The sequence below is a fragment of the Uloborus diversus genome, chromosome 8, assembly GCF_026930045.1.
Source record: "Uloborus diversus isolate 005 chromosome 8, Udiv.v.3.1, whole genome shotgun sequence".
In the NCBI taxonomy this organism is placed as follows: Eukaryota; Metazoa; Arthropoda; class Arachnida; order Araneae; family Uloboridae; genus Uloborus; species Uloborus diversus.
The window spans coordinates 147749701-147821789 of NC_072738.1; the positions used below are offsets into that span (position 1 = coordinate 147749701).

At 33.1% G+C, this 72089-nt stretch overlaps 1 protein-coding gene across 1 annotated transcript; it reads right to left on the reverse strand.

Moving 5' to 3' along the window:
- Window positions 1–6225: 6225 nt before the first annotated feature.
- Window positions 6226–56913, reverse strand: LOC129228672 (nephrin-like). Its single transcript, XM_054863356.1, has 20 exons — window positions 56892–56913; window positions 53797–53940; window positions 51210–51331; window positions 49752–49809; window positions 47769–47921; window positions 43491–43658; window positions 40980–41270; window positions 37524–37735; window positions 35704–35791; window positions 34617–34753; window positions 30021–30177; window positions 28972–29030; window positions 27546–27801; window positions 24636–24887; window positions 21522–21821; window positions 19664–19966; window positions 15881–16168; window positions 12560–12739; window positions 8758–8897; window positions 6226–6491 (listed from the first exon to the last, which is right to left on the reverse strand). Exons 1-20 carry the CDS (start codon window positions 56911–56913, stop codon window positions 6381–6383), a joined length of 3441 nt encoding a protein of 1146 aa, XP_054719331.1. The 3' UTR covers window positions 6226–6380.
- Window positions 56914–72089: the final 15176 nt, after the last annotated feature.

A 72089-nucleotide genomic window follows, 5' to 3' on the forward strand; every position in this document is an offset into this window, starting at 1 on the left:
TGAATTTACAACAGCAAAAATATCAAAAACAACTTTTTACTGTTCAATTAGACATATACGGAGAAAAGCAAAAAAAAAAAAAATTTTTCATATGATTTTTATTATTAAAATACTTTAGAAATAGGAACACATCGCAAAAATATCTTTTAAAAACTTTTACTTACGTTACTTAAACAAGATCATGTTCCATATTACTTTAGTCATCAAAGGCAGTCAAAAATTTCAGGGCTTCAGCTGAAAACCGTAATCTTTCATCAATTCATTAATAGGTTTCTAAAAGTGACGGAGCAGTCGATCATGCAGCACACAAAATATAATACACTACATATCTCAGTTGATCTAATTGTACTGCTGATCTCAACTTCATACGACACACAAACGAATTTGCAGCACTATACACAAAACGTGTAGCAAATTGCTGACTCAGGCACCTTGATGTTATGACGATTATTGTTCAGAATGAATGCAGCAGTTGAAAAAAAATAAATAAAAAGAATAAGAGATTTTATAAGCACAGGGGTGCCCGAAACCTAATACATTTGGTACATAGTGGAATACGTTTTTAACAACCTCTTAAAAAAAATACTCAAGCGATAAAACTTAATATTAATTTGAAATTTCAGTTAAAAAAAAATATCTTCAGTTTTTAGAGTCATAAATCAAAAGCTAATGATACGTAATTTGAAAAACATGTTCTTCAAGAAATAAGCTTTTGAAAAATGTGAAAATAATTCTCCTTCTTAAAATTTTTTTTTTAAAAAAAAGGGGAAAAAATAATTATGAATTATATCTGCAAGCACTTAAAGGTTACATAAGTAAAAGAAAATTTTGAGGGTATTTTTCTAGAAAAAGTTAAATCTCAGTTTTGAAATAGGAAGGTGTCCAAGTAAGAAACTTTCTATTAAATATAGACATCCTTAAACTCGGTGCAATTTATAACGATGAACAACTTGAAAGGTTTATCACTGAAATGTTGTAGTAGCGGGGGGGGGGGGGGGGGGGGGGGATCCTATGTCCAGCATCAAATTTCATTCCCAGTATAGGTGACCACTTTTAAACCTAAAAAGAGCAGTACAGATTTTTCTGCAATTGAATTTGACTAAAGCAGTTCCTAGTTTCTTGCATTCAAACCAGATGAGGGCAGAAGTGGCTCTCCAGTCAGAGGATGAAGATATCCATGGGCGAACCAGAGGGGGGCAAGGGGGACAACTGCTCTTCCCTAGAAGAGAACCTCTAACTTCCAGGCTCTTTTGAAATGTCACTAAAGATAATGTAAAATAGCAATTTTAAGACTTCAATTTCAAAAAATTTCTGGGAACAAAAAACCATATAATCACTTTTTCTGCCCTCATTTCACAAAAAGTAGCATAAAATAGTTTTTAGGAGGAGAGGAGGAACATAATTTCAAGCAATTCTTCAACAGGGTTCATACTCAATTTCAGAAATAAAATGAAGGAGTTTTGGAGGAGTTTTGAAGGACTAAAATGAGGTTTTGAAGGAGCACTAATGGGCTGTCATTAAATGATGTCGCACTTTTTTTCAACATATTTGATCCCCTTCCCCCTTCATCACAAAATGTCACACTTCACCTAACTCTTCTTCTTGTCACATGTCATATTTTTTTATAAACATACTGCTACAATAACTGTGTGATGCGACTTTTTGTCACCCTCTCTCTTCCCCTTGTCACAATTTCATGAAATCGTCCCCTCCCCCCACAAAACATGACATCACTTGTGGATCACCCTTTTTACTACATCATAACTGCGATTTGCTATAACACAATCACTTAATATAGTACATCTGCTTATGTATTTTTAAATATTTAAATAATAATTAGGCAACCTGACATTTGCAGCTGTGGTGGAGGAAAAACAATCATCATAAAATTTTAAAAAATAGCCAAGCATAATTTAAGTATGTTTTACTTCACTTACAAAATGTCTTAGTCATCTAATAATATTTTCACCCTCAACATTAATGACTTTGATGATCATTTTGTAAATCACAGCTTTATGAAAAAAATAAATATACGAAATTACTGCATTAAAATCGCCCTTGTGATGAGGTTAAGTTGTCGATCGAAGGATTTTAAGTTACTGCCATAAAGGAAGATTTTGTAGTCTTGAACCAAAAAAAGAAGGAGTTTTGAGGGAATTAAAACCAAAATGAAGGAGTTTGAAGGGCCCTTCAAAAAAATTTCCTAATTGAAGGAGTATTGGAGCAAATTTGAAGGAGCGTACGAACCCTGTTCAAGCTTTTCTACAAGCCTGGGTGTGTGTATGGGGGGGGGGGGGATGACTAAAAATCACTATCTCGTTGCGCCTATGCTTGCCCCTAACTAACAGGAATCCTAGCTATGCCCATGCAGATATCTTAAGTAAAGTTGTAAGTTCATGGAAATTAAGAGGGTCTGCAGCCTGTGTTGATTCTAAGCAGCCTTCTTTTTTTTTTTCGCCAGCAGATCTGCAATTTTCTCTGCATTCTAACATGCAATCATATACACTGGAAGAAAACTTTGTAGTATAGACACACACTACTCAAATTTTTTGATTAGTTGTCTGGTCGAGCAGTCACAGTGCTTCCACCATTTAGGGACATGTTGGATGGAATTTTTACTTTCGCTCATAATCCAGAAATCAGTTTTTAGTTCAGAAGACTCGCAGAATTTGACAACCTCTTTGACAGCAATCAATTGTGAAAGTAAGAGTTGTCAAGTTTTCTTTTGTTGATTTGTATTGACATAACATATGTTACTAAAATGTATGCCTCTTAATACGAAATAAATTGTTTTCTCTTCAGGAAAAACTTATTGACTGAATGTCTCAAAAAGGCAAACATCGCAATAAGAAATTAATCAATGACTGGATCATAACAATTTTGCAAAGTAAACTAAAGAAAATGCAATTACTTAGGTGAACATTTGGTATGAGATTAATGCGTAAAGACAAGGTAACAATTTAACCATAACTTGTAGGTTAAAGTCATGAAAATCTAAGCATTCATCTAACAGATGTGGTATAGAACATCAAAAGGTCATGTACAGTAGGGTGGTCCTTATTTTCGAAAGTTCATATTTTTTCAAAATTATTTGTAATTTTGTTCAGTTACACCAAAACATTAAAAATACAAAATTTCAGCTCAATCCGATAATATTAACACGTGCCGCATTGGCCTTGAAGTTTCATGCATCTGACTGTCTAACATGCTACGACGAGTCGGCGCCAAGTGCGTTCGAATTCGCTACAAGCGCGACTACAAGTCTCGACAAGTCAATTTTGTTTTTACATATTATTTGTTCAATGCCACATTCGTTTTAGTTTCGTACTTGAAGTGCATAAGAAAAGACGTGCTATATAAGTAATTGATAAAAGTGCTGAAATGTCCACTTTGCGGAACAATATTTATCTAGTTGGAGTGATGAAATATCAAATCTGCGGTAGTAAATTACCATGTAAACGAGATGTTTTGAGTGTACTTTTTTATAACATGAGAGTGGTAAATTTAAATCTTAATGACAGCAGTGCTTTAGTTATTGATGAAGTGGTCGTTTTTTGGAAAAAAGCAAGAATCCCAGTTCAAAACCGTTCAAACTGTATTTCGAAATTAAAATCTTTGTACGATAATGTCAGAAATTTAGAAAAATCTAAAAACAGAGATACTGAACGGCAGAGAGAAAAAGAAAATGATTTTAAAGAAGCTTTAGACAACCTTTTCGATATTGCCACCTTAAATGCGTTAAATGAGATTAAAATCGCCGAAGATAGAGAATTTTTAATTAAGCAAAGGGAGAAAGGTAGAGTAGGTTGTATGTTCGGAGTAGATATCAAATTATTACGTAAGGAAAAGCGGAAAGAAGAACGCACAGCTGCAGAGTTGAAAAGAAAAGAAGATTTGTTGGAAAATTCTAGTTGTTCGATTGGACATTTTGAAATGGAAGATAAAGAACACGAAGATTCACAGAAAAAAGTGATAAATCAAGACAACAGTGAAGATGACATATATTTCATATCGGAATCTCAACAGGGTCCATCTTCAAACAAGAGAGGACGAAAGATGTTAATGACACCTCGCCTGGCCGCTGCCTTGGACAAATGTAAAGTGAGTGACAGGGATGCAATGCATATTATTTCTGCCGTCCTAGAAGCTCTTAATATAGATATCACCGAGTTTGTTCTCAATAGATCGTCTATCAAAAGAAATAGAGAGATTTTGCGGAAAATAAAATATTCATCAATAAAATCGGTAGGAAATGATGCAAATTTTATTGAAGTGCATTGGGATTCCAAATTATTGCCTGATATCACAAAAAATGAGAAAATTGATCGGCTTCCTGTGATCGCGGTTGGTTTAGATTTTGAACAATTATTAGGAGTACCTGGAATTGCATTATCAGGAGGATCGGAAGTTTGCTCTGCTGTGTTCCATATCACTGATGAATGGAATTTAACCGAAAAAATTCAAGCCTTTTGTTTTGATACTACAGCATCAAACACTGGACGTATAAAAGGAGCTGCAGTTCTGCTTCAACAAAGGTTAGGGCGAGATATTTTGTGGCTTCCATGCCGACACCATATATTTGAGGTCGTTTTGGCTGGTGTATTCACGAGGACAAAAGCAATTGTAACATCCGGCCCTGAAATTGCTCAATTCAAAGCACTTAAAGAAAACTGGAAGAATATTGATAAAATGAAATTTTTAGATTATACCAGCGATGAAGCCGTTTATAATGCACTGAAAGATGTAGCGCCCAAAATTATTTATTTTGTGAAACAGAAACTTGCAGAAGAGCAACCACGTGATGACTACAAAGAGTTTTTGCAATTGACGCTCATTTTTTTGGGAGATAAAACAAATGTGAGTTTTAGGGCCCCCGGTGCATATCATTTAGCGAGATGGATGTCTAAAGCGATTTATTGTTTAAAACTTTTTTTATTTCGCGATCAAATGAAAATGAGAAAGGATAATTCCAAACTGAATGCAGAAATTTGCGTTTTCGTTGTATACTGTTATGTAGAGGCCTGGTTTTCAGCAACGAATACTACAGGAGCTCCCCTAAATGATATATATTTTTTGAGAAAATTGGTTAAATTTAAAAATATTAATGAAAACATTGCAACCATTGCAATAACAAAATTTTTAAACCATTTATGGTATCTAAGTGAAGAGTGTGCTGCCACGGCAATATTTGACGATAGAATTGAGAGAGTTGAAAAAATTAGAATGGCTCAAAAAATTATGGAATGTGCAAGTAAAAACATAGAAACTGTGAATGAAAAAGAAGAAGAAAATGAAGAGACAGAAGTCATTGAGAAAAAACTATCGTTGCAAATCCGAGATGTCCAAAATTTTGTTCAAAAAGATCTACCAACTGAATTATTGTCCGCCAATTCACTTCAGTTATTTAAACGATTCGGTATTTGTGTTGAATTTCTTCAGGACGATCCGCTGAATTGGGAAAACAGAGAGGATTATCGCACAGGAAAAAATATCATTTCAACCTTAAAATGTACAAATGATATTGCAGAAAGAGGAGTCAAGTTGATTGAGGATTACAATGAAAAAATGACGAAAAATGAACATCAAAAACAATTTTTGATACAGGTATGTATAAACAAATTTAATTTTTTGTTATTTTTTTCTTGAACACATTATATAGGCTAGGTTTAGAAAACACATTCAATATTATTTTTTTTTATTCAGGTTGTTCAGGAGTACCGGAGAGAGTTCCCAGTCGCCACAAAAGGAGGCTTACTTAAATCCAAAATATGTATCTGAAGTGGATGTATCATTTCAATAAATAAAAAAATATAGTATTAGGATAAACTATATCTTTATTTTACGTTTTCATTTTAATTAGTATGTTTTTATACTAAAATTAAAAAAAAATGCGTAATTTTATGTTTACAGTCGAGCGTACATTGTCGTTCTTATAGGTAATAACTGCCTTACATTGAATCTCACAACTTCAGCGTCGATGCGGCACGTGTTAATATTAACCGATTGAGCTGAAATTTGTTATATTTTCATGTCTTATATAAAGGTACATTCTGGCAAATAATTTCTAAAAAATTCGAAAAAAAAATTTTTTCCTTATAAATAAGGACCACCCTAATGTACAGTGTAAAAAGCTAAGTTTCGTCATTGGTTTCACAAAACAACTACGAGTCAAAGTGTCAAAATTATCATACACAATAACACAATTTAATCACTCTCACAATTACGCTTTATTTTCAAAAGATTAAATTTTTGAATCTTGAAACTGTAATTTGAAAAAGGAAAAGATTATATGTATGAAAAGCACAAAAAAATGGTCTAAAATCAGAGGGAAATTGATGAGACAAAGCGGATTTAGAAGGCAACATGACTTGGTTGATATTTCACACAAATTTGCTCAAGGGATATTCAGGCTCATACTTCCTATCAGTGGAAGTTTCTTCAGAATAATCTTCAACATTTATATCATCAGAAGAATAAGAGCTGACTGATTTCTGTGAGAAAAAATGTGAGATGATTATTATATATGTAATAAATTATAACAAAGTTTCAATTAATTATATAATTAATTGAAACAATTTAGTAACAATTAGTTCAAAAAAAAAAAAAGAGACTGGAAAAAGATTTCTAGGTACAAAATAAAAGTCTAAAGTGGGGAGTTTTAAGCTTTTGAAGGCGTTTTAGTAAGATATAAATCATTTTTAGACCTCTTTCATGGTGATAGAGGCCTTTTCAAAGACTTTTTTAGGGGCATGAGTACCTGGTTTACTAGTACAAAAAATTTGCATTAGCATTTGTCCTTTAAAATGCAATATTTATTAAGTTTCTTTTTTTTTTTTTTTTTTTTTACATTTTTGAGTTACTTATTTACTTTTAAAATGTGAACTACACAATAGTTCAGCGTTTCCTGTACCTATCACTACACATAATTCAACAAGTTGGATGAGGCCCTGAAGACAACTGATTTTTTTATTGTTGCTGGATCAGGGGTTGCTGAGCAACCCCTGATCTAGCATATTTCGAGGTATTTATTTAGAATGAGAACCTGGAGGACTTTGTGACCATGACAGATACAGTGGCGGTGCTAGGCGTCGGCGACTGCCTCGCGCAGATAGGGCCTCGCAAAATTCTCAGAAGTAAATTCTCAGAAGTTTTAAGAAATTTCCATGTTTTCAATTGAAGCTCTTATTAAATGCAACAGACACAAAAGTAATCAAAATAGTGCGTGCAGCGGAGACTGCACAGAGCCAGCTTTAGCAAATGCGGGGCCCAATTCTGTAGGAACCTGAATTTAAAATATTCACTAGCTACAGCTTATTAATCATCTAACTCTATTTCCCCCCCACCCCGTTCTATTTCTTATCTTTTTCTCTTGTTGAAAAATTAGAAAATATTCAAAATGCTGCTCCTCCGAACACACACCCCTCCATACACGCACGCACCGATAGCATTATGGAGCATCTGAAATTTCGTTTCGAGATCTTAAATTTCGCGATATTTCCAGCTTAAAGCTAAAGCCCCCAAATACTAAACAACATCGAAAATCGCTTAAAATTGTGCTTTTGTAGCTTGAATTTCAAAAATTACCGAACCTAATATTACAAAATATGGCCTTAGAATCGCATTTTTAAGGCTTGAATATCAGAAAATATTCGGGCAAGGGTCCCCATACCGCCTTTCTTTTATATCATTAGCAATTAGGTTTTTTAAACTACATCAACAAAAAGTTCAGGTGGACTGGCTCCTGAATATAAAATATTGCTAAAGTTTTTAGAAGCATAATTTTCAAAATTTTTCGAGGGAAGAGCTCCCTCCCTTTCCGTAAAAACATCAAAGTTTGTCTAAAATTCTGTTTTTGAAGCTTCGATTTCGAGAATTTGCAGGGGATTGATTTTGACCTATTTTTTTTAAACAAAAGAATCGATCTGGGACACTCTCTGACCCTTTAAGTCAATAAAAATGACCTATAATTGCGTTTTTAAAGGCTTCAATTTCTAGAAATTTCCACTGAGACCTCTGTAAATTTTTTCCCCTAACATCAGCAAAGAGAGCCTAAAATGGAGTTTTTAAACTAAAAATTTTAAAATTTTTCCGGGGGAGAACCCCAGGACCCATCTTTCTATCAGGTCATTTTTCCTCTTTCAATGTGCCGCCCCCTCCCCCCACCACCAAAAAAAACTTTTTGATTGCGCTACTAGTCACGAAACGTTTTTGTCCTAGCAATTAAGTGAATTGGAAACTATAAGTGTCAATAGTTAGTAAAAAATTAATTCCGTGAATTCAATGATTTGTCTGAAAATATTTTATGATTAAAAGGGCCTCGCAAAACAGCATCACCGACGTCTACTTTTGCTCTCGCGCCGCCACTGGACAGATAGAACATGCACCAGTCCCCATTAGCATACACGGAGGATGTTTGACCAACAGGGATCAAATGCACGACTCTGCAGTTGCAAGGTCAATGCCCTTCCAATCAAAACACCATGGCTGCTCTAAAGTATGCAATGTAATTCTATTATTGTAAATAATTTTTGGGAAAATATTCTCTTGCTGAGAATGTTTTAAAGAATAACACAAGCATAATCTTTATGACATTTTTCAACAGGGGTGTGAAAATTCTAGAGTCACTATTCACACTAATTGATGGTTAAAAAAATATTTTTTTTTAAAGAGGGTAACTAAAATAATTAGGACAATGTTTGAAAAAAGTACATCAAATAAAAAAAAGAAGAAACATATCATTTGCCAAACACTACATACCGAATCTGCTTCAGAGGTGAACAAAGAATGATATGATGAACTTGTGCTACCAACTGTTTTCTTCAGCTCACTGGTAAAACTGCTAAATGTTGTCTCTTCAGAATCATTTTCCGATGCACTTGCCTCAGAAGAAACAGAGTCTTTATTTCAAAAACAAAAAGTTAAATAGTTTCAATTATGGGATGGCACATATATCTTAAAACACTACTTATGAGAAGGAAAATAATGAGAGACAGTTAATAGATTTCTTTTAAGACCGAAGAAAGAATGTTATTATACAGTATAGAAATACTACAATGAATTGGGTGATCTTCTTTGAAGAGACTTAAGAAGTTGCAATTGATGCAACATGTGATATGTTTTAACAATGTCAATCATTAAAAAAACATTGATATGCCATTACTGTCATGCTGGGATGAAAGCTGCAAAAATTCTTTTGATGGAATCTTTTTAAGCAGAAAAGGGGCAGATACTAAAAATTTAGTTTCTACAAAACTTCATACTTGAAAAAGAAACTTACTGTCCACAAAATGTATTCAAAAATAGACAAGATAAATGATCTGATTGAAGAATTATAATGACACCTGGAGAGAAACAAAATTGTGCCAAATCATCTCACTTTATTCAAGAATAATTTAAATTTCATCATAAGGTGAGGAGTAGTAGTTTTCACTTTAATGTAACAACATGATGCAAATAAAATTGCTACTTTGTCTGGAATTCTCCCAGATTTCACTTATTCACTGATTGTGTAAAGTCAATGCTCTTAAGAACAGCCTCCTACTACTGGGACCCTTCTATCATATTGACGGATGCAAGAAGTCCTATTCCCTATTTCACACTAGTTTTTTTTTTTTTTTTTTTTGTAATTCTCAAGACCGTCTATTCAAATGCTAATATTTAACAATTTTATGTTACTAAAGGTAAGACATTTTCACTGAAATTAACTATTCAGGGCCGGATTTGGAAGTGTGGAGGCCCCGGGGCAACGAAGGAGTAGAGACCCCTAATCAGGGTTAGAAAAGATCATATTTTCGAAAATATCCGATACTTTGATATATATCCGAATATTTTAATATATATGTATGTATCCGATATTTCCGATTTTTTTGACCCGTGAAAGTTAGGATATTTTGTGAAAAATTTATTGTGGGGGCCCCTTTGTTGTGGAGGCCCAGGGGCAGTAGCCCCACTTGCCCTCCCCTAAATCTGGTCCTGTAACAATTAAATAACAGAAGAGTCAAAGAAATGATAAGACTCGCATACTCAAGGCAGACCTTATGATTTTTTTTTTGAAAACTTCAAAAAAGTGGAAAGCTCCTACAAAAGCTACAAAAGACAAAAAAGCATACTCCAAAAAAAAAAAAAAAAAAATCATAAACAAAACAAAAGCAAGCACTGATCCATAATTTCAAAATTAACTAATTTTTCTCAATTGTTTTTAATGCATTTTGCCATTAAATGCATTTGATTTTAAAGTTATGTGTAATTCATGGATATTATTGATCAATAAAAAAATTAGTCAATATAAAAAAGGGTAATTATTTATTATTTTGTTAGTTTCCTGATTCTCTTTTAAAATGAAGCATAACCAATAAAAAGTTTTAAAAAACTACTAAACGACATGCAATGTATTGTGCAATGTGCATTTATGTTATGACAACCTCGTTACAGTGACCGACTTTGTTTGAACTACAGGGGTCATTCTATCTCGTATCAAATGTGTTTGTTACTTTTAAACTTTTAATTTATTCTATATAACTCTGTTTGCCTGAAAAATTTTGTCAAATTTATTTTTGTTCTTTGTATTGTAAGTAAAAATTATCATCAATTGAGGCAGTGAGAAGCGAAGGGATGTAAGTGAGCTTTTTAAAGTTTTGAGTAAAACGCGTTTCAAGTTCAGATCCTAGGTAGGCTTCCATTGATTATTTTTCCAAATCCTGCTGCATAGCAGCACCTACCAGGGATAGTAGTTATATCTCTTTCCCCGAAAAAGAGGTAAGGTTCTCCTACCATCTGTATTGACTATCTCCAAATTTTTGATTTTGGTACTTATATCCCTTTGGGGACAGGGGCGTAGCTAAGGGGGGGGTTTTGGGGACAAAACCCCCCCCCGAAAAGTTAGTCTCAAAAAAAAAGAGAAAAAGAAGAGAGAAGTGAAAGAAAAAAAAAAGAAGAAAAGGAAAAAATTCCAAGCGATTATATATATATATATATATATATATATATATATATATATATATATATATATATATATATATATATATATATATATATTATATACATATATATATATTATATACATATATATATATTATATACATATATATATATATATATATATATATATATATACATATATATACATATATATATATATATATATATATATATATATATATATATATATATATATATATATATATATATAAAGAAGTAACCCCCCCCCCCCCCGAAAGTCGGGTCTAGCTACGCCACTGTTTGGGGATGTAAGTACAAAACACAACTTTACATAAAGTGCCCCCCCCCCCCCTAGCGATTTCTTATTCATTAATTTATCATCATATTTATGGTACTCTGATGAGAACCTTAAAATGAAAGGCAAGAAGAGAAACTCAGATTAAGTTCTATAGGGTTATGGCAGCACCAACAGTGCTCTATGGCTTGGAAACATGGACCATGAACTCCCAGACAAACAAACAGAATTCAGACGGCGGAGATGCGATTTCTCCGAGCGGTCAAACATTGCACCATCCTAGAGAAAACAAGAAGCGAAAATATACGAAAAGAATTACAGATCTACAGCCTTAATGGAAAAATTACTGATTATCGTATCAAATGGAGAGACCACGTACGAAGAATGCCACGTGGAAGACTACCAAGGGCCATCTACTACTATCAACCCAAAGGCAAACGATACCGCGGTCGACCTATAAAGCAGTGGGCAGACTAGGAAGCCGGAACAGACTGAAAGCCTAATCCATGAAGATGATGATGATGATTAATTTATCATCATAAAAAAAGGGGGAAAAACAATTTGAATTTTAAAACTAGAACATTTGAATGTTTTTTTTTCAATTCAAAATATCAAAGGTTTCAAAGGATAGAATATTAAAATATCACCCAGCTCCGTCCCATTATCCATCTCATGCTTAGAAAGTTATTTTTTTATTTAATTGATCGCTTTTTACTGTTTTTTTTACATGTCACTCCCCCAAAATGGAGGATTTCACTCCTTTAAAAAATGTCAAAAAATACTTCTAAACCATGAAAAAATTCCAGAACTGCCACTACATTCACATAATTATTAATTGATGCATATTTTTTTTCAATGGGGCTGCATAAGAAGACTAATCCTTTTGCAGTCCTATGAGCAGTCCCTCAATATGGCATCCAAACTTTCATGTGCCACTATTGAGGCGCTGATGTCTAGGTCAGAGAATTTTTGATGCCCAATTTCCCACTACGTGGAGAGTACCTAGGCTCTCACAATATGAACTTACAATGGGACTTTAATTTGACCAAGAGTGTCTGAGACAAAAGGAGTTCAAGGGGTTGCAAACATGCACCATAGCCATGTAGCACTGATGGTTTTCTGCATCAAAGAAAATCTACTGCTTGGTCACTTGGAGCCCATGGCTAGAACCCCAGAAAAAAGATCTAAGAGGTTTTATCACTGGAGGACCTTAAGTATGCAAAACAATACACTTAACAGCTAAAACTTGCCCAGCATTTAGGTTACTACAGTTCATAAAGATTGAAAAACCTTGTAACAATGTTTAAATAAAACAGAACCAAATACCTTTAGATAATTTCTTCTTTGGTCCTTTTTTTCGGCAATACAGGGCAAGTAATATGATGTTGAACACCATGAGGATGAGGAATACAGTTCCTATGGTGCTTACCAAAAGCTCAACAAGATCAATGTTGAATGAGACATCATGGGCTTTTGGTATTTTTCTTTTAACTCCATCTGAAGCACCTAATGGAGGAAAAAATATTATAAAAGCTTCATAAACCCATTCGTTATTACACATACCATAAAAATCTCTCTCTCTCTCTCTCTCTCTCTCTCTATATATATATATATATATATATATATAAGTCTTTCTTATAATAGTTTTTAAATGAATCTTCTTCAAAAAACTGATTGATCTTTGCATTATGGAGCGGTTATTAAACAGTAAATAAGTCCCTAAACGATGTAATTAAGACCTATTGTAACAATTTTGAACCAACGTTTTTTGTTATGTTCTGATATTCCTGTAGAGTTTGGGGGGAAAAATCCTGTCTGTTGTAAAACTGCAGTTAGTTTTCTTTTATCAAATCAAAATTTTCTCATCTGCAGCAATACAGGAGCCCAAATATTCATTCACAAAAGTGCAAATAGGATGCTTCACCACATACACGAGTGGTATATGATCTTGAAAACTGCAACTGGTTCTCTAGTTTATTCTAGTTATTCATTCAGATGTAAGATACAGTTGTGAGAGGTTTCTTTTGTTCAAAATTATTTATTTCACAAATGCCGGGAACATTGGCCATTAGGCCATAAAACCGCGGGCTCTCCAATATTTCTCGACAACACAATTAAAATTAGTTAGTGCACAGCAGTCGTCCAGATGAGCAGCGTCCATGACTTGTCCAGAGTTGCATAAAGTGAAGGTCGGGGAATCCTTCAGTTGAAAGCGGAACAAATAGGCATTGAGACAATCGCGTCCTGTTAAAAGTCTAAAAGCAGCCATAGCAGCAGCTCGAGGAGAATTCAGGATATAGTGGGACTCATTGCATAGTCTCCCCCAGGGTTTACCTTCAGCAGCCCGGGAAGCAACACGACGAAACCCATCCCTATGAACCCTCTTGATCTCCAATACACTGTTGTTCAAAATAAATGAATAGTCACCATCAGGCATATCACGATTGACTTGATTGTTGCTATTTCATAAACACACATTTTAGGTTATTTTGGATGATATTTGCTATTTCTTGCTGAGTGGGTATGAACGATCCCGACTTATTGTTATATCTGAAGAATCTTAGCTCTCAATCAAAGGGTGAAAGTAAAAACAGAGTAAAGCAAGCCTTTCTTTCTGATTGATAACGTTGATATCTAACATAACTTTCGAAATTTATCAAAGAATCTATTGACGTTTTGAATTGCTGTAATTTGAGTGGTGATCTTCTTTTCCCTTTTTCATTGTCAAATTATTTTCTGAAGATTTTATATGCGAGGAAATTTAATTTTCTTGCTAAGAGAACATATTTTTTTTTTCTTTTTTTCATGCCATGAATAAAAGTTTTGCCAGCAACTTAAGGAAAAACAAGCCAAATTTGGTGGTGGCGGAATTTTTCACTGCCGATTTTATGCAATAGTTTTTTCTATCATTGCTACAAGACTTCATTTTAAGTTAATCAAAATTAAAGCACCACAAATTGCTAAAACTGTTGCCAACAGGTAAGATGAAATTTGCTGAATAATCGTTGATAGTTTAATAACTGTTTCTGAACAAAAGTACAAGTTTTACTTCTCAAATAAATTATTTGGCTTTTGTCAGCATTTTAAAAAAATCCACAATTGAGGCAGTGAGAAGCAAAGGGATGTAAGTGGCAAATTTTAAAATTTGGAGATAATCAGTACACATGGTAGGTGAATCTCTCCTCTGCCTTGGGACAAGAGATGGTACTAGTAGCCCTGGTAGTTGCTGCTATACAAATACAAAAGTGACAACCAGCAACAGGCTCTGGGCCCAGCTAGGCTGGTCCTAGTCAATTTACAATCCCCAGTGAAGATCAATGGCCCTCTTAAAACTGTCTACTCCTTTGCTCATTACCACCTCTTCCGCGGTAAGCTGTTCCAAGGTTCCACTACCCTGCTAAAATAATAATTTTTCCAAACATCCATGTTAGCCTGAGATTTAAATAGCTTAAAGCAATGACCCCTTGTCCTGTTTTCAGTGCTAAACTTCAGCCCCGTAACATCTTTCATTTTAATAAATTTAGACAACTGAATCATGTCCCCTCGGTCTCTTCTTTGCTCAAGACTGTACATTTTTAGCCTTCTAAGCCTGGAATCGTAGTCTAAATGAGAAAGTCCATTTATTAGCCTTGTAGCCCACCTTTGAACCTTTTCCAATACATTAATATCTTTTTTAAGATAGAGAGACCAAAACTGAACAGCATACTCCAAATGAGGTCTTACCAAACTTCTATATAACAGCAGAAGAACTTCTTTAATGCATGATTAATGCATTCTCAACAGCATGATTTAGAAAAAAAATTCAATGAAAGCTTACCTAGGATGCTATCTTTATACACGTTTTACTCAGAACTTGAAAATGTCCACTTACATCCCTTTGCTTCTCACTGCCTTAATTGTTTGATTAAAATTTATTTTGGTGATCTTATCATTAATTTAACCTAATGACTGCAAAGTTTCTATGCAGGTAACAATCCTTAGATGCATTTAAAGTTACTGCTTGTTGATAATTTTTGAGCATTCTACCCGATAAAGGGGTGCTCTGAACTGGGAAAATCTTGAATTCACGAATGAAATCCAAATTTTAAAAAATGATAAAGTGCGAGCATTCACACATACTCATCTAATGAAAAGAGATGTCATCATTAAAAAATTGAAACATCGTAATACTTTCACGAAATTTGGCACATTGTCAAAATATACAAAATATGTCCATGTTGACAAGATTAGTAAAGACCATTAACCTTCAATTTTTTTCATGACCTTGAAAAAAATAGAGCCAATAAACAAACAACTCAGCGATACAGGAGGTTACTCAGTAGTTTACAATACATTATCATTAATAATAGGTTAAAAAAGGAGGGGGGGGGGGGAACTATGAAAAAAGTCATAAAACCTGAAATATCATAGCTAAAATGGCAAAAGTGTTTGAAAAATGTACTCCCTCCCCTCCCAAAAAAAAGGAATTAAAAAAAATTCTTTAACATAAAAAAATGAGAAATTATTTTAAATTGCCTCAAAAAGTTAATTTCTTTTTCTTGACTATTTTCTTCCAAACAAACATTATTTTAAAGAGGATTTTACTATGTTTATTAGAGGATTTTACATACAGATAAACATATGCAAATGAAAGTATTTACCGTTTACCTATTGTTCTGATTTTCACTTTATCAGTAGTGTAAGGGCTAAGTCCTTTGGCATTAATAGATAATATCGCAAGTTCATATTCAACACCAGATTTCAAACCAGTTATCCATACTGAATTAGTTGCAGGAGGAAATACATCTACATAAGTATACGAGAGATCAATTGATGATTTGTAACGAATGCGATGAGTCTGATTGTATCCACCACTAAAACCAGGCACCCAGGAAGTTAAAATAGAATCTTGGGAGGCATTAATAGCTTTGAAGACAATTGGAGGATCAGGAGCACCTAAAAATCAAATAACAATTTTGATAACTGTTGCATACATAATATAGAAACGAAAATTGTAAAGTATAAACTTTATTCCGATTTCACACCAAGAGGATAAAAACTTTTAGAATGTAAAGCAGTGATTCTCAACCTGTGGGTAATTAAACACAAAGGTGTAAAGACAAGTATAAGGATTGTATCATTGTTTTGTCACAAAACAAAATTATTAACAAATCATAGTGTATCAAATCTAACTACCTGATTGGTAGTTAGTGATTTGCTTCTCTACATAGAATAAAATAAGTCTCCAAAAAGCGTCTGTGTGTTTGAACGCACAAAAATCGAGAACTACCCCGCCAATTTCGCTGAAATTTTCAGTTTCTTTCTTTTAGCCCCGGAAAGGTTTGCAGACCAGTTGGAAAAAAAATTGATGGGTAGTTCTTTTTTTATTCCAATTTAGGCCCAGTTTTCACATAATTTCCAAATATAAGGGTGAAAGATTACCTGCACATAATAAGGGGTCACAGTACCTTTCAAACATTTTTTTTAAAGTTAAGTAAATTTTATATTTTTTTGAAACCATAATATGCATACTTATTTTGTAATCAATAATTTATTTTCAAAATTTAAAAATATTGCCTACTATTTTTAAAAATTCAAAAATTGAGGAAAATTTTATTTTTTAAAAATCCCTAAGGCTTTTTTATTTTTGCACTAATTTAAAAAAAGTTTTTTGCTAAACGATGACTATAATCATCTCTAAAAATCTGTGCATTCATTTGCTTATGAGTTTATTAGAAAATTTTCTGTGATTCATTATGTAAAAAATCAAAGTTTTTCTTTTAAAAAATTGGTTTTTAAAGGTTTAACGTGCTCTAAATATTTCAGTAATTTATAAAATGCTTATCCAATGCACAGTTTTGTCAAATATGTTATCCCAATTGCAAAAAGTATTACTTTAAAGCTGTATCTTTAATAGAAAAAAATCCCTAGGGATTCTGACGACATGAAAACACAAAAAAAACCATCATCGAGAAAAAGCAATTTAAAGCTTTTCTTTTGCATAAGAACACATAGCGAGCATGGCCTAAAACTACTCATAACTTTTTAAATATTTGAACTAAAGCAATGAAACTTTTCCCCTGTATTCAGATTAGCTTTTAGTTTTGAAATAAGCAATAAAATTTTTTTTGATCATTTCATCATTTTTGGGATACTGTAACCCCTTAATGTTGCACATCGTTGGAAAGGGAAGAATTTTCCGTGTTGTAAGCAATTTGTTTCAATGCACTAACTTAATTGTGGCGAGAGTTATTTGCGTTTTTGACTCGAATTTTTTTAGGCTTAGCTGAAATTTAGCCACTACTTTCTTCATTAAATCTATCAATAAAAAGTGAAGGAATTGTCCCACAGTTTTCTTTTTGACACCATTGGAAAAATTGATATTTTTTACTCCAGATCAATCTTGACCTTTTGTCGAAAAACTAAGCTTCTATCTCAAAAGGAAAAAAAGTTACAAGCCTTTTTAAATCAAGTTAAAAAAAATCTCATTTTCATTCAAATTGTTAACCATTTTCTTTTTTTGCATTTTAATTTCTTAACCTTATTCTATTTTGTATTTCCATCGTTATGCTTTTTAAATCCATCTTTCTCGATTTAATTTCTTAAAAGTATTTTAATATCTGTCATCATTGTTTGGGCATGATATTTTTTTATTTATTTATTTAAGCCTGATTGTTGAATATACTTCACTTGACACGATTTTTATTTTCAAGGTGAACCGGACAAAGCCGGGCAACGCACAGCTAGTTAAAAAATAAAACATTAGAAGGAAATTTTAATTTCTAGGTAATGATTTTGGAGCTCGACTTACAATGTACACAGAGCGAAACTGCATAAAACATTGAACAAAACAAAGTTTTTAAGCTAAGCAATAACAACTGTCTCATTGACTTCTTCTTGATTTTATAGTAATTTGTTTAAAAAATATGCTTTTGTTGTCTCAGTGGGTAAAGTTTGTTAAAAGTATTACTTTTTTTGTAATTAAAAAAAAATGCACCAACTGATTTACTTTTTCGACTAAACGTTTTGGGGGGTATTGGTGGAAAAATGACCCACGTTGTGGGTATTAGCATTAAAAAGATTGAGTACTGCTTTCATAAAGGATAGACCAGGCAGATCAAATAAAGCAAAAAGAGACATATTTTAAAAAGAATACTTGATAAATGTTTTATTTCCTAGCCCATCAATACTATTGAAAAAAAAATCAATAATGGTTAAATGATACATTATTTATCACTATTTATAGTTTTTTTTCCCGAAGAAAGAAATAGTTCAGACTTTCTCAAGAATCTTCAACGTATGTTAAGCTATTTCCGCTATCGGGCAAAAGGGTTTCAATTCATTCGTCATCTTGGACAACCATTATACTGACGTGCTAAGCGCAAAAGTCGCATCTACACACTTTTTATCAAAATGGAGTTCATGAGGTGGTTCTTCGCAACGTATTTTACCTATATACTATGTTTTATGGTCATTCGAGAATGGGGAAATATTTTTAAAAAATTTTTTTGAAAATGTGGAATCAGAATCAATTACATGGAGGAGTAAAACTTTAAATAGCAGTTTCTCATTTTGAGCTCAGTTGCAGATACAACTTTTGTGCTTAGCACAGCAGTATAGTGTACAAAATAAAGCTAAGGATGAAAAATAAGTTAAGATAAGATAAAAAAAAAAGTAAGCATTTGAATACTTTAAAAAAAAACTAAATATTCAAGGACAGAAAAACACATTTTTATGGGAGAAAGAGAAGTTCATCTGATTGTTAACTATTAATTAGAATTTACAATACTTCTTAATGTAAGTGTAAATACAGTGGAAACTTCATATATCGACTTCCACATATCAAAATTTTCTATATATCGAATTTCCAGTAAATTTCCATGTTCATTACATAGAAAAATTGTTTCTACATATCGAAAAAATTTCTGCATATCGAAATTTTTTTTTGAGACATTCGTTGATTTTTTTTCTACTTTGGAAGAATGAAGAGGTATGTAGGCTCAAAAATGTCATTTCTGGTAAATTTAGTATTTCCGCAAGCAGAAATCGGAAAGCCGTACTGAAACTTACAGAAAACTTTCACTCAAAAACATGAAACGACATTATAGTTGTTTTCTTAGAAACAATGCAGTGCTCAGTAAATGTTTCACATTTAATTTTATGTTATTAACTTTCATTTAATCTGATGCTGGTATAAATTAGAAATTGGGTTTTATACACGAAACTTAGCTCTAATTTTAATGTTTCAGGAGATATTTATGATAAACTAAGATTATTTCTATAAATCGAAATTTCTATGTATCTAATTTGTTTTCGGCAATTTGCTACTTCGATATATGGAGGTCCCACTGTACTTATTTTTTTTCCTCGCTTTAGTGTTTTTTTTTTTTTTTCATTTTTCTTAGTTATGCATTTTTTACTAGAACTTATACTGAAATAAGAATGGCTTACTGTCAGGAAGTAAAGTTATTTCTGCAGTATCAAAACCCAGTTCGTTTCTTGCTATGCACTTGTATTCTCCAAAATCTTTCACTGTCACATTGTCAATGGATAACGTTCCTTCCCAAGTATAATAACCTAACTGTGTAACATTATTTCTCACGCGAGCATTTCCTTGTGCAATATTAACACCTTCATACGACCATGAAAAATTTACATTAGGAATTCCATCAGCTCTGCAGTAAACAATGGCTGTAGTTTGTCTGTCACTGTACACTGTGTTGTATTTTTCCAAGTCTTTAATAATTGGTTCATCTAGAAATAAAAGTACTCTTAGATAAACACTATCAAAATAATAATAATTTAACATTCAACTCAAAAACAATCACTAGTATCCAAATAAATATGAAAGTTAATTTTGTTATAATTAAACTTCAGAGATTGAAAAAACCCTTAAATACCTTACATCTACAATCAAAATACAAATATACTCATAAAAGCCTGTACCATAAACTTTTAAAGAAATTGAATACATTGTCAACATTTAAAATACTAAAAAATTAAAAGCCTATAATGCTGATTTTTGAAAGCAAAAACAGAAATTCATATATTGCAGATAAAAATCGAATGTGTAAAAATATTTTTAACTGGGTTGTAGTGCAGTTGGGGGCTTTGCTCGCCCTTTATCCACAATGCTTGCGTTCGAAGAACCTCACCGGTCGACCGCTGAGTAACCGGTTGCTAATTGCAGCGTTCTTCAGAGCTACCGGTTAACTGGTTGCTTCAGATCTCGTTCTATGAGCCTCACCGGTTGATCTACCAGTCAACCGCAACTTAAGCTGGTTGATTGGTTGAGGGAGCCATGTGACATTTTTGACCTATTATAAGTAATTTTCACCTGCGTGTTATTTGTCTACGCATGTAGGCGCAAGTAACCGGTGATCAACCGAAAGCGTTCGATGAAGCATTGATTCGTGAACAACCGGTTAGTAACCGCTGATGTCATTGCTGTCACCTGATTAACCAACCGGTCACTACCGGCCATGCTCGTCGAACGTAAGCTTTGGTTCGTTATAAAAATTCACTGAACTCATCTCATTTCTCAATTACTCAATCTCATTTTAGGAATGTTTATTTACATATAAACACTAATCTACTGTACAATTTACTATATACAAGCATAAAACGCAACATCAACAGATCAACCTACTGGTCAGAGCCAGCTCACAACACCGCTGCTCTGTATTGGACCTTCGCAGTCTCTCTCAAAATATCCCTTCGCTCCTCCGCACCCAAGCACCTGGCTAAAGTAACCATGAGACCAGAAGAGAGGGGTCGAGATATATTCTGTTGGGGCTGCCGGACACTAGATGGGTAATGCTAATTTCTAGCAATAATCTTAAAAAGAAACCATTTTTAGCTTATTGAAAATACATCCAACTCAAGAGCGCCCATATAGGGGGGCAAGGGGGGCTCGAGCCCTCCTTAGAAACTAGAGCTTTCTTGCTTTGTGTACTTTTTTCTTTGCGAAAATGTAAAAACATTTCTTCTTCAGCCATTAATGAATAAGTTATTAAAAATGTCAAATTTTAATGACTCTAATCTGTCCTGAAATCAGTTTCCACAGGGAAAATATCCAGCTAAACCACGGGGAAAATATTTGAGCCTCCCCCTTGCAATTTTGCATATGGGCGCCAACGATCCAACTATATTTGATTCGCTTTCTGTTTAAAAACAAGTTTACGTAATTATACCGTTGTGGTCCTGAACCTATTGCAGTGGTGACGGAAATTAACAGGAACAGAAACAAAAGCATGAAACAAATTATTTTAAAGGAGAATAATATGAAATTTTAAAAAGTTATACATACGCTTAATGAGAAGAATAATTTTCCACTTGTCACCAGACCCAATACCATTATCTATAGCACACTGAAATTCTCCTGAGATATCTCGTGTTACATTCTTTACCAAAAGAACAGACTTTCCACCATTTTTTGAAATGATTTGAGTTTGCTCTTCAAAATTAAAACCCTCTCTCTGCCACTTGATTGCATTTTCAGGTAAAGGATAGCCATCTGCATAACATTCTAACCGTACATTCAAACCAGAATCCGCAATAACGACTTTTTCTTCAAATTCCAAGTCATCTCTAAGTATTCTGGCAGGAACTGAAAAGTAAATAATAAATTTAATGACATTTGGGTCAGCAATTCATATATCGCCCATTTGGAAGAAGAGTGCAACAACACGAAGAAATGAAATTTTACAGGAGAAGCGTTTGAAGTTGAATTCTTCAGGCAATTAGCAAGGACGGATAGAAGGGAGGGGGGATGGGGACGATTGCTCCTCCTTTGAGAAACCCTGCAAAAGGTAATTTTTTGGAATTCGAAGCTCTAAAACGCAAGTCTAGGTCCATTTTGGATGACGTTAAAAAAAGGAATGGCGTTCAAGTCTCCCTCCCGGAAACTTTTCGGAAATGAAGTTTCAAAACGGCAATTTTAGACAATCTTTGTGGATGTTAAGAGAAGGCGTTTAGAGGTCTTCACCTGGACATTTCACGAAATTTTAGTCTTAAAGACGTGAGCGGACATCTCAGGTAGCGTTTAGGAAGAAATGCGTTCAGCAACTTTCCTCCGGTAATTTCTCAGAACTGAAATCTCAAAAAGCACAGTTTTAGACGACCTTCGATGGTGTTGGGTGAGGGAATTTCGAAACATTTCTGCGGAATTATTACGAAATTGAAGTTTAAAAACGCAATTTTTGCAATCTTAACCTTTCTACAAAAAAATTCAAAGAAATTTGAGGAACCCTTGGCAAAATCTCTATATTTTAGTTGTTTCAAAGAAAAATGCTGTCGCACCCCCCCCCCCAAACATATGTAATCCGATAGGTAGTAAAAGGTAAGTTAAAAATCAATCGCCCCCTCCTTGAAGCATTTCTGGATCCGTCCTCGGCAATTAGCATGAAGAAAAGTAAGTTTGCTGTGCTCTCCAGTGGTTAATATTAAAACAAAAAATCTGTCATTATTTTCCAAAGAAGATAAAGTCATTTGAAGCTCTTTAAGCAAAAAAAAAAGAAAATTAAAAATTTTATATTGTGGCATTCTTCTTCCAAACAAGCGATATATTTTATTTATTAATATTTTCAATCAATGGAACAAACTTTAACCTGGGAGAACTCGCATTGGGTCTCTCAAGCCTGGTCATCACAAAACTCGGCTGCCAAAAATCACCCTTTCAACGGAAATGAATGAGGTCCACAGTAGCTGCATTCAAGGTGACCTACATACTGACCACATGCTTTTCAGGAATGTACATTCCCCCTTTTCCCCAGAAAATTCCGGTTTGGGCCTCAGAGGCCCGGAGCGAGCGCTCACGCTTTTCATTTCAGATTGTGAATGTAAAGGAAGAGGTTGTGAAATGCATCGCTATTTAAGCTACAAAGATGAAATGAAGAGGTTGAGACCTTGTTAGTTGAGGTTTCAACTGATGAGAACTCCCTCAATGAAGATGATGAAGAAGAAGTTGACACAGAACAGTACAGCGATCATCAGTCATGATCAGAAGATTAAGATTCATGTATCATAAAACTTTCTTAAACTTTACCTTTTAAAACACATTTTAGAGGCTGTTTATCTATTTATAATTCAGGGTTGAAAACACAATTTTTTTTCTATTTTGCAAACTCAATTTACTGAAATAACTACTCCGGGCCTATCGAGCACCATCCGAGCTTTCGTGTGACGAAAAGTACCGCAAGTTCTCCCGGGTTATGGAACAAAAAATTAAGATCCCTACATAAGTGGTGACAGTACCAGGGGCAGTGGCAGAAATGTACTATTTTCAGGGCAGGATTTTCAAAAAAATTCAAGATAATTTTGAAAACTTTTAGGGGAAAACTAAAGCTCCACATTATCAGGAAGTATACACAAGGTTAACTCAATTTTGCACATGAAAATAAAAACCAGGGTAGCTTTTTCAAGTACTTTACAGAAAAATATGAAATTTTAAGAAAACTAGTATACAACAAATTTTAAAAGGTGCAAAAGTAATTTAATAAATAAAAACCGAAAAAGGTTAGAATTTCTTCCTGCAGGTAAGTTTAATAGGTGGTTAAACATCAAAAATAATAAATGAATATGATGTTTTGTGATTTTGTCAAAGAGAGTCAAAAGATGTCTTATTTCGAAACGCAGATTGTAAAGCAGAATTTCAGAAGCTTAGGGACAACTCAAGCCTGCACACTCACATACAAATACAGTAAACTCTGGGTTATCCGCGAGTGGATTATCAGCAGGGCGGAATTTCCGCGAGTCAATCAACAATTAAGAACAAGTATTTTCGCAGTAAAAAAAAAACAAATACCAAAGGCTTTTTTTAATCGAAAAAATTTAAATTTAAACTCAGTTGTTTGTTTTACTTATTTGTTTATTTTTTGAGCTTTCTTCTTCGACATACACTTGTTCTTTATTGATGTCAAGTTCAATTGTGCAAAAATACAAAAATGCTTACTGTACTGCAAAAATTTTCACTGTTTAAAGAAAGCATTATGATGTAATATAGCTATGTTTTTGAGGAAGGATAATTTTTATCTTATTTGTTCCTCATTTTAGCCTTTTTGTGATTTATCCACACTTTTATTATCCGTGGCACTTGTGCCACCCAATTCCGCGGATAATCAGGAATTTACTATAAATGTATGTCCTTAAAATTAATCGAATGCATCTAGTTTTTTTTTTTTTAATTCAAATAAAATCATCATCACAATTTAAAAACATTGGGTACTAAAAACTTAAATGTGAAAAATATTAGATATACGTTTCAGAGTTATAGGAGCCCCTTCATCAATGCAAAAAAGTTGAGAGCTTGAACATATAAGTAATGCCAGTAAAACCATCTGGCCCCTAGTAACCCCAAAATGTGAGTTAAAAGTATGCTTAAATTAAAGCTAAAAGTGATTAACATTTAAAAAAAAATACCTACACAAAACTTTCAGAATCACTTCTAAGGAGGAATTTCCAATTTCGTTTGTAGCTATACAAGTATACTTTCCAGTCAAAGTTCGATCAGCTGAGGTGATATTGATCACTGGTCCCTCCCAAATGATTTCACTTTCTTTCAGCCATCGATAGCTGATGTTTTTTGGGTTTGCTTTGGCTGTTACATCAATAACAGTACTTTCATTTTGTTTGACATCAAAAACTTTTGAGTTAGCAATTTTAAACACTGGTTTATCTGAAAAAAAATACAGAATTTTTTATTGTGAACTTTTAGTTAACATATAAAACAGCCAAAAAATAATAAAAATATTATGAAAAAGATAAAACTTTTATTGCATTGTAAAGCAAAATGTGAAAAAAATTCTTCTAGACACTCATACAAAGCATTTAAAACTGAAAGAAAAAGATTGATACAATGATATCAGCACTACAGTGCTGATGTCATTACATCAGTCCTTTGTGTGAAACATATAATTCTTAAGCAATTAAATTTTCAGTTTTTTTGGCAAAATGGCCAGAATTCAACCAATTAGAAAAAATTCCTGACTGTTCCCAGGTTACCAATCAAGTGGATACCCTGTATAGTGGAACTTAGTTTATCCAGGTTTCTGGATAATGCAGATAAAATTCAAAGTTTTTTTTTAATTTTTTTATTGGAAGCTGACACAGATATGTTTTAAACTAATGATAGCAAGAACATAACTATAAGTAGGTCAAATATTCTCTTTTTATTTTGACTTATTTATATATATATATATATATATATATATATATATATATATATATATATATATATGTATAACAGAGAATACATATGTATGTTCCCCATACAAATCTACAGTTTACGGGGGATCTCGGCCAAACTTGGCGGGGAAGTTCTTGGGAACTCAAAAAAGAATGTAGGGGTTTTTAAATGCTAAAAAAGAACTGAACCGTTTGAATTTTAATTTTAGGAACCAAAAATGACATTAAATGGCTCTTTCTACACAAAATAATTATCCAATTGGTTCAATTTTAGTCTCATTCGAAAGTCCGAAAAAATACTCCTCTAAAAGATTTTTTTTCCTCTTCAAATAAAATCAACAAGTCCCTAAAATCACCAAAAGAAAAGTTATAAACATTTTTAAGTTCGGGAAAATGAACTTTGAATTAGAAATTTATCGTCTGCCAAGAGCTCAGTTTTAATTAGTGTGAATAAAATAATTGAAAAGAAAGATCTGTTGCTATTTTTTTCTCGACTGTGAACAAATAAAATTCGTACTTTTGTTTTGAGGCTTTTCCTGTTAATCGGAGGAATTAAAAGTTTTCCTTTATAGTTATTTTTCTGCGATCCGTCAGAAAAATGTTACAGGTTTTTTTTCTGTTCAAGCCTGATAGTTGAACACACGTTACTTGACATAAATTTCATTTTGGAGGTACACCGTGCAAAGCACGAGCAATAAAACTAGTTAATAATAAAATGCCTGTGTGGCTATGCTTTATTTGAACATTACTCCTGTTTCAAGCAAAAGAAAACAGTAGATGCATTCTTGGTTAAGAAATGATGTGAAAAATAATTTTTATATTTTTTAATGCCTCGAAAATAGTTCTAAGTAATTTTGTTACAAAAAAATTTATTTATCGTAAGAAACAATAAGCCTGCCCATTTAAGGATTTGTTTTGCTTATTACCCATGTAACACAAAGGTACATATCATCCGTATTTTCGAATTGAAGAAGTCTTTGCATATTTGCCGCTTTTGAAAGAAAAACAAATACTACATTTCACATTAGAAAACAAAAGAAAAAACAGTAAATTGTACACCAAAAGTATTCATTAAATTTAAAGTTTTGATTTTATTTTCAAAAGAAACTTCTATCACAAGAAGATTAATAAAGCCAAAAGAAGTATTGAAAATGAATTCTACACATGTAAAAGATACTGATGAAGGGCTTTGAATTTTTGTATTTCTTTTTATTTTCAGTGTCCTGCAAACTGAACAAAAATGGACCTGCATATATATATATAACACACAATGGGAAGATAAAATTCTTTTGAAAAATGGCAGTTTATTTTACAGTACTAAAAAACAGCAAGAAAAATCTAACAAAATTTAAAACCTAAAAAGGGTTACAAAAAGCATCTCTACACAAAGCAAACTTTGAAAAATATTCAGCAGACTAAAAGATACAATCAATTACATATGAGTATAATTAAGCCCTTAATAACCAAAACAAAGCAGTAAATTTAAATTTAAAAGTCTCATTGATACCTATCATAACAAAGCTGCTCAATTATAAATACTACAGTATTAAAAAAAAAAAAAAATGCTGCCAATATTATGTCGTCAGTAAACCCATTTTCATTATGAATTATTGCCATCATGATTAAGCAGCAAATTGTGTTTTGTCAAGATTTTATTTTCTCACCTTTTCAAATTCATCGATTATTTTTATCAGTTCCATTATTTAACACTTCAAAATTACGGTTTGTCGTTTTTGATTGCACTCCATCTCTTGAACAGGGGCATGCAAAGAAATTTTGGGGCCTGTCACAAATGTCTTTTACGGGCCCCCTCCACATGGCTTACCCCTATGTCTCTAATTATATTTCATCTTTGTTTTAAAAATCTTGAGCTCAAGCTAACAGGTGTCCCTCCCCCCCCCCCCCCATGCTCGCCCGTGCTCTTGAGGGTTAGTAGCAAATCAAATTATTTTAGCCGAATTACTTTTAAAAGTGGAAGAAAATCTCTTAATCGGAAGACGCTCTAAAAAAAGCGGAATGCTTCCTCAAAAAACTAGCAAACTCGGCAGATATGTCTTTGGTGCCAGTTTGTCTGAATAAACAAGTTTATACCATGTTTGAACTTTTGAGACTTGAGCTACGTAGCATAAAAGCAAATATTATAACTTACAGAAAACTCTTAAAATATGTGCATCATGCACACTTTGCTGAATAGCTTCATTCAAAGCTTGACATGTGACAGTTGCACCATCATCATCAGCAGTGACATTCATCAAAAATGTCACTTTAGTAGAAAATCCTCCATTTTCTGCTCCAGCACTTACAACAAGTGTTGTGGGATTTAACTGAATGTTACTGTCTTGATCTTTCCACCATGTAATATTTGCAGCAGGATTGCTGCTACTTGATTCACACGTTAGACGAATCTGAAAATTTAAGCAAGAAACCACAGATCAGTTATTCAAGGTGTCTATAAAGTCTTTGACTGATAAAAGAAAATTAAAAAAAAAAAAACTATTTTAGCATCATACATAATTTTTTTCTTTTTCCTTATCTCCCAACAAGACAGCCCCCCCCCCCCCTGGAAATGAAGCAGAATACTACTTAAACAGTTTCTTGAATAATTTTTGTTCTAAGTTTGTAGTAAGTTCAGCAAAAGGACAGAAGTAAAAAGCATCATTCTGCGCTTTAAGCTGTTTGATAAATACTACACATATCAAAATGAGGGTTTTGAGCATTTCTGAGAGCATGTTGTCTTATAGAACAAGTTTAGACCATCAGTCAAATGCATTCATTGATACTTCCTATAACAATCTTAACAACTTCTTTGCAACTCATAGTCATGTCATGAGTGTAGTTAAGGAATGCTGATTACAAAGAGGGATGGGAAATGCAAATAGCAAAACAAAAGTCAAAGCAATTCAATCAAAAATTTTCATTTTTAAAACTTGCACAATATTTTAATATCCTTATTCTTGTGCACCACACACATACAGTGTGAACACAAATGGTGGACACAATTTAAAAAAATCATGTTGCCAAAAATACTGCACATGCAACAATAAGTGATGATTGAATGTAAAGAGAAATATACCAAGGTTTGTTTTTTTTTTTTTTTTTTTTTCAGTTATAAATGTGTTTAGCATGTGAGCCTTTTGTTACATGACAAACATCCAACCTGCAATCAAGCTTGATCTATGCACCATGTGTTTCTTTTAACAATGTTATGTCAAAGACACTGTATATCAGCTCCTGATGATAAAAACAATACAAAAACTTCAAGAACACTTTTTTGCAACATTACAAACCAGTGACAGTGTAATATTCAAAAGTGTGTGTAGCAAACTGAGTTACAGATTAGGCAATGTCATGTAATTAAAGGCTCCAACACTGAACATTTATAATTGAATATTTTGACTTTTTTTTTTACACATTTGCATAACTGAACTTCATTGGAAAAAAAACTTGGAAAAGTTTTCCTTAAGTTCATGTAACACTTGTAGCAACATGTGCAGCAGTTTCGAAAATATGAAGTTTTGAAATCGGATCCTTCATTTTTATCATTCTGTATATTCTTTATATAAACTATTTCATACCTCAGAGCCAGCTTTAGGTTTCTTTGGCTTCACTTTAATATTCAGTGAAGTTGGAGGAACTAAAGAGAAAAAAAAATGGCATTTTTAACATAAAATGCACACATAAGAATGAAACATTTAAATACACTTTGAATTTACACCAATAATGTTAAATTATTTAGAGCATCACTACACATGAAATCATATTTTGCAAAAAAAAAAAAAAAAAACTAGAACATTACTACTTGCAAAACATCTAACAAATAAATTTCTTTCATTTCTCCTCTAAGAAAACAGTATATTTCTACCAGAAAAGTATGCATTCTTACTTTCTTACAATGTGAAATAAAAGAATGTATTTAAAAACTATATCCATTACTTAAGAAATAATAATAAAAATGTACTTTATCATGGTATTTCTCAGTTATGGGCAGAATACATTTTCTTAATAGGTAAATTAACAAGCACCACCGACTTAAAATTAATCACATATACAACCTCTGACAAAGTTCAATGAATGAAGTCAGAACAGCCAAACTAGCAAAACACTGCACTGTATAGTGGCAGGTGTTGATCCTTTTTCCACCAACGTTGTTTAGTTGAGCGTTGTTTGCATTCTGTGTAAGACTTGTTTAGTGCATTGGTTCTTAACTGAGAACAGGAAAATGAATAAAAGACTAATTTAAAGTTTTGTTTTAAACTTTGCAAGACACTGAAAGAAACATCCTCCATGCTCACCAAACCTCAATCCTACAGACTTCTTCCTATTCCTGTGATTCAAACTTGCATTGAAAGAAAAGAGATTTGATGATATTCCCGACATCCAATGAAATGTGACGATGCTTTTGGATTCCATCTCAAAAGAAGACTTCTTGCAAAGTTTTCCAGGACATGTATAGCACATCTCGGTGGTGCATAGTTGCAGGAGGTGACTATTTTGAAGGACAATAAGATAACTTTTGTTAATATTTCCCCTTCATTTATGTTACAGAACTGTTCCCCGAGCTTAATTGTCAGAGGTTGTATACATAAAAAGTTCACTATAATAATTTAGGATTTTAGAATCTTACAGTACACTGTGAGATTGATGGCAGCCACTAGTGCTTCTGATAAAGCTTTACTTGTTGATTTGCATGAATACTGTGCACCGTTATCATCAGCTGCAACAATTATAGAAAGTTCTCTGGAAACAATGTTGCCAGTTGAAGACTGTTGAGGACTAGCAAGCTGAATAGGGGAGAAATAAGCAAATTTGTACATTTAGCATATTTATGTAGTTATTTGGCCATTTTGTCCTGCACATGACGCTTGATTAATTTCATCAAAAATAATAAATTAAAAGGGTAATGAACAAAAATTTTTTTGCAGAAGAAATCACTAACATATGTGTGATATGTTAAGTAAAAAATTTTCGTCACTATCTTTTGAAATAATTACTTTTTGATGAAATACATTGGTGGATAATTGCTAAGGACGGATTCCAATGGGCTATGTAGCGCGTAAAAAAGTAAATGTAATTGGATGGCAAGTAAAATAAACTAATGCCAGAACTCAAGAACATTGCAATGACGATAATTTATTGCGCTCTGAAATACAGAAGGCGTTGAAAAGGGTTCAAAGGACTAAACGGTAATTTTGGGCTGAATACCTAAAAGTGAATAAATGTAATTACCGCCCCCAGCGTTCCGGCGTAAGATGTCAATATGGGATATGGCTACCATTTAGAGCAAGGCAAGCTTTCACATGTCTTATGATGCTTTACACAACATTATCCGGCAGCTGTTGGGGTAATTTTTCCCATTCTTCTGTCAGTCACAGATGAGGGTGTCCTTGCTTATTGGAGGGTGTTGTCCACCAGCAAGACTGTTCCCCAAAACATCCTGAACATTTTCAATACGATTCAGATCTACAGAACGTGCTGGTTATCCGATGGGTCGGATATTTTGAGTCAGCTAGACATTCCTGGGTGGTGATTGTTAATGACATGTTACTTTGCCATCCGAGAAAACAAATTTATCGCCCACAGCGCTATAGAACCCATGACCATGAGGCAGTAGAACAACATTAATGCATCACGAGCTGTCATAGCCTTGTTTGGAAGCATTCGAGCAACGCACGGGCATTGATCCTGAGCACGGCCTATCCATACCATGACACAACTTGTAGGATACTAGTCCTTTTCTTTTATGTTTTCCGGCTTGTATGCTGTACTATTCTCATGCCAGGTTAGTTGTCGTCCACAATTAGGCGAGAGACTGAATCTGCTTTCATCTGAGTATAGAACACAAACCTAGTCGACTTCTCTTCAATTGTGATTTTTACCAACAAGCAAAACACTGACTTGTGGAAAATGAGATGTACGAAGCAAGCTGACAGACACATAGTCTTACTGCATTCAAACGTCTGGCTACATTTTTTTTTTTGAGATATTTGCTTGCTAGTAGCAGCAGGAAACTACTTTGCTACCTCAGTAGCTGTGTTGTGCTGGTTCCTTTTCGTTGCTAGCACTAAGTACTAATCTTCTGCTGACGTCGTATTGAGTACACAACCTCCCTCGTGACATTTGCTACCCATTCCATTTGTTTGAAATGATCTCCAAACTCTCGAAACAACCCTGTGGCTGATGACAACATCTAAATCCTTGGCAACATCTAAATTTTTCTGCCCTTCTTCAATGTTACGAACCACATGGCCACCCATAAAATCATCTAAGGGATGTCAGGAAGACATACCGAAAAATGCAACTTCGTCAATTGTTTCTTTCCCGCCAAACTTTGCTTTTGAACAACAATGGTCATCACGTGCCCAATCTTTATATATAAAAATGAATGTTTGTCTGTATGTCTTCCATGAACTTAAAAACTACCCGGCAGATTTGGCTGAAACTTTCACCATTTGTTATTTTTGGTACTGGGAATGTTTATAGACCAGTTCGAAAAAAATCCGATCGATAGTTCCTTTTTTATTCCAATTTAAGTAACAATCCATTGAATAAATACGAATAAAATTATCGGCTGCAGAAATTAATTCGCGTGAAAGATCTCATTGAAAAGAAGTTAGCTGTTGCCATTTTTCTTGAGTTTGAACAAATAAATTCTTTCTTTATTGTTTTATGGCTTTTCATGCAACAGGGGGATTTAAAACTTTTTCTATTTGATATTTTTAGCGATTGATTGATCTTGCAAACTGCATGAGTACAAAATTTGAGTATAGTCACCGCTTCACTTGATACCTGGACCGATTATTATGAAAATTGCTATATATATGTATTTTTCCACAGAGAAGGTGCATAATATGCTCATTGAAGCCACCCGCCACCAGGTGGCACAGCAGAGTAGCAACTTCTGCACCGTTCAACCGATTGTCATGAAAATCAGTATAATGATGTATTTTTTTGTTGGCGTAGCAACGCGCGTCGGGTACGGCTAGTCCTTTATATTTCTTATTAGCGCTATCACGTGACCAGCAACGTCAGGAGTCTAAAATTTGCATACTCACAAGATGTCTTACTGTGTCCCGAACTTATGCTAATTTCCATATTTCCTTGCTTTCCATTTTGTGGTTGCTAACGCTGCTATTGCCATCTGTCCTTAGCCAGTGTATATTAGCTGTCATGTGCAGGACAAAATGGCAGTTTTCGTGGAAATGGCCCTATTAGTTCTAAAGAATAAAAAAATACTGGACATACATATTATACTGTTAATAAAAATAATTGCCAGATGAATCAAAGTAAGCTGTTTGATTGTCTTCATCCTCTTTTAAGCAGCTGATTCACATATATTTTTCCAATCGCCCATTGCAGGATTTTTTGAAACTGTTTTTCTTATCCAGATAGATATTTTTAGAGAATTGTTGACATTATTTCAAAACTGTAATCCTTATTCCAACAGGAATTTTTAGAAACTGATGCCCTTATCCTAACGGGGAACATTTTTTTGTTTTTATGGGGAGCTTTGGGGACTATAACTAATGGGAATTTTTCGGGACAGTTGTCCTCACTGTGATAAAAGCTTTTAAGGAGTTGTCCTTACTTTAGTAAGTATTTTTTGGGGACTAACGTCAAGATTGTACAGGGAATTTTTGGGTAGTGTGGTTTTAATTCTGATGAGGATTTATAGGAGTGTTGCACTATTATGAGACTGTTGCCTTTATTCTAATGCCCTTTTAGCCATCTCCTTATTTATTCAGGAAAAAAAGACATGCCTCATGACTCTCAGCATTTTTTCTTGGCAAGGATGGATGCAAAACATGATATTTCACACAGCGCCAACCACAATGTAAAGGGAAATGAAATTTTTAATTTTTTAATGGAGTGGTAAATTTATTTATGAAATTTCCAAATCTGAATGGGGAATTTTCAGGGAGTATTGTCCAAATTTTAATAGGAAATTTTAGGGACTGCATTATTGATGAAAATATTTGCACAATGTTTTTTCTTTTATTCAAGCCTGATGACCATGCATCACTTGACACAACTTTTTTTTTTTGAAGGAGAAGTGCAATGCCATGTGACACAACTTGTTTACTATAAAATTTATTGCAATGAAATGATTGCGATAATGTAAATCTCTTACATTTAGTATTTAAAAAGGTGAAAAGAGACTTTGGTTCAAAGGAAATTTGATACATACATAAATACACAAGAGTTGACAATATACACAGAAAGCACAGGAGGATCAGTGATGTGGGGGCCCTATCGGTAAAAATTTCCTTATTGGAGCTTCGGTCCCTCTAGCATCATCTTTGAAAATATCAGTGAAACAAATTTGGGGGACCCTTAAAACAAGCCTATTGGTATTTCAGTCCCCGGCTGTAAAAAAACTCATTCATTTAGTTACAGTTGGTAATGTTAAAAACTAATGCACTATTGTTTTAGATTCTAGCCGAACTTCGGGGCCCCAAGTGGCCACTTACCATTAGACCCGCCACTCACAGTGAAAGAGAGAAATGAACGGCACAGGGTGTTTGAGTTCTGGGGGGGGGGGGAATTGCACAAAAAATGAAATGGAAAACAAATTTTTTTGAAGCTATTCCAAACATGTAATACTTTAAGTAGAAGCCCTGCATAAGATTTTTTAAATTCATCAAAAGAGCATATTTATAATAACCAGTAGCGTTACTAGGGGTTGGCAGGATTGGCTCTTGCCAGGGGTGCAGAGGCCAGGGGAGCTTTATTTCAATTGATTAAAAAAAAATTTTAAGAGTTTTTTTTTATCATAGAATATGAAAAATGCTTTAAAAAAAAAAAAAAAAAACTCACAAGGTGGAGGAACATTGGGCATCATTGAAAACAATTTTAAAAAAGAAAATAATTACAATGCTGTCTCCCTATTCATTGAATCAACTTATCAAAATGTTCAAAAAAAAAAAAATTTTTTTTTTGGAAGTCACAATTAACATGTGGGCGACCCGGGGGAGGGAGTGCAATTACCTTAGTTTGCCAGGGGCGCTCGAGCCCGTAGTTACGCTACTGACAGTAACAACACTTGTATACACTAATCATAAAAAAGAAAGGAATTCTTAATCATAACTTATAATAACATATAATTTCAGAACAAATTAGCTAATTTTGTATACACTTGTTTTAATTAAAAACTAAATTAAATGTATGATTTTCAACTTTGTGCAATACAAAAGACATCAGGTTATAGTAATCAAAATCCTACCTCTTTACCACCTTTAAACCATTTTATTTCAGGTAAAGGATTCCCTCCATGGGAAATGCATGTCAATCTTTGCAATTTACCAGCAAGTATGGCAGTACCTTCAGTGTAACCAAATATGGAAGGGGGATCAGGTGCATCTGTTCAAGAATATAAATCTAATTTTCAAAAAGAAAAAAAAAGTTCCAGACATGCCAACTTTTTATTGTCAGACTACGCAAAATCAAACACTTGAGACACAAAACAAAGCTTACACATACTAAAATAGTAAGTTTAAAACATTTGAAAAATAAGCAATAGAAACAAATAGAAAAAGAACAAATAATATAGCATAAAATTTAACAATTCCAAAACAAGTAGGCAAACATATCTTAAAAACATAATCAGTCTTGCAGAAAATAGACGAACACACGAACCGCGTTCGCAGAAAATTTTTGGCTCTGCAGAAATTTTTTTTGTCAAACTGCCAACGTTAATAAAAAAAATTAAAATAAAAAAAATTTAAGGGAATTTTTTAAAAAAATCCCAGTTTACTTCTGTTGAAGCCTTTCTCCAAAAGTCTTTTAAAGCACACGTGTGAAAATAATAATGGTTTTGGCAGTTTTCTTCAGTTGGTGAAAATTAATCACATACTATATGTTATTGTAAGAAAAATTAAATGATTGCTTTTAGCATTTTTTTTTTTTTTTTTTTTTTTTTGACCTTTTTCATACTTGAATGTACATTTAATTCTTTATTCAAGGGTGAGTTAGGCAAAATAATTATTTGCAGAAAATTTTCCAGTTAGGATTTGTGTTCGCAGAAAGCTTTTCATTTTATCTAAGTCTGAACATAATAAAATGACACTTTTAAAGTTTGTTTTCCTTTTCCTCTTTTCTAAACTAAATTACATAATTTCATACAAATAAAAGTAAAAAATAAAATTATAAAAGAAAAAAAAATAGATAACAGCATTTCATAAGATTCTGTACTTGTCATAATATTTTATTTGGGAAAGAAGAAAAAAGAAACTGCCGAATAAGGTTATATTTAATGAAATTCATTTAATACTCAAACTCTATCAAGCAAAGAAGTGGTTCTCAATACTCACACAAAATACTAATTGTTAGCGTTTCAGATATAGTTTCCCCTAATTCTTGATTTACAGCATAGCAGGTCAATAACTTTGAATTTCTATCCTAAAATTGAAAAGTAGGATGTACTTATGAGTACTCATAATTATTTTCTACATTTTAAAACTAATGCTACTAATTACCAATTAAAAGGTTAGTAACATATTTTAGAAGTCTCTTTTTCACTAATCATTTTATTTTTATTTCCAAAAATGAGAGTAAGAATATCAATCACATAGCTGCCAACATGCCAACTTAAAAAATCTTACAATGCACGAGGTGGCTATATTTTTACGCTTTTTTGACCATTATAAAGCAAAGTATTAAAATTTAAAGCATTATAATATTTTCAAATCCTTACCTTCACTCTATTTGTGTCTTTGTAGGCAAAATAAATGAATAAATTTAAAAATAAGTAAATAAACAAACTTTTATTTCTTCGGATTTAAACTTCGAAAAGTTGCTGACTTCGCAACTCACAAAAATTACCTATCAGAAACTTGTTTGAAACAATACTTTATCTGTAAGTTCTTCCAGATTGAAATGTTCTAAATGCTGTTATCCGATAAAGAAGTTCTCGTACAAATCTGCCATAATACCATACAATCGTACAAACGCCAGAAGATCTTACACTGTACGGCTAAATCTTACAAGTTGGAAGCTATGCAACCATATTTACAGCATCTACGAATAAGTATGAGTATGCATACATACTGCACAAGTACAAAGAAAAGAACATTTCTTTAATTAGATTATCATTATAGAAGTGCACTTTTCATTCTACCTGTGCAATATGAGTACTCATGTTTATTACGTAAAATTATTTTTTTCCATTCATGATAAATTGTTTTTCATTATTTTTATCAGGGTTAATGCTATTTCATTTTGACACTTCACAACTGCCTTCACTATATTTTATGCTTTAAAATTTCTAAAATGCTGTCTTTCAAAATATGCTATCTTTAATAATCATTTTCAAAATATGCTAAGTCTCCAAATGCCAGCAAGGCTGGATGAATTTTTTTTATCTTGTTCCTTTTTTTTCACATTTGTATGTATACATATATATCCATAGGTGCAGTTCTATGACAAATAGAAATTAATTGAACTAAATAATTTTTTTTAAGTTGAATTCTTGATTGTTTAATTTTGTATTTTTAAGGAAATAAAGATTCAAGGGCAGTAATATTTATTTCAGCTACTTTGCAACAACACAAAGTACAGAATCAAGCAAAAGATCATAATAGCAAAAAAGAAAAAAAAAAGAAAACTCACAAACTGCTGCGATCTTAATTCCAAAAGTATGCAACACTTTGTTTATTATTGCTCGAGTCTCAGATAGGAGACTAATCTTAGAAACAGAAACTTAAGATATTTTAAAATAACATAAAAATTAGTATTCAATACAGAATTATATCATACACCACTGCACAAATCATTATATTGTATATTTTTATTGGTCATAATTGCAAAATGTATTGACATTTTTTGGAATGATAGTGTTAGGTAATTTATCACAATGATTTTGGAAAGAACAAATTTTAATAAGAAAGTTGTCATAAATTTTTAGCAAATATTGTAAGCAATAGAAATATTACACTGTTAAGCAATTGCATAATATTCGAAGCACAACTTTTAGCTTAACTTCAAAGCTATAGAATGAGAAAATATATTATACCCAAATATATCAAAAGAAATTTTTCATTAAAGTTTTTAATAAAAGAGATAAAAGGAAATAATTGATGGGCTTTCCATCAATTATTATATCAAAAAAAAAAAAAATTAATGTGGAGCATACCTGTAGTGTAACATTCACAGTTATTTCAGATGTTGTCACTGATCCTCCTTTAGAGTCAGACTCAACTTTATTCACTGAAGGGAATGGTATTCCATCAACAACCCACGTTACTTCAGCAGCAGGATTGCTTCTACCGGTCTTGCAAGTTGCTACAAAAACATCTCCAGGCTTTCCTTCTTTGGGTGCTTTAATACTTACAGCTGAGGGAGCATCTAAATATTATGAAAAAAAGAATAGATACAGGATTCTTACAAGTCGAACAAAATAAACTTTACATATAACAATATTTTGCATAGCTAACATCATCACATCACACTCCAGGGTCCCCCGTACCTGTTATTTTTTTGGTTTTACCGGTTGAATAGGACACTGAAGACAGCTGTTTTTAATTCCTTTTACGAAAAAGGAAGTATTGTATTCGCAAAAAAATTTTCACTCGGCCTTAATTTCCATTTTTCTCACCCCCGAATGAATGCTGAGTTTTTTTTTTTTTTTGACCTGACCACACGTGAATATATGCCTAGGAACCTACAGACACCCGAAATATCCATTTTGACAACAATCGAGTTAATTACAACGAATTTTCTCGTGACGTCTGTATGTACATATGTATGTGTGTGCATGTATCTTGCATAACTCAAAAACAGTATGTCCTAGAAAGTTGAAATTTGGTACATAGACTCCTAGTGAGGCCTAGTTGTGCACCTTCCCTTTTGGTTGCATTCAGATGTCCCTAAGGGGGCCTTTTACCCTTTTTTGGGGGAAATCATTGTTAATTTTGATGTAAACTCAAGCGGTGCTATAATTTGGCAAACACTTGACAATATACAAAACTTTTGGTCGCCAGATTTTGTTGCCAACTTGGCGACAAATTTGGCGTTTTTTTATATTTTTATTCCTTTTTTAAAATTTGGTTTCAATTTGGCCACTGTTGATGACATTTAGAGAGTAAACAATTGAATCACATTCAAATTGCCAATAATGGGGAAATGACATTAAATTGGAGGAAAAAGAAAGTCATGTAATGCACACATCAGCTCGTTTTTAAAGTCCAGATCAGAAACTGAGCAATCCCTGGTCCAGCACCCCCAGAGGTATTGATTCACTTGGAAGTTTTTGACCGTGACAAATTTAATATTCCCTAGTCACCATTAACAAACATGGAGGACCTTCAACCCGCTGGCATCAAACCAGGGATGCTTTGATTAAGTTTAGAGTGGAAATGCAAAAGATTTTGTAAGACACAATGTTGAAATAATAAAATTAAACAACTTGTATGACTGAATTAGGAATTGCAAATAAACATCCTGTCCAAGTTGATGATATTTGACGCACTATTCACAGAAAGGAAAACATTTATTGGTAAACAAGGCATTTTTGAAATACAAAGCAAGGTTTGATAGGTGCAGAGCTCACTAAGTCACAGAGCAACTCACTCCCATCACGATGTCATAACTTCAGAACGAGAGTAAGCCACCTTGGTTTTTGAAACTGTGTGAATTACATAACGCATTCGTTTTTAAGAAATAGAGCCTGGCAAAGCAGCTCTACTGAATTGGCATTTATGCAAGTCCTAATTATCCGTTTCGTGAGGATGATGAAATTACGGACATTTGTTGGGATGTTTGGCTCAGCATGGAGATTCCGAGGTGAAGCGATATTGGAGTGATTGACACCTGCTGATGAGACATTGACTTATTTCCCTTTTATAGTTTATATACTTGTTACTGTTACTTTGAAAGAGTTCGTAATTTTCCTTTGTTATCTTTACTAATAATAAAACTGAAAGTCTGGATGTCTGTGACGCACATAGAGCGCCTTCACCATTCAGCCAATTTTCATGAAATTTGGCACAAAATTAGTTTGTAGCACCTCAAAGTGATTTTTCGAAAATTCGATTTTGTTTTTTTCCTAACATTTTACCGAGCAATTTATCATAACATGGACAAGCAAATTACCATAACGTGGACAAGCAAACTACCATGCGACCATGGGCGAACAAATTAACTTTCCAAATTGGTGAAAAACTCATCATCTATTATTTGTAAATAACCAGGCGAACCAAATGACCTTTTAATTTTTTACAACAAGCAAAGCCGTACAAGTACCGCTAGTTGGAACAGAAGAAAGAAGAAAAAAAAATGTCTTCAGTAGGAAGGGAAAATGCCAAAGATTTTATCCTACATACGGAAGGGGAAAAGATCAAGTTGGCAGATCTGCACAAATCACAGAATTATTTTCTAGACAGGGTAGCAAACCACTACAAGGTTTATTTGAATCTATCTAGTTTTCATTTGAAGTAGAAAGTTCACTCTGCATCAAAGAACACATAATATCATATTCAAACTATTTTACTTTTTAAATCAGTTTCTAATAATAATCAACATTTTTGTGGTCAGTTGGAAAATGCTGAAGAAACCCAGCACGTCTTTCGGTGTACATCTGTAACTAAAAATCTACATTACAGAAATTATTTTTGTAAAATGATGTAGTAATTTTGCAGTTCATGTGATTCCTGACTGGCCTACACTGATTAAACATGAAGGAAACAAAGCAAATAATTTCAAAATTAAAATAACAATTAGAACATGGCATAGCAGGTTGAAGTACAATAGAATCATGCTAATCCATGGTAATATAGGATCATAGGATAGTTTTTAATTTTTTTTCTCAAAAGATAAAGCAATAATTAGTCATTAAAGCAAAGTCTTGAGCACTGAAAATGTTCACTTTAATTTTAATTATATGCAATATTTCTTGGATAGCCACTCTCTATTTTTTCCCCCTTAAGGGGAGTTGGTACGCCCTATACCGTCAACGTTAACTTGCACAGTTTTATGTACCTTTTTCTGAAAATCTATTAAAGATACAGTTATGAAATTTTTTCTGTACCTTAAGTAGACTCTTTTTTCTATACTGAAGTAAAATTTTACAGAAAGAAAGCTTAGTTTTTTTTAAAGAAAAATTCTAATGCGTAAGTCACTAAAAAAATATTTTTCGAATATGAGAAAAAATTTACTTTAGTATATATATAATTAGATGTATGGAATAGGTGGTAAAAATTTCAAAGCCTAACACAATTTAGTTTCTGAGAAAAATGAACATTTAGTTTCAAAAATACAATTTGGAGATATTGCAATTTAAAGGGAAAAATCATACCTCAAAATGGGTTTAAATTATTTTTAAAGCTTATTTTAACTTACTTCTAATATGAGCACGATCAAGAAGTTTGTATCATTAAAAAGGTAGTGAAATGGAGTTTCAAAACATATAAAAATCAAAGCATCAAATTTTTGAAAGTATTTAGGGTACTGACTATCCTTAAGCAACCAAAAAAGGCGAGAAATTTGCAGTTATATTTTCATTCAGGCAAAAATAGCTACACATTTTTTATATTCATTATTCAACAAAACAAGTACGTAAAACCAAATGCTTAGAACAAAAGGAAATGCTTACATATCACACTTAAAGAGACCGACTTTTCCATCACTTCGGAAAGCATTGGACTGGATGCCTTACAAGTATACACGGCTCCATCGTCTGACATGCTAGCACTAAAGGAAATTTCATTTGTAGCTTCCCAGTCAGAGGTAGTATAAGAATGGTCAATGGACACATTATTTTTCCCCCACACTAGGCGAGCCAAAGGATTACCTCCACGGGATATGCACTTTAAATTTACAGTATCTCCAGCTCTTATTTTTTCATTGTTTCTGTAGCCTTCGATAATTGGTCTACCAGGTGGATCTATTAAAAAAACAATGATTTAGCACTGTTATTTGAATGTGAAAGCCATAAATGTGTGAATAAATATTTTTATTTTACTTTTATTTATTCTATTTTTTCTGCTAACAACAAAATAAAAAGAACGCAAGTTGATTCAAAGCATTAGTATACATTAGAGATGAATTCAGGCTCACTTTTGAGAGCTCAGACCCACTCGACCCCGGGGGATAGCCTTGGACCAAAATTTGAGCCCACCTGAGCCCAAGGGAAACTTTTTTGTATCAAAAACCGAGAATTCTACAGTTTGACATGATTTAACGAAATGTTAGTCTCAGCTGTTGTTTTACAACTAAATATGGGTACTTATATTACAACTGCAATTGGTTCATTTTTTTTCTTTTTTTTTTTTAATCTCTCTGTTAATGAAAATGTTATGCTAAATATTCTTCATTAACACAGAAGTTTCTAAAATTTTTTAAACTGTTCCACTTCAAATGCATAACTGTGTGACATATTCTAATAGTAATCACTAAAAAAAATATTAGAAATAAGCGTTAATTTATTTTCTGTTTTTTTTTTTTTTTTGGTTAAATTTTCACATTGATTGAACTGATTAAAATAATTGTTTTTTTTTAACATATGTTTTATAAACAACATGATAATGTTTATTTGCTTTGCATTTGTTTGGAGATTGACGATTGAATATCTTAGCTTGAGTCCGAGCCCAAAACCTATTTTCGGTTCTAGAGCCCGAGCCCGCAGTCGGGCCTGTCTCATCTCTAGTATACATTAGGATATTTATGAGTGCTATAGAATTCCTTCTAGAAGAAATAAAAATTCAGAAAACATAATAAACACTAGTTGAAAATACTTTGAGAATCAACAGGGTATTAACTTGATTTAAAAAATAAATAAATTTCTACATAGTATAAAATAAAGTCTCCAAAAAGCGTCTGTGGGTTTGAACTCGCAAAACTTTAGAACTGCCCCGTCGATTTCGCTGAAATTTTTAGTCTGTTCCTTTAAGTTCTGAAAAGGTTTGCAGACCAGTTCGAAAAAAATTCGATGAATAGTTTTTTTTTTTATTCCAATTTAGGCCCAATTTTCACATAAATTCCTGAATATGGGGTGAAAAATTATTTGCACATATTAATATTATATATCGTTGGAAAGAATAGAACTTCCTGCATTCTAAGCAGTTTGTTTCAATGCTCTAACTTGATTACGATGGGAGTTATTCGTCTTTTTAGCTCGAATTTATTTAGGCTTAGCTGAAATTTAGGCACTACTTTCTTTATTAAATCTATCAATAAAAAGTGAAGGAATCGTCCCATAGTTTTCTTTTTGACACCATTGGAAAAAGGAATATTTTTTACTCTAGATCCATCTCGACCTATGGTCGAAAAACTGAGCTTCTATCTCAAAAGAAAAAAAGTTACAAGCCTTTTTAAAGGATTTTTTGAGGATTGATTGACGATCAATCTTTGAGTTGAACCGCACCATTGTTGCGGTCACTCATCTGGTGTGTTAATTCTACATTAGTTACCAATTTGTTTCGCTTTCTTGGCTCCCTTAAGAGGTTTTTCACCTCCAGCTCAGGTAATTCTTATTCCGAGCTGATGAGTGCTAAAAAACACGAAACTGCAGTCCTCGGATGGAATGACTGAGCTGGAGGTGTATTTTAAGTATTTCTGCCTCAGCCCTGGCTTAGGGAGATAACTTAATGCAAAAAACATGCTTAATGTTAAACTTGAACTGTAATAGGAAAAAAGTCTACACCCATAGCATTATTTAAAATACAATAATGACACTTTTGAGCAAACAAATCATTAAAAAATCCCCAGTAAATAATTGTTTTGAAACAGTTTAAAAGAAAAATAAATTGAATTCCTTAAAGGTTTTGAAAGTAAAAAAATTCCTTTATTGGTAATGAAACCTAATGCATTCTTTAAAGAACTTTTTAAAAGTCATGCAGGTCTAAATGAATTCCAAACTGCACATTATCTGCAGGCAATTCCCACATAATACCTAGTAACATTTTGGTCACAGTTGAAAGTTTCATCTAGGATACTTTCCAAGTGTGTGAACCTCGATAGTTAGTAAGATTTTATTAGGTGACTCATACTGATTCATCTCAGTTAATTCCAAACATTTTAAAAAATAACACAATGCCAAAAATGATAGTTTCCCCTGATTCTAATATTTAGCACAAGTTTATTTCACTACTACTAATATACTCACATAATACATTTAAATAAACACCAGTTCGCAGTTTTAAAGATGTAAAAGAGCTTTGAGCTTCACATTCATAATACGCTTTATTATCATCAGGGTTAGGATTTATCCTTAAAGTTGACTGAACAGTTTGCCGCCCATCATCATCGTCACGAACAGATTTCTCAATTCCAACTAAATGAAAATTATAAAACCATGTTATATTGCTTGTCTTAATTAGATGTTTATGTTTAGCCAATAGAGTTTAATCAAATTTTTTAATAAGCAATTTATAGCATTCAAAACAAGTTGCAGTTTGTAAACTAATAAACATTGGGAACATGAAATACATCATTGAATTATATATACAGGGTGTTCCGTTTTAACCTGCAAGACCTTTTTTTTTTTGCAACTGTTAGTCCTAGATGTATACTTCCAATTGCAAAAATGTTCAAAATCAGATGCAGAGTTAAGATATTGAAAGTTTGAAGCAAAAATAAAAATGAGTCAAAAAATACAAAATATAACTTTTTATAAGGGCCCTAGGTCCCCTAACTAATATTTAGAGAAATAATCTCCATTAAAAACTATTACTGACACAAAAAACTTGATATTTGTGCGACCAAAACTCGAGGAAATATTCTAGTTCAAAGTTTTAAGGGACCATACAAAAGAAGAGATTGGAACTTATTGCCCTTTCAGAAGAATGACAGGTTGTCAAAATAAGAAAAGCAAGGTATTTATATTTTTCATTGCCATCAAAAATAAATGCAAATGTTATGCCGTGATACGCAAAAACACACTACAAAGCCTCGAATGATTTGAAAAATTACACTCTATGCACACATATAATTTTAAACACTTATTAATCACTATATTTTCCCCCAAAAAGTGTTATTGACAGGGAGCGAAAAGTGGTGTACGTCCCAAAATGTTGCGTTTCATATATCGGTAAATATTAATCGTACTAATTCCCAATTTTTACTTTTTTCTATATCTAATATATAGAAGAAAGTATTGGATTCGTGCAAATTTTCGAATTTCGAATTTTGACGGATTCGTACGTTTTGAGTTGTGCTGAGTCCATTTCGACCATTTTTGGAAAATGTCTGTCTGTCTGTGTGTGTGTGTATGTGTGTATGTGTGTGTGTGTATGTATGTGTGTCACGTCTGTGTGTGACCAGTTTTTTGTGGCCGCTCTACAACAAAAACTACCGCATGAAATTGAACGAAATTTTGTACACATATGTGCCCCTATGTGAACTTGTGCCCATTAGTTTTTGGCGCAAATTCCTCCAAGGGGGGTGGAACAATGGGACGTTTTTTGAGTTACGCGTGCTTGCTATTCCTCAGGAAGTAACTGGGGGAATCAAACAAAATTTGGTCCATATGTTGGTATTAACAGGAACAGGTGCTGATTCAATTTTGGTGTCAATAACTCAAACGGGGGTTGAGCTATAGAACGTTTTTTGTCGTCAATTGTGACTGCTGTATCTCAAGAAATAATGAACGGAATGAAAGAAAAATTTATCGGCAAGTAGCCCTTAGTGGGTATAAGAGCTGATTTTATTTTTGTGTCAACAGCTAAAAAGGGGATAGCGCAATCGCCCGTTCTTTTTTTCCATTGTGAGTGCCCTATCTCAAGAAGTAATGCTACGTTCTGGTTGAAATTTGGAATATATGTGAATCCATATGTAAACAGGCTCTGGTTTAATTTTGACGCCGATCGCTCCAAGAGGTGTTGATTTTTTTTTTTTTTTTTTTTTTTTTTTTTTTTTTTTTTTTTTCGAATAAAAAAATAGTTTTATTAATGGAACAATAAGAAAGATAAATCGTAATTGATTGTCGTCTGCGTATTTCTCGTGATTTTAATTGTATGGAAATGATAGGAAATATTATCTCAATGATTTAAAATTTTTAACTGTTGCCATCTTATGTTTGTTAATAAATAAAATATTTGTAATTAATTCAAGCAAGGCTTTTAAAATAACTTTCAGTTTTCGCTCTTTGCTTTGCTTTTACAATAATTCAGACATTGGGATGGTCGTCAAGTTTTTGCATGTGTAATTTTGTTTTTGTTAGGAATATTGCTTCCTCGTCAAGCATGGGGAGGGATCAGAAAAAGGAAAAATATAGAAGAAAGTTTCGTGATGGCCACAACATACTAGTTTGTGCTGGAATTATTTTTCAATGGAGATTATTTCCCTAAACATAAGTTAGGTGACATGAAGTTCATATAAAAAATTAAATTTTGTATTTTTTTACTCATTTTTCTTTTTACTTCAAACTTTCAATATCTTAACTCAGCATCTGATTTTGATCATTTTTGCAATTGGAAGTATACATCTAGTACTAAAGGTTGCAAAAATAAAGGTCTTGAAGGTTAAAACAGAATACCCTCTACATTTATCTATATACAGGGCCTTACAAATTCATTTATAAACTTGACATGCTGGTTTGTCGCATCATAATGCACAAGACATAGGAACAAGTATTTGAAAATGCAAACTGCTACCAGTAAAGGGGGTAACCCACAGGCTCCTTGTAACCTACAGGCTTACGAGAGAATGGCCAGTCACATGTTCACTGTAATCCCCCCCCCTCCCCCGGATTTCTACCTGCGAGGACACATGAAGTCTATGGTTTATAAAAGGCCCATAACATTGGACATGGGTCTTATCGACAGGATCACTGAAGCGACTCACCAGGCCAATTTGAACGGGTTCATACACTGTGGCGAATGGAAAACATTTTGTTCATCTCCTGTGATATAATCATGTTCTATAACAATAATCATATTAACATTGCTCTCGACATCCTCTTTTTCTGCTCTTTCAAGTCTGCAATCATTGCCCTCTAGCATTTGTAGTTCGCATTTTTGAACACAAGTTCCTTTATAAATTTTGTTCACTATAATACATGAAAGACCAGCATATTACCTTTGTAAATGACCTTTTGGGACCCCCTGAAATATAGATATGTATATATATATATACTATATATATATATATGAACATACACACAAGATTTTACAAGTCCAAGGCAACTAAGAAAAATTTCTTGCTGAGTAGTTCTTTCAGAACTCAAGACAAAAAAAAATTGTTTTGAGTATTAAATTTTAATCTAGCATATTTTCACTTTTTTTTTTTTTTTTTGTCTTTAAAACTTTAAATAAAATGATATCTTACAAGTAAATTTATATTTTTACTTCTAAAATTTAGATTCTTCAATCATTAACCTTTTCTAGTTCTCTTTTGAACAACAGATCTCCAACATATGCCTACATTAATATAAAAAAATAATTCATATTTTGAACTTTAATTTAAAAGTGGAGAATTTTATCACTTAGTCATCAATCAAGTTCAAAATGTTTTTGATTTGCAAGAAAACAAAACAGTGACTATCTGTATATGGATTTTTTTTTCTTTTAAAGCATTCTATTTCTTTTAAAGCATTCTAAACTGAACATGAGAAATATCCTTTTTAAAAAAGATTTTCATGTATTAGAATTAGAAAACAAATGATTTTTTTCAATTTATCAAAAAAGAAAGTGATTACATCTTGTGGCTAGTATCATTATTTATGTGCATTCATCAATAATTATTTTGAATGAACACTACATATTGTTTACCAATAATGTGTTTTCATAACACTTCAATGGTGTTGGTGCTTCCAATCAAAAGTACTACTTTTAGTCACTGAAATTGACAGAATAAAAAAAAAAAAACATGGAGCGAGAAAAAAACTTTTAATTTCCCAACCCTTAATTTTTAATCAATTTTTTAACTGTCCGATTTTGAAAACAAGACGTGGTCTTTATGACGCTACAAATGATGTACTTTGGCGCATCTGTCTACCCCCTTTCCTTTGTTATGATAATCAAGAAGGGAATTAAATAAATTGCGCTCTGCCAATGGGGCATTTCATCATTTGTGATGTCATCAGCAGAAGCGTAAACAATAAAAATGCACCAATTAAAAGAATTTTTTTTAATATTAAACTTAGTCAAATTATTTTAAAAATGGTCAGATCCTATGTTTCAAAGCATGCTCTTTCAGAAAAAAATACTTTTAAAATTTTTGAAACAACCTCATTATTGTAACACATATGACTACATTTTACCACATAATTTCTTCCTGAACTACATTTGGCTAATGCACTGCTTAAAAAGAAGATAAAATATAGCAAAATAAATATTGCACACAATACAATATTAATCATATTGTTTATGGATGGTGAAGCTCAAACAGAACAGTACAATTGCCTCAGTTTGATATACACTTAATGAATTTTACAAAAGCTTACCATCAGACAACCTGTAAGAGTTTCGATACCACACTATATTGGGTCCTGGTTTTCCGCCTTGAGCTTCACATGCAAGTGATAAGCTTTTTGACACTTTCACTTGAATTTCTTCACCTGGTGTTTTATCAATGATTTTAATGGCTGTAGGAGGCACTAAAATTCAAAAATATAAGAAGGAACTTGCTTTAGAATTTAGAATGTGAAAATGTGATGAAGAGAAATATTCAATTTTAATTGACATAACTCAAAAAGAAAAAAAAATTAAGCTTTGAAGAGGTTCCCACTAAAAATACATTGCAATAAACCTTTTTCAGCTTAAGATACTGATATTAAGATTAAAACTGTTTTTAAGACTTAACATCTGTTAAGTTATATGTATTAAATAGATTAAAACTTTAAATCCTTACTGATAAGAACCTTAAGAAAAATAACAGTAAAAATATTAGAAGCATAAATAATGTCTTTTTCTAAGCATACAGCAGAAAGATATTTTTTTTTTTTTTTAATTCAATGAACAGTTGAACAACCACTCGTTCAATAACAACTAAACCCTCACAAAAACATTATGAAAATTTTGAAACAGCTATATGTTATTTAGCTATATGCTCTGACAAGGGCGCCCATATGCAAAACTGTAAGGGGGGGGGGGCTCAGACATTTTCCCCACAGTTTAACTAGATATTTTCCCCATGGAAACTAATTTCAGGACAGATTAAGAGTGATTAAAATTTGAAATTTTCAATAACTTATTCATTAATGACTGGAGAAAAAATGTTTTTTACATTTTTAAAAAGAAAAAAGTACTAAAAGCAAGGAAGTTCTAATTTCAAAAAGGGGGGGGGGTGGCTCGAGCCCCCTCCTTGTCCCCCTATATGGGCGCCCACGTGCTCTGATAAGATTCAATTTTCAGTTATATCATTCCCTATAATATTCAATACAGCTATTTAAGTTATTTTCTTGAAGTAAAAAACTGAAAAAAATCCTGATTTTTATTTTTAGTAAATAGACCGAATTTTCACATGCTATGTCGGTAAAATGCAACACTATAACTGTTAAACATTTTGGTTTCCTTTTCATATTTAAAACCTCTAATAATGTTGTCACATTGAATGATAACACATAATCAATGAAAAGCATGTTTTTATTTCAATTAATTTACTAGCAATCAACTGGCAAGAACACAACTGCCTTGTCTCAGATCAAGAGAGGTTTTTCATATAGAAGCTGAAGAATATTCTAGAAGAATGCAGATATAGGTTATTTACATGTTTGGGGATTTTCTACAAATTTTCAGAAAGCAAGGAAAGTAAAAGAGGAATTAATCGAAAAAACCTGAGGCACAAACTCAGTTTGGTCAACATCACCATTAATGGCACCATTCTGATGCGTCCATTTGGTATTTTAAGTTAATATTTCCTTACTGCACTTTCAGTATTGTTCCTTTTTAAAAAAAGTATGAAATTCCAAATTTTTTTTGGCAATGATTTGTTTTAATCCTTTATCAGTTGACTCTCAATATAGTTTAGACTTTTAAGGCTTTTAAACGGCTGGACCGATTTTGGTCAAATATTTTGTGTGTAATTAGTTGTATATTAAAACAAGTAAAATTTGAAAACAAAAGTATTTTTCTTTCTCCTTCCTTTGTTCTTTTTTAATAATCTAGATCGCATATAAAATGAAAGACATTGAAAAGTTTGACAAACTTTGAACTAATATTGCATTTTAATAGAAAATTAAAATTGCTTAAAACTTCATGTTTTGCTTTGTGTGCTTAATATAGAATGTTTTATTGTGCAAGACTGTAAGAAGTTAACACATTAACAGTTTCATATTTAATAGTTTTGAAATATTATGTTAACAACACATACAAGTAAGATTAACTTATGTCATAAAACTAAATTTGCATAGAATTATTTAAATCCATCTACTGCTATTTGTGAGCTAAGATTCTTCATTATTTAAAAGCACAGCATTAAAGCTTACATAGAACAGTAAGATGAGCTTTTCCAATAATTTCGGGTTGACCAGCTGCAGGTCCAACCTGTAAATAAAAAAAATAAAAGTATGAGCAAATTAAAGAGGCAATTCTGTATCATATCAATGGTATGATACCATCAAAAACTTTTTTTATATTAAATACAGTCAAACCCTGCTGCAACAAACCCTCACAAACTGGATTTTGGATATTAAGTTGTTTTTTAAATAGCTTATCAGTAGTTTTGTTTTACGTATTTTCAACAAGTTCCTTTTTCTTTCGGTGGAAGCGGAATTTTTATTTTGTTCTAATTATAATGAGCTCTTTACTTAAACTCTATTTTTACAGGAGGGGGAGCTGGATTTTCATTTCTTTTCAACCGTAACAAATGTTTTAATCTCATTATTCCTAAAAGGCAACATAAATATCTGAACCAAATAAGAGTGCATAGCGATCTTGAGGTGCTGTAAATTATAACTGATCCAGCTAGGGTGAGCGGCCACAAGCAGAAAGCAAAGCCCCAAAGATTTTTTTTTCCCTAAACCTACTTGGTTTGTAGGAATAACAAAATCAATGTCTTTCCACATGTATTTGCACATTATCCCAATTTTACAGGACTCTCAAGGCTTTGAAAAAAATAATCAAGTACCAGAATTTTCAAGGTTTTACGTATACTGAGAAAAGAATGAATTCTAAGGTCAATTCTGTCTTTTGTCTAAAGAAATAAATCTACAAATTTGCAAGCAGAGAATAACTTATTCCTCAAGCAGTATAAGTGTTACTGTGTATAAAATTTTTAAATGCATGTTGTGCTGATATGTCCCCTATGCAGTGATGATACTAGAGAAGGATCATGGGGTTCACCCCTCCCCCTCCCTTATACCATTGACCATAGTATTTGTCCAAATTATGTTCAAACACTGTATGAATAAAATGTAAAATATATTTTAGTTGTCTTTTATATTCATTTATTATTTTTGAAAGTAAATTTTTGAAATTTCTTCGTACATTGCTTATGAAATTAATTTGCAACATTTATGCTTATTAGGAGCCTTATTCCTGACCTAGTTTGTGCTTTTTACTGAAGTAAAGCATTTCAAAAAAAAAAAAAAAAAAAAAAATGGGGCCAAAACCTTAGGTTTGTTCAGGGGAGGAGGGCACATTTTCAGCCCCCCCCCCATGAACAAACCTTCTAAAATGGTAGTTTGTATCCGCCCCTGTTCCTATGTTCATAATGATCTGGATTCCCCATTAACTAAGTTATCCCCAGTCAATACTGCCAATAATTAAGAGTTTACTGCATTAAAAGGATTCCTGGATTTCCCAAAGTTTGAGTTTTAGATTTAATGGATTTTGTGATTTTCTAACTTCTATTAAGCCATTGGTATAAAAAAATAAAGAAAAATAAAAGAAAAACAACACATTTTTCCACGTCCAAAGTTTTAAAACAAATTAACTGCTTGTACCTGGCATTCATAATCAGCATCATCTTCAATTTTTGCATTATCTATCTTCAAGTCATATTCACCCAGGGTAGAGTTACCAACCAATGTATAACGATCAAAGCCCGGAATAGTCCAGTCAAAGCCTGATTTACCAAATGAATTTATTAAATATATACAATACAATGAAATCAAAATAAACAAATCATGCAAAAATAAAGAGATTGAATACATGAGAGAAGCCCTAAGTCATTTTTTTCAAAATAGTTTTAAATAAGATGAATAATTGGGTTAAAAAGTTAGGTACCTAAAAGTTGATTAAGATGGATTGGAGCATCCTAAGCTGCAACTTGGTATTTCTAGTGGCTGAAGTTAAAAATATTTTGGAGGTTATAATAGTAAAGTTATATTTTGCGATCATAAAGTTGTAAAAATATTTGATATTTTTTAAAATATGGAATCTATCTGTTAAAAAGGTACAAAAGGCAGAACACATATTAAAAATAAAAAATAAAAAAAACAGGTCAACACCAGATCAATTTCTGTCAGTTCATTTAAATGTGAAACAAAAAAACTAGTTTATGCAGGTAAAGATTGATTGCTAAACATAATTATTCTCTAAGATGAGAAGTTTTATTCTGCAACAACACTGGTTAGCCAGTTGTTATGTTCAATTCGAGGGATAGAAAAATATGATTAGGAACCTTCTAAAGCAACTGATCATTTTCATTTGGTATAAAGATTGATTTTTGCAAATGTAGAGTTAAATAATTGGAAATTGATTACTACAAACCCAGGAGTGCCCCCTTCCCCAGAGACCACAGAGATCCCTCCTCCCCGCAAAGAAAAAGAAAAATACCCCTTACCCTCCCCCTAAAAATTTCAATGCCTCAGCCTGCGCCACGAACCCCTGGTGGAGATCCCCCCCCAAAAAAAAAGATCAAAACTTCACACCCATAAAATAAGAATGTATTAATGACACCAATTGTAGGCTTGAAATTTTGGTACAGATGTGATATACCCCCCCCATTTGGCGACATTCGATTTTTTTGTACAAAATTAAAATATTTTTCTCGCCAATGAGGCGATAATTTTTTATGCATGGCATCCCTGGCCAAACTAACCTGTGTTTAGCAACCCGAAGGCAATCTTACAGATCTATTCAAACTTGTTTACTTGGCTTGTTTGGGTTTCACGCAGGAGAGATACGTGGTGTTGTTTCGTGCAATATACCTTACAGGAATGCTTATTTTGTGTTAGTTTAAATTCAGTAGTTGTGTTTTGAAGTAAAAACATTAGAAAATGCCAGTTTCTTCAAACTTGAAGGTTAATTAAAAGTTAACTCCAACGTGGTGTGTATCTGTAACGTGCCATTGTCATATGATGTATTGTTTTAGACTGAGTATGAATATTTATACCATATAAAAAGGTAAGTTCTTTATTTTAGAATTCAAAAAAAAACCTCTCACTTCCAAAATTCTTTGTTTTTACAAATCCTTGAGGGGTTCTTGTAGTTTTTAACTTTATTTTTACTGTATGTAAATTAATTTTACAGAAATAGTACGGTTATTTTGTTCTAAAAGTTAATTCTTATCGATGCCACGAATTATTTAGACATTCTATTAACGTGCCTCCTTTAGGTACTGAATTTTATGTTAACAATTGAAAGTTCTTTCGGTTGTACTCTTAAAAATGCTGAATTTTATTAATAAATCTGCACAATAATGGTGCATATTTCACACTTAAAACTGTGTCATTATTGTACACTGAACGGAAGGAGCCACCCTTGGGTGTCTCCATGAAAATATACATAACTGTGACCATACTCCGACTGTAATGTATATTAACAGTCGGAGGGATAACTGGCTGGCCAGAGGTCTCATAGTACTTTCGTAATGAGACCGAGGCAGGGCCGGCGAGCCGAGGTCTCATTACGAAAGTACTATGAGACCGAGGGCTCGTATCCCGGAGAAATGATGAAAAAACAATTAATGCATTAATTTAGACTTGTAATTAATACAATAATTTATTTCATTGTATTTTAATATGTTTACAAAAAACCCCGGCCCTGTACATTTTTGAAGCATATATTCGTGATGTTTTTTGTTGTGCTTTTATGTTGTTTTTATATATATTGTGTTCTGAAGTGCTTTGATCATGTTTTTTTATCTGATTTTTTCCTGTTGGCGCTAAAAAAGCATCGCTAAGAACGATGTATGACATATGTCGTCATACATCGTTTTCTTGGCGACGCTTTCTTGGCGCCAACAGGAAAAAGTCGCCAAGGGTGGGGTATATCACATCAGTTCCGAAATTTTCTTCCTTTTTTGTGTTTCCTCATTATCTAGAAAAAATAAAAATATATTTAAATTTTACATATCGTCGCCTCAGAGCAACAGTAAGATACCTTAGCGTTATTTCTGGGACTAGATAGGTTACTGTTGCTCTGAGGCGACGATATGTTCTGGCTCCCCGGATCCATCTCAGCACCTGGATCAAGAAAGGTTGGACGCCATTGAGCTAAGAGAAAACCCTATCATAAAGCATTAAGAACTTTGCAAAGAAAAGTAATTTAGGGCCTGAATTTTCATAGAATCAACATGCCACTTACCAAGAAGTGTGCCATTTTTGCACCACTGAACATTTCCAACTTGATTAGATATATGGCAATGTAAGATGACTGACTTTCCTTTCACGATAGAAGTGTTATATGGTGCCAAAGCAAATGACTGAATGTCACCTTTCACCACTGCAACTAAGAACAATTTTTTTAATTTAAATCAAGACAGTTTTTATGTTACCATCTTTTCCTGTATATAATCCACAGATTATCTTTTAAAAAATTGTAAAATTCATTAGGTGCAGTTTATATGCTGCTGCGGATTATTTGTGCTTTTTTTTTTTTTTCAACACCAACATATTGAACTCAGTATTTACAGCAGGATTTACCATTAGAAATCGTTACCCTACTTGTATGTTGATTATTTTACATAGCTTGAATGTTCTTCTTAGCGATCGTAAACCCTGCCTGTATGTTATTTAGTTTACATAGCTTGAATGTTCTTCTTAAACGATTCAAGCTATGTAAAATAAACACCATACAGTAAAGGAAATAGCCTTAATTGGCACAAGATTAGATTGTTTGCTTCTTTCTTGGCTCTTTGTCTTCAAGTAATTAGCATACTATAATGACATTAGCACTTTGAGAAGAAATATTTTTTTTAGATCATTTTCTTTTTTAATATTGAATGTACCTCAAAAGTTATTACGTCTTCTCGTTTTCATTTTAGTTGCTAAAATTGTACTTTACATCAAAATTTCATTTTTTGCATCGTATTATTCGCCGCCTCAGATTCTACGAAGATTTTTTTTTTTGTCAGGTCGATTTTAGGATCTGCGGATTATACACCATCACGGATAATATAGAGGAAAATATGGTAGATTTTTTTTTTAATGAAAATAAAACTTTCTCATGTACCTAACTACTAATTTTACCATTTATGACCAAGGCTGTATTACAGAACCTGAACCTTCCAAAGTTATACAGAACAGTGCATCAAAGAATTATATTGGCCTCTATATGTATAGCATAATTTTCTATAAATTTCATAAGGTATTGGAATGCTTGTATGTTGGGAAAATTTATAGTATTTAAGCTTTAAATATTAAATTGTTTTATGCGCCACAGTTGAATTTCTGGAAATTTCACCTTTTTTTCTATACCCGAACATATTACTGTGTGTTAAGACAATGAATTTTTATTACAGAGGAAATAACTCATACCATAACCAAACTGCAGCAACCATTCATGTTTTTCCAGGTAACTTTAGATTCTTTCAAAGTTTGCTAATTTGAAAAATATATTTCTTGCAGTTCCCACTTAATGTGCCCTCTTACTGGAGGAACAGTGAGACAAAATAGCGTTTCATTTTTATTTAACACGCTTTTATTAGCTTTACCTGTATGTACGTATGTATGTATCTTGTAACGAAATCTTGCAGCTCAAATTTCGCTTACTTTCTGCGATCAGATTCTTTTGAAATTTGGCACGCGACTTCAGACCCGATGACAATGCAATATTCTATAATCAAATTAATTAATTAACTCTTTTAATTGTTAGTTTCCTTCAATTTTAATCAATATTTTGGCATAAATCCAACAATGTGAAAAAGGAAAAATTTTAAAAAATACATTAAAAAATGCTTGCAAAAATTATTTAAAAATATCTATAAAAACCTTTAATTTTTCTGCATCAAACAAAATTTATTCCAATGTTCCAAGGTAATTAGAACTTGAAATATAATTGTTTTTAACTAATTTCATGACAAAATTTAGGTGAGCCTTATATTGGAAATTCATTGCTGGCGGTGTATTTCACATATTTCTGCCTTAGCCATTGCTATAGGGCGGTAACTTACTGAATATTATTTTATTATTCGTTTCTGTGAATTCATAGTTTTTTCTAGATCAATTTAATGATCAAGAGAATTGTACCACTGGTGATTTCTGTGTTTTTTAATTGTAAGAAATGTAATCGAATTTTCGTGACTCATTGCACCCACTTTCCCCCTACATTGAATAAATACATATATCTTTCAGCAATCGGTAAAATGAAAAATATTTCATTTTACAAATTCTTGAACTACATCCTTAAAACAATTTCGATCACACACTGAATGTTTGATAAATTTAGTTCCAAAACAGCTAGTTACCAGAGCTAGGGCAAATCTTGAATAACTGTAATACTAATCAGGGCTTAGTTTGCATGGGAGCTCAACTGCTGCACGTGAATTTTTACATATTAGACCATTGGGGGAAATTCAGACTGTTTTTGTATCAAAACAAGTTTTAAAGACTGTAGAGCTCTCGAACTTTCCCTCACAAGAAACTAAACACTGGGGACAATCATAACAAAAGTAATCTGAAAACTAATATTGTCAAGTTAGGACAAAATTTACAGGATAAGTATTATGCAGTAAGAAATGAATCATGAAAATGCTATGATAAAGAAATCCAAGTGTTTAAGGAAGTTGTAACAAAGAAGAACACAAATTCTTTACAATTATCATCACAGAAAACAAAAATACTTTTGAAAATACACACGTGAGAAAGAGCAGACGATTCGCAAACCCAAAATTCTTAGCACGCTGCCACACAAGAAACTTAATATCTGACAATATAGAACTAAAGTTTAAGGTAAGTTGGAGGATGTATTATAATTTAAGCTTTTAGTAAATTCGCAACTCCAGTGATCGAATACGCTACCTTGCGGTGTTTTATAAAATTAAAGAAAAAGGTAAAACATTGCGTTTCACGTGTGCCTGTTGGTAAACATAGCCAGTTTGTTTAAGAGTATTTATCAACGCATTCGAGGTGTCTTGCATTAGATTGCTTTCAGCAACAGAAATTGTCTCGTCCCTTAATGGTATTCCATTATTTTCTTCTAAAAAGTTAATTAATTGTCATAAATGGCGAAAGCGTAAATACAAGAAAACTCTGGATTAACGAACTTCGCATTTGCATGCGAAAAAAAATGCTCGTCTGTTCGAAGCATTTTTTTTTCTTTTTGAGCAATCATGATTGCTTATTGTTCTCATTTGACCGTTTTTGATGTCTGTGCCTTTTTCAGCACCACCGTCCTCTGCAGGCGCACCTCCGAGCACTGCCCTAGTAGCACATAACGTACGACGATATCGTAAAATTTACCAGTACTATATCGCTGCGTCATCGGGTCACGATATAAAACGATGTCTAATCCGACAGAGCGTGCGCTATCGTAACAATATCGTATTCGATATTACAACGATAACGGAAGCGTCATTGTGTCGTCATCGTTTTGCCCATAGTTCCGATATCTCCCTATATCGTTTATGCGTCATTGTAACGATAACGTAAGCGTCATTGTGTCGTCGTCGTTTTGCAGATAGTTCCGATATCTCCCTATATCGTTTATGCGTCACTGTAACGATAACGTAAGCGTCATTGTGACGATATCGTAAGTGACATCGTGCTGTCATCATTTGGTTGACTATTCTGATATCACCCCTATTTCGCTTTATATGTCGACATCGCTAGCTGTAATTAAGATCATCTTTTTTTACAAAGAAATAATAAAAATCAGGTTTGCTCCCCCCCCCCATCTCAACTCTCTTTCCTTTTTTTTAATTTTTTCACTTTTTCGTAATTTCATTGATTTTTTTAAATTATTTATTTGATAATTTATTTATTTTAATTATTGTTGCTATTATTATTTTGATAGAAAAGATCTGTGCTATGCCAATGACACACACACAAGCTAAATAAATAAATAAATGGAAGTAAATTAATAATTGAAATTAAAAATAAATCAATAAATTTTAAAAAAATGAATGCTGCCTCCCCCCCCCCCTCTTGCTTTATTTATTTTTTTTGTTTTGTTTTGTTTTTTGATGCCGCAACTTGCGCCATAATCTTCCCCTGTGGGTACCTTTGATAAAAATTAATTGATAAATTGTTTAATCAAGCTTTGTTTAGTTTTAAATAGGGTTGCGGAGTCGGAGCCGTATTGATTTTGGGGTGAAGGAGAAGGAATCGAACGTTTGAAATTTCAAGTGTTGGAATGAGTCATTTTCTCCCAAAGTTTGTAATGCTGCCTGTGCTTGCGGAGTCAGAGTTTGAATCAGTCTGATTTTAAAGTAGAGTAATCAGAGAGTTGGTCATTTTTCCGCCCACTTCGCAGCTCTGGTTTTAAAGAACTATTTTTAAAAAATATTTAAACGTTAATTATAAGATTAGAAATTATTCTGATATAATTATACATGCGTAATAAAGACTGCAATGTTAAACAAAGTAGAAAAATACGAATATTAATAACAAATTAACGTAAAAGATTTCAAATAGGTTAGATAATGCAATATTTTTTATTGAGAAGTCACAATTGTTTGTGGTTTTACTTGAACGTTGAAAGACATTCTTTCCTGTTTGAACACCCCCCCCCCCAGAATCCACAGACTGGTGCTCCTCCTGGGCTGTGGCATCCATGTCACCTGCCCTGGAATAGATTTCATTTATGCCGGACCCACTTGACTTTATACAATCCTTTGTAGACATCCAGAACCCTGCGCACAGCATCTGGCATCCAGTTCCCTGCATTAATTTGAATTTTGACATCTTGAATCCAAATTAAGTTCTTATTAAATTATAATTACAATAGGAGGCATTTGTAAAAACAAGGATCCCTAAGAGTATGATCCTATCATAACTTGTGGCTGCGAAAAACATAATTTGAATTCAAGATGCCGAAACTCACATGTGTGCCAGGGATTGTACTCTAAATGTTGTGAGCTAAACATTAAATCTTTTTTTTTTTCTGTCCTTTTTTCTAAAAAAAATAAGGTAACTTTTTTAACATGAACTAACAAAAACCTCTGAGGACCAGTCAAATTTTTCTGTGAACCAGTTTTTGGTCCTTGGGACCATTGGTTGAGAATTGCTGATCTGCATAGTAAAATGAACACTTACTTCACAAAATTTCTTTACTTTACCTGATGCACTAGTCAACAGCAATAGCTATTCTTTGGGGTTATTCAATAGCAACCAGCAAGGTCATTAAAATGACAAAATAAAATTTTGCCTATCAAAATCACCCAGCTAGTGTTGAAATTAATTTTCAAAACTGCTGAAAACATACTTTTTTCATTTTAAAAATATTTGACTTGCTCAAAATGCATGTTATTGCATTCAAACAACTACATGCATCATATCCCCCTACATAGTCAAACTTTGGCCAAGAGCTGAGTATAAGGGACGGATACAAGGAGAGGATCATGGAGTCACTACCCAACTAAACATCCACAATCGCATGCAATTGTCATTTCAACCAATGCCTTTCGATTTTTTTTTCCACAAATTTTACAGCTAACATAACTCATTTATGGTTGGTAAATTTCAAAAATGCAAACAGGATAATTTGAAAGACTGAGATTTCTACAGATTAATCATACACCAGTCACCATTAGCAAACATGGATAAACTTACACCGACAGGAATTGAAACCATGGCCATCCAGCCGGCACGGATCTGTAAATTGTAAGCGGCCCTCTTCAAAAATTTTGCAGTGTCCCAGCGGCTCACTGGATTGCCCCCCTCCCCCCCAAACGATGAATTTTTAACCAAGTGATAGTTGCTTGTTTCTACCTGTTTCAATATTTCTTCTCAAATTTTGGATTTATTTGTTCAAGTGTTTTTATTTCATTTTATTCTTATATTATAGTTTATTGATTTTTAACTTACCTGTTTAAGCGTATCGAGGTAGTTATGTGGGTTTTTTAATGTTGATTCTGTTAAACTCATTTTGTTTATAAGTTATGTCAGCAAAGAAACAAGTTTCCCATAATTTTACAGCTCTCCGAGATTTAACCAATCTTTTAATTTCAATCCAAGTTTAAGAACCTCAAAACTGTTTCGGTTTTGAAAGAATTTTTACATTACACGGAATCAGCTTAACGTAGTACAGGGTAGGGCTTTCATTCTATAAATCTTTCAAGTTAGGCTTACATTTTTGCCCGCTTTATAGGTTTTCTCCCAATTCGTGAATTTAATCATGAGTCAAACTGAACAATGCTTCATACACTCAATGGTGAGATAAATTTACTTTACCTTTCGTTAGTTGGCATTCTCAGCTTCAATGCCATTACATCTGTCTCCAGCTTGGTTATTCACTATTTTAGACTGATGAGTTCTAATAAGAGCGGAACTGCAGTCCCTGGATGTGATAACTGCAGGCTCCGATCTGCATACCCCTGGAGTGGGGGGGGGGGAGGGGGCACGTCCTTAAGAGGTTTTAAAAAAAACATGAGCACTACAACTTATTAACATTGCAAATTTACACTGTTGGCCTTTGAGGGGCGGGCATACAGATTTTGTTGTAGGAGGGCCCAAAATTTATAGTTACAGGCCTCGATAACCGTGCTGCATTTCATGTATTTCTGCCTTAGCCCTAGCTTAGGAGTGGTAACTTACTGCTAAATCACTCTATATTTGTTATTGTAGCCCTGATTAAGACCACTTAAGGAATTTCGCAAAACAGTTTTAACTCAGGAGTGCCCAGCCCCCTTAAAAATCACGAAGACCCCCCAAAAACCAAGAACCTCCCTAAAAAGGTAAAAAATACCCCCTAAAATCTTTTTGTACACAGTCGGCACCATGATCCCCCCCCCCCCCCCTCAGGTGGTCATCCCTATTTAACTAAAGTTAAATCTGTTTTAACCTTAATTTTAGTTTACGGCAAAATTTAACCAAGAGCCAAAAAATTGAAATATGATAGCCTTCCTCTATTTCAAGAGCAAAAAAATCAGAATACTATACTACAGTCGACTCTCGATAACTCGAAGGCTTATAACTTAAACATTCGTTCATTTCGAAGTTTCCATTTGGTCCCAAAATAATTAAGTTTTTCTTAATACCAAGTTGTTTCTATGTCTCAAATGTACCCCTACGACTGCACTATAGTCTTTTCTTGTAATGGCAGCAAGAAAAAACAATAAGAATAGACGAAATGTTTTGATGGAAAATTCAAGTTTTTTCTCGCCCGTTGAGGGCGGAAAATATTGTTTTACATTTTTACGTCAATAATTGTTCTTACTAATTTCAAATTTATTTAAAAAATTTCTCAACAAAAATATTTGAAAGCTGATCACTATTATTCACTTACCCAGGAAAATTATTCGATTAAGCTGGAGTCTTTAATCAGGCCGGATTACACAATAGGCCACCCTAAGCCCTGGGCTAAAAGTGCAAGCCGAAAAGGGCACACGTCACGGGAAAAAAAATTAATAGCTTGTTGAAAAAAAAAAAAAAAAAAAAACTGGCATGCTATTATGAAGAAGCAAAATTCAACTTTATAGATATGCAACCAGATCTTTAGACAGAAAAAAAGCTATTTGAGGAGAGCTGAGGGGGTGTATGCTTGAGTCGAGGTCCTTTTCCAGTAAAAGCAGATAATTTTCAATATCTTTGATTTGAACAATAATTTCTTCAAAGTATAGCTTTGCTCAGGGTTAGACAGGGTCCTCTCGAAGAGCTCACATATTCAAAGGCACAAAGAAAAAGAAAAAAAAAAAAGTTGCACAGGCTCAAGAGAGAAAAAGTTTGGGGATGTCCCATGACACCTCCATTGGGGCGCCTCTGCAAGATATATCACCTATTTTGCACAAAATATTTGCCATAGACTGCTTAAATTCTCTACATACACATTAATTGCGTGAAAGTTTCAAATTGATAGCAAATTATATACACAGTTTTATATATTTTGTTCATAATTATATCGGTTATCGGAATTTGCTGCCAACATATTATTTTTTGGAGCATTTTTATTCAAAATTTCATCACGAAGACCCCAACAAAGTGGATAAAAATACATGGGATGCCCCAAAATATGTTTTAAATAGAAAAAATAAATAAATAAATAAAATGAAGAAAGTAATTTAGAATAAGGTAAGGAAGAGATACTAGCAGTTATAAATGGTCCTAAGGTAAAAAATGAATGGTGAACAAAAGTGTATCAGGAAATTCAAGAGACATGTTTAAATTTAAGTAAATAAAAAAAAAATACATAAGATACCCACCTCAGCCCAAAGTATCAAATTTTCCTTTTTCAGGGGGAACAAAAATTTGAGATTGAAATTTGAAAATTCCTTTATGGGAAAACTAAAAGTTAAATATTTTTGGAAAAGAAAAAGTATGGCAGGATGCTTTACAGAATATTTTTAAAAATAAAAAATACAGTAGGCTCTCTGTTTAACGACTTTCAAGGGACCACAAAAAATCATCCTTAAGTAGAAAGCGTCCTTAAATAGAATGCTTTTAACATTATAGTGGACTATCTGGGACCGTCAAAAGCCGTCGTTAAACAGAGAGCCAACTGTATATATTACGGACAAAGCAAAATACGAGGAAGGAGGCCTTTTCTGAGCCTAACCCCATTGGGGTGGGGGGCTGATTTCGATATAGTTCGGATGTGAGGTGGGGCGTCATTTCAAAGTTTGGCCTAGGGTGTATATGGAACTTAATCCAGCCCTGTCTTTAAAACTGCATCTATGGGGAAAATTTTTGTTTCAGGAGGTTTTATTCATACAATCGGTGTAGTCATTTATCTGTTACCCCATTAAGTGACAGTATCTTAAAAAATTTATTCTGTTCTCTGTAAAGTTATTTTTATTTAATACATATTAATATTTAATTTATCCAAACTATGCATGTTATAATAGTTTATGTATCGGGCACTATTCTTGAGAAACAAAATAAAAATTATACTTGAGAATGATAGGAAAGGAAATTACTGTAACTTGAACTGCTGATTATTGGAAGGTTTTAACCATGTTCTTGGGACTTTGAGTTACCGAGAGTTCACTGTATATATTGGAATTCTACTTCACTAGCTTTCTTGTCTGTTGTTGCAACCATAATGTAGAATTTCAGGCAGTTCTAGTGCGCACTAAGCCCATCATTTAAAATTTTTTCACGGGGAGCGAGGCAATGGACATATACACATTGCAAATGTTAGGAAAAAAACAGTACAGTAACGCTCAATGCAATAGCTTTGGGACAAATATATTTTGATAACAATAATCGAAAAGAATCCAGAAAAAAACATTTTTTTCAATTAAGCATGCAATATGCTGTAAATTAAAATTGCAATCAGTCAACTAAACTGTTTTAAATTACTAAATTAGCAGAAAAGAAAAGCAGTTTTTTCCATCAATTAAACCATTCCACCGGTGCTTTTTGGCCTATTTTTAAAACAAGATCTTCTGTGTTTTTCTCCCGCAAGGACAGTGTACTGAGAAATACTAAAAAAGGGCACAGGGTCTTCTTAAAATGCCAGGGGAGGGGGGCGGGACATAATAAGAAAATCAAAATTTATTGGGGAAAAAATGTCAAACTATAATTCATCTTGCTGTAGAATATTCAAAATTGCAGCATTTCTAGTAATGAGATAGATAATCCAGGAGCAGGCAAGCATATCAGCCATTTTTATTGTACCGTTTAAAAAAATACTAAACCTAGTTATATACAATGCAAGTGTTTGTTTTAATGGAATTTCATCTGAAATAAATTTACTGAAGCAGCTTTGCATAAGGAATTAAATTTGTGATTTAGTTTCAATTAGCAACAAAAAAATCATGTTTCAGCCATAACAGCGTTCCATTACCTTGCAATCAAACTCACTGTCGCTAAAACAATGTTTAAATTTTAAACATAAATTCAGTATTTTAGAGTTTGACTTTGAATTTTAGAGCTTGTTGACACAAAACAGTCAAATGTCATAATGTAGATCCCGAAAATTACTTATGAAATTTTCTACGTTCGCTCGAAGCAAATATTTGTTTACACTTGAAGACTTGAAAACTTGAAATTTGAATTAGAAAAAAGAAAACAGCGCGAACGCCCTCTGGCTTCTGGAAGAATCGAAAAATATCGTTGTCATTCCTAAAAAAAAAAGAAAACATATGAAACCTATTTTCGAACGTAGAATAAGTTATTTTTCGAAATTTCTTGTTTAGAGAGGAGTGACTATCCAATATAAATGGGTACAAGTAAAAAAAAAAGAAATTACAATGACGTACGACGATATCGTGAAAATAACCAATCCTATATCGCTGCGTCATCGGGTCACGATATAAAATGATGTCTAATCCGACAGAGCGTGCGCCATTGACAAAATCGTCACGCGTCATTATAACGATAACGCAAGCGTCATTGTGCAGTCATCGTTTGCGATATCTGCCTATATCGTTTACGCGTCATTGTAACGATAACGTAAGCGTCATCGCGTCGCGATTAGAGAAGTGCGTGAAATTTCAAATATTTGAATTTTTTTTTATTAAAACTGAATTATTTTTGATTTATTCCATTTTATTCATAAAATAACTGTACAGTTTTGAAATTTGACTATTATAAGCAATTTTGTAAAATGCCGTTTCGTGTGATATCGAGCCGATGACGAGCTATACAGTAGAAACGATATACGATATCGGGTAGATGAAACGATATACGGCAATGACGTACGGATGACGCTAAGATATCGGGTGCTACTAGGGTGCTTCCTAAAATCAGTTTCTCCTGGTTGGTGGTGTCTATGTCCTACACACACGCACGCTCTCACACACACACACACACAGACACGCTCATACACACACACACATGCTCATACACATACACACACGCCTACGTGCATATACACAGGTCTACATACACACGCGCCCATACACACATGTCTACACACACACACACACACAAGCCTACACGTGCACGCACGTGCGCCTACACACACACACAACTATACACGCGTAAAGGGCAAGGCGGGAGGGCCAGGCTTGGGGGGACAGGAGCCGTTTCTAGAAACAATAGCCCCCAATGAGCAGGAGGGTCCTGTCGCAACTCGTGATTGCGAGAAACATAATTTGAATTCAAAATTTCAGAATTCAAGTTAATTTTAAATTTTTTCTTTTTTTTGAGAGAGAGAGGAAAGCTTTATACCAAGTAAATTTTTTTTTTATTGTTTTGTGTAAATTTGTAAAAATATGGTTTTTTTTTTTTTTTTTTTTTTTTTTTTTTTTTTTTTTTTTGCGCAATCACGATTGCGTATATTGTTCTCACTTGACGGTTTTGAATTCGTATGATTTTATTTTCCCACCACCTCCCTCTGCCATCAGCACCACCGTCGGCCGGCCTCACAATGCTGCTCCTCTAGCGAAAACTAACCGTCTTCAGTTTGCGTCAATGTCCTACGCATACATACACCCACCCACACACACACAAACACATACACACACACACGCATACGTACAGACACCTACACATACACACAATTACCCAAACACACATACCTACACACACATACACATACCCACCCCCACACATACACACGACTACTCACACACACAAGCACACATGCCTATACACTCACACACCCACAAGTACACATGCCTACACACACATACACATACCACACACAAACAAACATACCCCCCCCCCCACACACAAACAAACATACTCCCCCCCACACACACACAAACAAACATACTCCCCCCCACACACACACAAACAAACATACTCCCCCCCACACACACACAAACAAACATACTCTTAAACGCTTAAATAAATGTGTTTTTAGGACATCAATTTTCCATTACTACTCCAACCGAACAATTAAAACTTATTTTAAATTTCTTGCAGGGGCGACGAGAGTTAAAAAGAGAAACATTTTGAGGACCCTTCTCTCAAGGACGTAGCCAAGGGGTGGGTCCATGGGGTCCGGACCCCCCCTTCCCGAAAGACCCCTGTCCTTTTTTCTCAGTTGTTGCATCTCGCATCAACAAAATTTTTCCGAAAGAGAATGTTTTTATAACACCTTGCATTTTCCACTTAAATATTCCCAGTAATCGGCAATTTTCTCAGCGCTTGAGTCAATTCAGAACACGAGAACCTCGTGCAACAACTGCAGGTTCCCAATTTTCGTCTGCTTTTTGCTGTGTCACCTACTCCGTCCGAAACGGGGAAATGTCCCTTTCGACTTTCAAACCAGCTGGGTCCTGCGACCTTGAAATTCAGCCCCTCTCCTTGGTCCATCAAATTGCCATTGGCAAAGTAAAAACAAGCATTTATTGCCACTTCCGCTGTATCCCACAGGCTCATTGGCGTGGTTTTCTTCATTTCTTTCTCTTTTCTTTTTGGATTTTCGTGGATTTCGTAGACGTATGTTGTACGAAAGACAGCCAGAGTGAGGTGCGTTCCTGGTGAATCAGTAATTGAATTCCGATTCTTTTCTGTTTTAACACGCAGTTTTTATCTACATCATACTTATAGGAAACATATCCTGAAGAAAAATATATGCAAAAGAAAATCAAGTTTACCCAAACTAGGTAAGTTGCAGTGCTCCCTTTTAAAGTTTTCTTAAAAATACAAGCAATTTTACGTGTTAATGTGTTTTTCCATTTAAAAACTAATTTTAGATTCTAAGCCAGCAGCGAAAAAAGAAATTCTACACATTTCATGTGCTTGAGGATGAGAAAAAATTATTGATTTTTTTTTTTTTTTTCATTTTAATTCTTTATATTTTTGACTTGGTTCATTTCAGATTCATTTTATATTTTGATAACAATTTTATTTGAACTTTTAGATTATTTTTAACATTTCTCTCCTTTCTGAGTAACAAATTACATAGATTTTTTTTCTGATGTTCCCCCCCCCCCCCCAATATTTAAGCATGATCATTGAACATATTAAATGCCCAAAATGAATTCGTGTTTGAAGGTTAAATAAATAAAATAAATGAATAAATAAAACTTGAAGTTGATGTAACGAGTTTTTTGCGGAATCAAAATTTTATAGAAAAATAATTGAAAATTACTTGAATATTTTTCTGTGATCAGTTTATGAAATTACAAGTTCGGCCATATTAAAGCATGTAATAAGTAATTTATTACGAATTAATACTTTTAAATCTTACTGAATTGTGATTCTATGATCCCAAAAGAAAAACAGTTTTTTAATTGAAGAAAAATTATCTCTCTCTCTCATCTCTTATTCGATGTTGTCCCAAAAAGCATATTTGTATTCCAATTGTACTGAGAAGTTATTTAATTAGCATCTATGCATCCATCTTTAGTAAATTGTGAAGGTAGCATTAAACGTAACAAAAAACAGGCATATGCATTTAACATAGACTAATAATAAGAGTAGACCGAGCTTTCTCAGACTTGCTGATGAAAAAAATTGGTTCATGGATACATCACGTGACTAGTGGAAAGGCTTGGCGAAAACTTTGGCAGCATGGTTGCTAGATGTCAACATTATCTATAGTTTGGCACTCGACATGTATTTTAAGACGTAATATGTTTTCATTATAATTTTTTTTTTCCAGGTGCAGAGATTGAACAGTTTTTCTTTTAGTTATGTATTATTTTGACATTCGTAATTAGTTTTTTATCACAGCTTTCAGTAACTTTTATTTCATTTGGAAATCTTACGTCAGCGTTGGCGTGAACGGAATGGCGTAAACGTTTTGCGTTAACGCAAAAATGTACTAATCGGTATCTTAAATTGAAATTGTATGTAAGAATCTTACCGTTTGCCGATTCTTTTTGTGCGTTTGCATCTTTAATTGCTTAGAGAGTTATTGAAAAATTGACTAAAGAAAATGCACAGTACCATCTAAACGAAAAACTCACTATATTAACAAAATATTTACAACTTAGAATAACAAATTTACAAATAGGATTTCATAAAAGCTCATTCCTCCGTATTCCATCAATTCTATTTATTTTATTTCTCGCTCGCGTTGAGATCGTCTGCTTCGATCAACGCCCGCTGTTGCTAGGATATCCACCAGTCACATGGTTTGGTTTATGAGCAGCAAAAGGGTTGCCATAGCTCGGTCTACTCTTATTATTAGTCTATGGCATTTAACTATAAATTGCTAGGTGAAAATTACCGCTATTTATTGCGCTACAAGCAAAGAAACAAAAAAGGTGAATACGAGATAAATTTTTTTGAGTTTTTCGTTTCTATATCGCTTTTTTTTTTAATTTTTTCGACTCTTATTTTTTTCAAGCTAAAGATATTTGCTATTTCTTGCAATAAAGTGTTTTGCTAACATCGTATTAAAGAAAAAAAATCATTGCCTGCGTTGTAAAATGTGATATGTATTGTTGTTAAAATTAACAACACGTTGTTAAAATAAAATCACACAGATGTTTAATTTAATTCATTAGGTATACATTCCATTAATCGGCATGTAAAAGATCCCTTAGGTCGTTTGAGCTCTTGACAAAATTAAATTTCTTTTGCAGTTTCGCATCGAAAAGAGCTCAGGTGTCTCCATCTGGTGGAAACTGGACATCAAATTTTTCTCTGACATTCACATCCGCGCCTTAATGGTGGCATATGAATGACTGGATGCCATATGGTTGGTTCTCACTTGTTCCGCAAAAGGCTAAAGCCTCTAACACAGCCCCATTAGAAAAAAAAAATGATAAAAAACGGCAATACGCCTTTTCCAATATTTAAAATTTTTTCGAACAGCTTTTACCCTTTGAGGAATAGTGACTTCACTTGAGAACCCCATTTATTTCTTGCTTCTCTTTTTTTATTTCAGCTAACTGGAATCATTGTGTCAGTTGGCTAAAGAAAAAAATTTATATATATAAAAAAATGGTTGCATCAAAGGAAGCCTCCGTCTCTCAAACAGTTAATAGTTTGTTCAAGCTTTTAATTGATGAAAAGGAATGATAATTATAAAATGGATAAGATTGGAAATATCATTCTATTTCGCATTATCAAAAGAATATTATAAATGTAAATCAATAAAAACTAATTCAAGCTTTTTAAATGAAACCTTGTTAATATTTTCGTTGAGAGAGTTGTGGGATTTTGCCTGAAATGTTGTTCAAATCGGACAGGGTTACGTTATATAACATTCATATAGTAATACATTCGACTCCATAGACATATTTGTCCTCATATAAATAATGACGATGATCGAGTAACCCGCGTGTTTCAACAATGAATTCGCACCACGGCATGATATGTAATTCGATAATATGTTTTGGTAATGCTTAACATGCAAGGAAAGACTTTGTGACAAGGCTGAACTCGATCCGATAACTTGAACAGTTTTACTGGTAAGACTGTGTCATATCAGAGGAATGAAGAAACGAAAACAATGAACGTTATCTACTGGAGTTTAGGGTTAATCCACTGGTGTTAGAGTTAAAATTTCAACTATCAAAATATCACCAAACAGGCAATTGCTTCGTTCAAATGAAGAAGAGTTGAAGCAATTTTCACGCGTCATGTCTTGACGGGTGACTTTCTAGTTTTCAAATAAAATGGCTTAAGTACAAATGTACATATTTTGCTGAAATATATTACAAAGCTTTAATATTTTATTAAATTATCGCATGCATTTTCCAAGTAATTTCTAGAACAGTTTTCGTTTTCCGTTTTTCTTTTAATGTGCCCTTCTTATTAATAGAAAATATTTCACTCATTTTCAGGAGGACAGAGGTTCACCCATGTTTGGAAACTTTGTGTGTGATAACTTTTAGTTTAATGTTAATTTACAAACTTTCAATAATTAATTTACCACTTAATATAAAATTTTTGTTAACTAATTTTAACTAATGGCTCCATTAATTTCAATTATTTAATTAATTTTAGTTAATTATCATATTTTAATAATCAGTTTTAATTGGATTTATCTTATCTTGTGTAACTATCAGCTACTAATTCTGCTTTAGCCTGCCTCCTCTTTTGAAGTTCGTGCAACCTTGGACCCCCCCCCCTTAACAAAGTTCTAGCTACGTGCCTGCTTCTCTTCTGATTGACTAGAAAAAAAAGGGGAGGGGTGGAGTGTAAGAAAGAGAGAAGAACTTAATTTGCTCAGCATCTGTTAAAAATTTTCAATTTTAAGATTTATTTTTGAAAGAATAGAGATTTTTTCCCCAAAAGTATTTCCTTTTGTTAAAATAACTTCGCTTTTCCAAGACACGTTCTTTTCTTGAGTAAGGGGTATGGATCCCCTGACACCTTCTGAACACCAGTGCCTGGTGCCCCCTAACGCAGGGTTCCTAAACTTTAATGATTGGCGGCACCCTTTGAAGAATTAAAAAATTTTCACCGTATCCTAGTCTAGTTTTAGATACATATTATTGATATCATGGGCACTTCGCGGCACCACTCACCTCTGGAACACACGACTTTGGAAATCCCTGATCTAACGTGCAGTAAACTCCCGATTATCCGCTGAATAGGGTGGCACGGTGACCGCGGATAAGCGAAAACGCGGATAATCCGAACAATGAGTGTAAAACAATACTACTGTATACAATAGCTAAAAAATATGAATAAAACTCAAACATACATTTAAGTTATAGCTAGAAACATTGCTACATTGCGTCTACTAACATTGAATGTAAAAAAATATACGCATTTAAAGCCGAAAACGAACAGTAACACAATCATAAGTTTAAAAAATATTTAATGACCGTTAAAAATTAATAAAAAAAATTGTGAAAAGACCCGCGGATAATCCGACCGCCGATAATCAGGAGTTTACTGTATTATAATTATTGTTATCACTATTATTATTTAACTAGAACATCGTTCGTCAAGATATGACTGGTGAACATTGCTTCTATATTTGAGCGAAACAATTGCCTGTTTGGTGATATTATGATAGTTGAAATTTCAACCTTGACTCCAGTGGATTTACCCTGAACTTCAGTAGATAGCGTTCCTTGTTGACCACTTTTTCTCTTCTTCCTTTTCCTTAAATGACAGTCTTACCAGTAAAACACTTTAGTTACCGGATCCAGTTCAGCCTAGTCAAAGTATAGCATTTCTCTGCATGTCAAACATTACCAAAACATAATATGTATCAAATTATCAGGCCGTGGCGCGAGTTTTATTGTGGATGACGTCAGGAGTGTTACTCGATCATTGGCTACTATATATATGATGATTCTTCTTCTTTTTTTCCCCTGAAAGTTTGGAAATTATTTGTGAGCTAATTAAAACCAAATAATAACTCTCTTTATTTATTTTTTTCCATTGGGAGGGGGGCAGGGCCCCCTCGGTCCCTTCCTTATACAGTGGCTCCCAAAAGTGTTCGTACGCCTACGACTTTCAATGAAATAGGCCCCTACCCATTAGTTAACATTATTTTTTCGGAATAGATATTTAATTATAAGATCTATGATTAATTATTAAAAAAACTGCATGAAAAATTGTAATGAAAGATTAAAACTCAATTTTTTAAAAATGAAAACCAAAAATGCCGGAAATTTTATCTTACAAAAGTCTTTGTGCACTTTAAAAAATGTCTATGTATTATTGAATAATCTAACTTTTTATTAAGTTAATTTTTAGTAGAATATAATTCAACATCCACAACAGCTTTTGAAAAAATAAAAAAAAAATTCGATTCACTAGACGCAAAAGTTGAAAACCTTGTGCTTCTTATCGTTATCTTGATAAAAAACAAAGTTGTTTCCAATAACCAAATTTTTAGCTTTGAGTTTAAAATTTTTTTTTTAATATTTAAATAAACAGCATGATTCATTATTTCATCAAAAAATTTCAAACTACCAAGTCCTGATGCTGATATGCACCCTCACACAAGAACACCTTCACCGTCCTGATTAACTGATCCAACTAAGTTCTTAAGATTAACTTTCTCATTTTTCTTCTACTAACAATTATACAAAAATTTAACCAAAAATGTTGAATTCATTTTTTTTCTGTAGGTAAATGTAATTCAAAACGTTTTGTGCTTATTTATCAACGATTTTGCGACGAAAAGCGTAAGCTTTCTGCTTTTCGCACAAACAAGTAAATTTCTGCTTAAAGAGGTCCCATATTAATCCAGCTAATCAGAGAACTTGGCGAACAATTTTAGGTAAAAATTAAATGTTACATAAATGTTTTATTAAATTTTGCAGAAACTTTTACAGCTCTCAAATGTGTATTTTTCATAAATTTTATAACTGTAAATCTCCGATCACGCTTTGATAACTTTGCCGGTTGATTTTTTCTTACCTTTCTATTCTTTTATCCTATCCTTTTTTATCAAAGCATGTTTTAGTATAGAAAGGAATAAATTAACTAAATTAGGAGACATTTCAAACCAATTTACCTCCACTATGAGGGAAAAAATTCAAATTTCGAATGGTGTTTTGTTTTTTACGAATACCAGCCATTTTAAAGTAATAAGCAAAATATTAGGGAATAAATAAACCAAAAATTAAAGCCAAATGACTTTTAAGGGTCACACAATGCGAAAATAATAAAAAAATGACATATGATAATTTCAATAATGAATTTATTCGAAAATATTTGAGTGTACGATGACTTTTGTGGCGT

Bases quoted from the DNA above. Each gene is read 5' to 3' on its own strand.
- LOC129228672 (XM_054863356.1), bottom strand. From the start codon at position 56,913: ATGACGCAGCGATATAGTACTG. The intron at 53,941-56,891 runs GTAAATTTTACG...AATTGTTCTTAG, and splicing joins GACGCAGCGATATAGTACTG to TTGCAGTGGTGAAAGGTGAC. The intron at 43,659-47,768 runs GTAAGCTTTTGT...ATTTTCATTTAG, and splicing joins CTCTTACAGGTTGTCTGATG to TTGGAATTGAGAAATCTGTT.